This window comes from Cetorhinus maximus, chromosome 4 (genome assembly GCF_964194155.1).
Source record: "Cetorhinus maximus chromosome 4, sCetMax3.hap1.1, whole genome shotgun sequence".
Lineage (NCBI taxonomy): Eukaryota > Metazoa > Chordata > Chondrichthyes > Lamniformes > Cetorhinidae > Cetorhinus > Cetorhinus maximus.
This window is the reverse complement of record NC_135882.1, coordinates 8082556-8154644: the sequence shown is the minus strand read 5'-3', so window position 1 is coordinate 8154644 and position 72089 is coordinate 8082556. Positions and strand designations below refer to the sequence as shown.

Sequence of the window (72089 nt, the reverse complement as noted above, 5' to 3'; positions counted from 1 at the left end):
AACCAGAGGGCATAAATTTAAAGTAACTGAAATTTAAAGTAATTGAAAATTGGTCGAAAGTTTAGAGGGGAGTTGAGGTGTTTTCACCCAAAGGGTGGTGGGGGCCTGGAATTCATTGCCCCTCAGAATCTTTTCCGATAATTTTCCAACCTCTAAGCTTGAGTTGACTGGCCTGTGATTACTCATTTTTTAAACAATGGTACAAAGTTAACAGTCTTGTGGCACCACACCAGTAGCAAGAGAGGATTGGAAAATGATGGTCATAAACCCTTTGTCCTCCCTTGCCTCTCTTAACAGCCTGGGATACATTTCATCTGGGCCTGGCGATTTAGCTACGTTCAAAGATGATAAAACCCTTAAAATTTCATCTCTCACTTTGGGCATCCCATCCAATGTTTCTCCTCCTTAACCACAACGTCTGCACCATCACCCTCTTTATTTAAGGTAGACACAAAGGGCAGAATTTTCCATGCCTGCTAGCGTCAGGCATGCTTGGCGTCGTGAGCAGACAATATGGCGACAACCAGTTTCTCGACATTGTGAAGCCAGTTTGCAATCATCCACTCAGCCCATCAATGGCAGGTCCCATTTCCTGCCATCGGATGTCGGGAGCCTCACTGTAATACATCAGCATACCATTATAAGGCCAGCCCGTCAGACTCGTCCGCCGTCCTCCCATTGGATCATCCACCATCTCGCCAACTTGTTTCACAACTGCACACAAGCGACGTGCACCTGCCGGGCTGCACTTCACTCGGGAGTTCGAGGTTTGTTTGCCTACCTTGCTTCAGGCAGCACTCGCAGTCATCAGCGCCAGGCTTCCCAGGCAGCACCACATCACACACAGGCCTCAAGGGCAGGTCTCTACCTACCAGACCAGCCAGAAGGGGGGGATGGCTTTGTACGACTGTAGGGCTAGAGCTTGTGTGGGGAAGGGGAAGAAATGGTCTCAGGCAAGGGAAGAGGCTGCAGGGCGAGGGCTATACTGGGGAAGGGGGGTATCCCAGGGTGTGTGTGGGGGCACATGTTGATCTGTGAAAGTGGCCTCAAGAGGGTGAGGGCTGAGGAGGCAGCCTCCAGAGGAGATGAGGCCAGATGGAGATGTGAGGGTGTGTGTGAGAGAGTGAGTGGTGATGTCCCTTGAGCTGCCAGTGAGTGAGATGCCAGTGAATGTGTGATGGGCTTGTGAGTGTGTGAGTTTAAAGTGATGAGATGGTTGCCTTACCCTGGCTGCACAGATGAGATCAGTCATCCTCTATCTGCATTGGATGGCCAACCTCTTCTGTGCAGCATTGGCACTGATCACCACTGCCATCACCTACCAAGACCAAATGGTAATATAGCTGCCCCTCCTGTGGCCAGAGTGGGAGTAGAGGACATCACAGTGGGCCTCCACCGTGTCCAAAAGGCACTTGAGGGACGCAGCCCTCTTGCCTTTCAGAGTCATATATTCCATGCAGCAGTCCTGGGCTGGAAGCAGTGCCAGGTGTGTGCGCAGCTGTACTTTAAATGTGGCGCCCGGCGTGATGAAATGGCAAGGTGACGGCATGGCGAGTGATTCAAAGCCTGCCCGCCATCAAAACGGTATATTTCCCAGGAATGCATAATTAATGCGGCAGGTTTGGGATGATATGACGTGAGAAGCCACCATTGCGGCCAGTGGGTAAAACGTCATTTTACCTGCCCGCTACCGCACTTGGTGCAAATCTGGGGTGATTCTGCCCAAAGCATTCATTAAGAACCATGTCTTGCACTCCGCACGCCAGTTACCTCTTTTGTTTCTAATAGGCACTACTCTTTCTTTAGTTATCCTACTGCTCTTCATGTTTTTATTTATTCATCCATGGGATGTGGGCTTCGCTGGCTGGGCCAGCATTTATTGCCCATCCCTAGTTGCCCTTGAGAATGTGGTGGTGAGCTGCCTTCTTAAACCGCTGCAGCCCACATGGTGTAGGTACACCCACAGTGCTGATAGGAAGGGAGTTCAAGGATTTTGACCCAGCAACAGTGATGGAATGGCGATATATTTCCTAATCACGTTGGTGAGTGACTTCCAGGTGGTTGTGTTCCATCTACCTGCTGCCCTTGTCCTTCTAGGTGGTAGTGGTCGTGGGTTTGGAAGGTGCTGTCTAAAGAGTCTTGGTGAATTCCTACAGCACATCTTGTAGATGGTTCACACTGCTGCTACTTTGTGTCGGTGGTGGAGGGAGTGAATGTTTGTGGATGTGGTGCCAATCAAGCAGACTGTTTTGTCCTGGACGGTGCCCAGCTTCAGTGTTGTAGAACCTGAACTCATCCAGGCAAGTGGGGAGTATTTCATCACACTCCTGACTTGTGCCTTATAGGTGACGGACAGGCTTTGGGGAGTCAGGAGGTGTGTTACTCATCGCACGATTCCTAGTCTCTGACCTGCTCTTGTAGCCACAGTATTTATATGGCTAGTCCAGTTCAGTTTCTGGTCAATGGTAAACCCCAGGCTGTTGATAGTGGGGGATTCAGTGATGGTTATGCCATTGAACATCAAGGGGCGATAGTTTGATTCTCTCTTGTTGGAGATGGTCATTGCCTGACGCTTGTGTGGCGCGAATGTCACTTGCCACTTGTCAGCCCAAGCCTGGATATTGTCCAGGTCTTGCTGCATTTGGACATGGACTGCTTCAGTATCTGAGGATTCGCAAATGGTGCTGAACATTGTGCAATCATCAGTGAACATCCCCACTTCTGACCTCATGATGGAAGGAAGGTCATTGATGAAGCAGCTGAAGATGGTTGGGCCTAAGGCACTAACCTGAGGAACTCCTGCAGTGATGTCTTGGAGCTGAGATGACAGACCTCCAACAACCACAAACATCTTCCTTTGTGCTAGGTATGATTCCAACCAGCGGAGAGTTTTCCCCCTGATTCCCATTGACTTAAGTTTTGCTCGGGCTCCTTGATGCCACACTCGGTCAAATGCTGCCTTGATGTCAAGGGCAGTCACTCCCACCTCACCTCAGGAGTTCAGCTCTTTTGTCCATGTTTGAACCAAGGCTGTAACAAGGTCAGGAGCTGAATGGCCCTGGCAGAACCCAAACTGGGCGTTAATAAGCAGGTTGTTGTTAAGTAAGTGCCGCTTGATAGCACTGCTGATGACCCCTTCCATTATTTTACTGATGATGGAGAGTAGATTGATGGGGTGGTAATTGGCCAGGTTGGATTTGTCCTGCTTTTTGTGTACAGGACATACCTGGGCAATTTTCCATATAGCTTGGTAGATGCCAGTGTTGTAGCTGTACTGGAACAGCTTGGCTTCGGGCATGGCAAGTTCTGGAGAACAAGTCTTCAGTACTATTGCCGGAATATTGTCAGGGCCCATAGCCTTTGCACTATCCAGTGCCTTCAGCCGTTTCTTGATATGTGGAGTGAATCGAATTGGCTGAAGACTGGCATCATGTCTCAGTTTGACATGTTTTACGATGAAGAATAATAACTGAATTACGGAATACTGATCATTGTGTCCATTCCTTTCTGTGATTTTTTTTCCCCTTTTAGTCAGCCATGTTGCAGGTGGCACTTGGCGCAATTTTAACGTAATTGCCCCATTGTGGAATTGATGGGAACAGATGCAATTAACACCCCACCTGATTGTACTCTGAACTGAAGTTAAGAAAGAACAATATTGAGCCTGGTGTTAAACGAGTGTTTCATCCAATCCCACGCATTTCCTGGTCGACCAGTTAGGTTAAAATTAAGCGCACTGATTATAAGATACAATAAGCTACTTCCAGATGTGGGAGTAGCCATCATCCTTGCAGTATTAACAGCACTTCCACAATCGTTCTTCAATTTAATAGGCAAGTTCTTCCTTGGTGGATTTTATCAACTCACATTTTTGAAATGTAACCAATATTCAATATGTTATGACATTAAATTTCTGCTTGCTTTTACTTGGGTTTTTCAGTTCCAGTGAATCAAAGGAATGACATCTTCTAATCAAGCCCATTAATCAAACGATGTTGACCCATTGTCACAGAAATAAAACACTCAGAAAGTGTTTGCACTGTCATAAAAGTTGACCTAGCACATTACTTACTTAGTTAGACCATATGGTTCCGGTTACTGAATTTCTCTAATGTGCTAATTGTCAGGTAACTGATAAAGTGCGTTGATTTTTATTTGAAAGCATAGGGGGTGGGTGGGGCAGATTTAACCTGAAAATTGGAAGGGTTTGCCTGAGGTGGGGATTTAAAGCCTGAGAAATTTGTTACCCAACCCCAACTCGCCTGCAGCTCACCCTTTTTCTACCTTAACTGTACTGAATGCTATATCTTAATCTGTTGCATTATAACAGTTTCTTTAATCTGCGGCCCATATCCTGACTCGCACCAATACCCATTCACCCATCATCCCCTACATTGACTCCCGGTCTGGGAAAGTCTCAACTTTAAAACTCTCACCCTTGTTTTCTAATCCCTCCGTGGCCTCGATCCTCCCTATCTCTGCATCCTCCTCCAGCACTAAAACCCTCAGGAATCCCTGCACACCTTCAACTCTGGCCCCTTGCTTGCACTTTCCCGCTTTTCATCGCTCCGCCATTGGCACTACACCTTCAGCTCCCTGGACTCTGGAATTCCCTCCTTAAACCTTTTCATCTTTCAACCTTTCTCTCCTCCCTTAAGACTCTCCCTAAAACCTACCTCTTTGACCCAAGCTTTTGACTCACCTGTTGTAACATCTCCTTACGGAGCTCGGTGTTAAGTTTTGTTTGACGCTGCCCTTGTGAAGTACCTTGGGATGTTTTACTACATTAAAGGCACCATATAACTCTAAGTTATGGATAAATGAATTGACCGTTGGTTTATAGTCTAAACCTTACCCTGATAGATTGTAATCTTATCTACCCTCTATAGATGATAGTGCTATGTAGCGTATCCCAGTAAACAGGAGCTCTGGCAAAAGTTCCCACTTAGATCCCTTGGGACTCAGTTCTGTTTACCTGGATAGTAGGGAGATAAAGACAAATGAAACCGTAGGAGGTACAGAACCTTGTGGAGGTTGGTGACGCTAAATTCAAGTAGACCATTTGGAATAAAACCTTTAAAGGGAACAGCTGGGTTATGTTAATGAAGCTAATAATTTGTTTATTTGGTGTTTTTCACCTAGGTGCAGTAAACATGGAGGTCTTGAGGTGCAGTGGGCAGCATCCCTGCCTCTGAGCCAGAAGCTCTAGGTTTGAGCCCCACTCCAGGACTTGATGGCCAAGAAGGGTGTGTCCATAACATGGTCAAACAGATTGAGTATCAGCCTGTAAATCCCCCAAATTCACCCCAATGGCAGGCAGTAAGAGCAGGAGAAATGCCTGCTCAGCCTTGTAATGGAAAGAAAGTTGGAGCCTCCTTGATCACTATCCGTGGTTCCAGATTGCAACATGCACGTAAAAGTGCATGCTACCCCAGCAACTCAGACTCCCTGAGAGAGCCACCACAGTAACACATACCCGCTGTGTTAAATCCTGGCAATGAAAGCATCCTCAGGAACCAAATTATCATTTGCTGCACTAATTAGGCTGTAGGAACAATGTTCCACTTCAAAAAAAAGATTCCCACCAAAGAGCAAATTTACAAGAAATTATATGAACGACCCGATATTTAATTCATTAATTCCACTGCATTAACAAAGCCTCTGAATTCACACTATGGAACTCACACATATAATAATAACTTACATTTTTATAGCACCTTTCACAACCTCATTATGTGGGCTTGAAAGCTGAGTGAGCTGAATTGAACACGGATACTAGGCTAAGGATAGATCAATGGAGAAACAGCATATTAAGGGAATATTTCAGAATACTCAGAATAAGTATATTCCCACTACAAAGAAAAATTCTAAAGGAAGGACCCACCATCCATGGTTAAATAAAGAAGCTAAGGAAAGCATCAGGCTTAAGGGAAAAGTATATAACTGCGCATAGATGAGTGTCATGTCAGATGAATGGTCAGAATCTAAAGAACGACAGAGAATGACTAAAAGGTTAATCAGGAGAAAGAAATTAGAGTATGAGAGGAATCTAGCTAGAAATGTAAAAATGGATAGCAAGAGTTTCTACCCATCATCCCCTACATTGACTCCCGGTCTGGGAAAGCCTCAACTTTATAACTCTCACCCTTGTTTTCTAATCCCTCCGTGGCCTCGATCCTCCCTATCTCTGCATCCTCCTCCAGCACTAAAACCCTCAGGAATCCCTGCACACCTTCAACTCTGGCCCCTTGCTTGCACTTTCCCACTTTTCATTGCTCCGCCATTGGCACTACACCTTCAGCTCCCTGGACTCTGGAATTCCAGGTATTTAAACAGGAAAAGAGTAGGCAAAGTGAGTGTTCATCCTCTGGAGGGTGAGGATAGGGAGTTAATAATAGGTAATAAGGAAATGGCAGATAAAATAAACAACTATTTTGCTTCTATCTTCACTATTGAGGCTACAAAAAATATTCCAGTAATAGCTGGAAATCAGGAGGTGGAAGGGAGAGGGGATCTTGGTGAAATTACAATCACTAGGGAAGCAGTACTGTACAAACTGATGGAGCTGCAGGCTGACAAGTCTCTGGGTCCAAATAGACTTCATCCTAGGGTCTTAAAAGAGGTGGCTAATCAGGTAGTAAATGCGTTGGTGTTAATTTTCCAAAATTCCCTAGATTCTGGAAAGATTCCATCAGACTGGAAAGTGGCAAATATAACCCCTCCAACTCAAGAAGGGAGGGAGGCAGAAAACAGGAAACTATAGGCCAGTTAGCTTGATGTCTGTCATGGGGAAGGTGTTAGAATGGATCATTAAACAGGCTTTAGCTGGGCACTTAGAAGAGCTCAAGGCCATTGGGAAGAGTCAGCATGGTTTTGTGAATGGGAAATTATGCTTAACCAATTTATTGGAGTTCCTTGAAGGAGTAACATGCATTGTGGATAGAGAGGAGCCTGTAGACGTACTATATTTAGATTTCCAGGAAGCATTTGATAAATTGCCACATCAAAGGTTGTTTCGGAAAATAAAAGCTCGTGGTGTAACATATTAGCATGGATAGAAGATTGGCTGGCTGGCAGAAAACAGAGAGTATGCATAAATGGGTCTTGTTCTGATTGGCAGGATGTGACGAGTGGCATCCCACAGGAGTCTGTGCTGGGGCCTCAACTATTTACAATTTACACCAATGACTTAGATGAGGGAAGCAAAGGCACGGTAGCTAAATTTGCAGACAACGCAACGATAGGTAGGAAAGTATATTGTGAAGAAGACATAAGGAGTCTGTAGATGGATATAGATAGGTTGAGTAAGTGGGAAAAAAAATCTGTCAGATGGAGTATAATATGGGAAAATGTGAAGTTGCTCACTTTGGCAGGGAGAATAAAAAAGCAGAGTATTACTTAAACGGGGAACTGCTGCAGAATTCCGAGGTGCAGAGGGATCTAGGTGTTCTCGTGCATGAGTCACAAAAAGTTAGCATGCAGGCACAGCAAGTAATCAAGAAGGCTAATGGAATGCTATTCTTTATTAGGAAAGGAATTGAACATAAACGTAAGGATGTTATGCTTCAGTTATACAGGACATTGGTGAGACGGCATCTCAAATACAGTGTGCAGTTTTGGTCTCCTTATTTAAGAAGGAATGTAAATGTGTTGGAGGCAGTTCAGAGAAGGTTTACTAGATTGATACCTGGTATGAGCGGGTTGTCTGATGAGGAAAGGTTGCACAGGCTGGGCTTGTTTCCACTAACGTTTAAAAGAGTGAGGGGTAATTTGACTGAAATATATAAAATCCTGGATGGTCTTGAGAAGATTGACGTGAAAAGGATGTTTCCTCTTGTGGGTGATTCCAGGACTAAGGGGGGCACTGTTTTAAAATTAGGGGTCACTCCTTTAGGACAGAGATGAGGAGAATTTTTTTTCTCTCAGAGGGTTGTGCAACTTCAGAATTCTCTGCCTCAGAAGGCGGTGGAGGAGGGGTCGCTGAATATTTTTAAGGTGGAGGTAGATAGATTCTGGTTAGGCAAGAGAAGCAAGGGTAATCGGAACTCAAAACACAAACAGATCAGCTGTGATCTTGCTGAATGGTGGAGCAGGTTCGAGGGATCAGATTGCCTACTTTTGCTCCTCTTTTGCATGTTCATATGTTTGTATGTCTCTAAGCGCTTTACAGCCAATAAAGTACTTTTGATATTGAATGTAGGAAAATGTGGCATCCGATTTGCTGGCTCCACAATTTGATAATGACCAGATAATCTGTTTTTTAATGATGCTGATTGAGGGTTTAATCTCAGCCTGGACTTTGGGAAGAACTGCTCTTTGAAGAAGTGTGATGAGATGTTTTACATCAGCCTGAAAGGGCAGAAAAGGCCTTGGTTTAACACAGTTTGTGATGTTCAATTGTTCAGTGTTCCATTATGTGAGTCTGGTAACTGATTTACGCTCACTGTGCTTGATTGATAAAGCCTGGGTGCGGACTCAGAGCAAGGTAATGGACACCACAGAAGCTGAGCTTAAACGTGGTGCAGACATGTTTTGACTGCAGGGATATTTTAAAACTCTTGTAATTAAACCTGTTGCACACTTAGAAACTAGTGTCATCTCCGCATTGCTCTGAGATATATAAAATATACAACAAAGAAGCTTAAGAACGTTTAATGTCCAAAATGCTCCTATTTGCTATTTAAGTGGAAGTATGAGTGCATTTATTTAAATTGGTGGTGTTGCCATATTTAATTGCCCAAGCAATAGAGTACATAGCAATAAATCAGATTGTAAGCACCAATGCATTATTTTCTGAGGTCACATGGTACTGTTTGGTTAACTGAGGTTAACATTTGAATACCTTTTTAATAAGTTGGAAGAAAATGAAACAGGTAGAGAATATTTATTCTAGTGGGGGGGGGAACCACTACAGATCTATTTGGCGCAGATACTACACCCAAGAATTGACGATAAGGCCTGTCATTATGTCCTATCCTGGGGGTGCTTTTTCTTATTGTGGTCATTGTCTTCACATGAAATCCACCACAAAGGCTGGTTGAGTTGGAGATTTGAAGAGGACAGCTGGGGGTGTGAGGTACAAAACCTCATGGAGGTGGCTGCACAACAAGAGTGAGCATCAGGAAACTTTTAGAGAGCACAAGTATAAAAGTTAAAGCAGCGAGACTGTACAGCCCAGCAATCTCGCACAAACCATCACCGACAACAAGATAAACAAATACATCTGCATTAGTTCTGGTTACTCTGTGCTACTGTCAATTATTTCCTTTCACACCCCTGAATAGTCTGCCTCCAAGCATCTGTCACTGTCACCCCCTTGACACATTGAAAACAATGAGAGCTATGTGGCATCTTGGGACGAGCATTAAAGATCCTGTAAAAAATGCAAGTTGTCATGAAATCACTGTGAAGGATGCAGCAGCATCAAAGGACTTTTTATCAGCATAAAGTGGTGTAATTAAATGTGGTCCGTTTCTGGACTCCAATAACATTAGACAAATGGCCCTGTCAACACCCGTCTGTCTATTTTATACATCACTCAGTACAACCTATCAGTATGTAACGAGGTCTGTCACTTTTATGTGAAGTTGTGGAAAGCTAGACCAGAATTGAGAGAAGGCAAACAGCTCAGAGTGTGTGTTAGGAATGGACGTAAAAGATCCCATAACACTATTTCGAAGCAGAGTAGGGGAGTCCTCCACGTCAGTGTTCTGACCAATACTTATCCCTCAACCAACAACACAAAAAAAACAGACTATCTGGTCATTATGACATTGCTGTTTGTGGGAGTTTGCTGTGTGCAAATTAGCTGTCACATTTCCTGCATTACAACAGTGATTACACTTCAAAAAGTATTTCATTGGCTGTGAAACGTTTTGGAATGTCCTGAAGTAGTGAAAGGCGCTATACAAATACAAATCTTTCTTTAGAAGACCACAAGCCATGCTGGATAGACAGTACATGGATTAGAGAGAAAGAAGTGGAGAAAGAAGAAAAGTCAGCATTTTTTGCCATCGTCTGTCACATCCAGGGCTTAATGTTTCATCACTCCTTCAGGAAACTTGAGTGTGTACTGGAGGGAAACTTGAACCCACAGCCTTTTGACTGGGACACAAGAGTGCTATCAACTAAAATTGGTGGTTGCATTCATCTGTTATCTTATTAGGTCACTGAAACATTTTAAAGCACTTCACACGATGAATAATTACTGTTTGCATTGCAGAAGGCTTTTGTCATGTAGACAAACACGCCAGCCAACTGGTATCACCAACGCCTCACAAACAGCGAGGCGTGAGGATGGTTTCAGGACATAGAACCTGGATGTGGTCATTAAACCCCTTGAGGCTGTCCCGCCACTTAATTAGATCATGGTTGATCTGTACCTTAACTCCATCCACCCGTCATGGTTCCAGATACCTTAATACCCTTGCCTAACAAAAATCTACCAATCTACAGTTTTGACATTTTAAATGATAAGCTATAAAGACAGGAACGTTATGCCATATAATGCACAATGTTTGATTAACTGACCCTTTAAATCCACAACTTCTATTTGATGTTAATTAAACACAGGGGTTTAATTACTATTCAAGTTGTGGAGCAGAACTGTAGTTAATCATGTTTTGTGAGGCCAATTAAGAGGCTGTATATCTGACTCCAGTATTTTCTGTTCCTGGGGCTTCCTTGTTTGATGCTGACGGAATTACTTAGAACAGGATTTCCCAAACTGGGGGATAGGGCAATCCCAGCAGTTTTAACCCCGCCTTGCACCCCCCAACTCCCATCAACCACTCACCTCCCCCCAACCTGCTCAACAGCTCACCAACACCCACCCACCCCCCCAAGCCACTCGACACCTCTCTAATGCTTGCCCCTGCAATTTTCACTGTGGGGTCACACAGAGGGGAGATGGTGACGTAGTAATAATATCACTGGACTAGTAATCCAGAGGCTCAGGCTAATGCCCTGAGGGATATGGGTTCAAATCCCACCACGGCAGTTGGTGGAATTTAAATTCAGTCAATAATAAATCTGGAATTGAAAGCTAGTCTCAGTAACGGTGACCATGAAACTATCATCGATTGTTGTAAAAATCCAGCTGGTTGACTAATGCCCTTTAGGGAAGGAAATCTGTCATCCTTACCCAGACTGGTTTATGTGTGACTCCAGACCCACAGCAATGCGGTTGACTTGTAACTGCCCTCTGAAATGGCCTAACAAGCCACTCAGTTCAAGGGCAATTAGGGATGGGCAACAAATACTGGCCTTGCCAGCGACACACCGCATCCCATGAAGGAATACAGAAAAAGAAGCCTGAAGCATTAGAATGGGTTCATATTCGGGAAACACTGGCTTAGAGTGTACAGCACAGAAAAAGACCATTCAACCCATCTGGTCCATGCTAGTACTTACACTCCACACGAGCCTCTTCCCACTGCCTGACTTTTATCTCAATTCCTTTCTCCCTCATGTGTTACTGAGATTCCCCTTAAAAACATCTTTGCCTTGAGCCACAACTGCTCCTAATAGTTCCACATTCTCACCAGTCTTTACGTGAAGAAGTTGCTCCTGAATTTCCTATTGAATTTATTCCTGGCTACCTTACATTTTTGTTTTTTCCAATAATTTATATAGATTTTTCTTTTCCCACCTACTTCCATTATTTTTAAATGTATTTCTATCCATTGTTTTATCTTTATCTTTTAGCCTATTTCGATCCCTTTCCCCCGCCCCATCCCCACTAGGGCTATCTGTACCTTGCTCGTCCTGCTTTCTACCCTTAATTAGCACATTCCTTTAGATAATATCACCACCTTCAACACCTCTTTGTCGATTTGTCTGTGACATCTTTTGGTTATCTCCACCTATCACTGGCCCTCTATCCAGCTCTACTTGTCCCCCCACAACCCGCTTAAACCAGCTTATATTTCACCTCTCTTCTATTTTTACTTAGTTCTGTTGAAGGGTCATTCGGACTCGAAACGTTAACTGTGCTCCTCTCCGCAGATGCTGCCAGACCTGCTGAGTTTTTCCAGGTATTTTTGTTTTTGTTTTACATTTATGACCCCTGGTTTTGATCTCCCCGAGAAGTGGAAACATCTTCTCCACATTTAGCCTATCGAACCCCACCATAATTTTAAAGATCTCCATGATGTTGCCACTCAGTAGAGAAAGGAGGCCCAGCCTGTTCAGCACAATAATGTGATCTCAGCCCATTGACAGGGAATGAAGCTCCTTGAGCCAGGCAAAAATAGACACCTTGACCAAAAAAGTAGATGTTAGGAGATGCGGCCAAAAGCTTAGTGAAAAAGGAAGGGTTTTAAAGTGAGTTTTGAAGGTAAAGAGGGAGGTGGAGGAGTTTTGTGAGGGGATTCCTGAGCTGGGGGCATAATGTGAATGTTATGTTAATTGTGTTGTTCTGGTTAAGTATAAACAGGTGGAGAATGTTGATCGAGTATCTTGAGCAGATGTAAAATGGGACTCCTCTTTCGCTGCTACATTTGCAGCTGGGTGGCCCTGGAGAAGGAGCACACCGTGTCCGCCGGTACGTTCGATACCTCGCGTGGCCAGAAGGGACCAGGGGGGCCGAGGTGCATCATCACCCCCAGAAATTTTATTTTGATTTGATTTTGTAAGTTTTCTTTTGAAATTTTGATTCTTTTGTTACAGAACTCCATTCTCATTGCCCCTTCTCATTAGGTTATTTTTGATTATTGGCTTTACTTTAACAGAGAATATAAAAAGGGACTCCTCTTTCGCGGCTATGTCCGCACTCGGGTGCCGCTGGCGAGGAGGCAGGCGAAGTATGCTTGACATCTTCCACGACCGGTGGGAACCGTAGGGGCTGGAAGTGCATCATCAGCCCCCAAAATGACATTTAATTTAATTAGATAAGTTTCCTTTAAGGTTTTGTCTTTTGCTCCAGTGCCCCTTTAAGTGGCTGTCAATTGTTAATTTGTTTTATTTTGGGGCTGTAAAAGAGTATTAAAAAGTGACTGCCGGGGCACTGGGGGCTGGTCAGAGATGTAATGCTACATTCTGTAAATAAACCTACTATCAAGGAAAGAATTTGAGTCCTGATTCAAACTTCACCACCTGACTTGGGATCCATTTAACATCTAAAGGTTTGAAAGTGTGGCTGCTGGTGATGGGGTAAAGGGAAAGAGGAATACGCAAGAGGCCAGGGTTAGAGGAATGGAAATACTGGGGAAAGTTTGTAAAGCTGAAGGAGGTTATCGAGATAGGGGTGAGGCCATGAAGGAATTTAAACAAGGGGATAATCATTTTAAATTGGAGACATTTGGTGACTGGCCGCCAATGTCAGTCAGCAAGGACAGGAATGATGGATGAGTGGGGTTTCATTTGGAAATGGTAGAGCAAAGAGATTAGGGGCATTGTAAATTTCAGGGACAGCAGAGCAAAGTTCAGGGGAACAGTGTAAATTCCATACAAAAATAGAGCAAAGTACAGAGCAGTGCAATCGCTTGTCCCATGATCAGTTGTACACCTCCATTCAGCCTTTTAAATGTTAAATCCCGTCCTGTTTCCAATTAAAGTCTTGAGTCCAGAAATATGCGGCTTTCCCTTGTGCCCAGCATTGCTATGGAGAGGCTGGGGGAAGTCGAGGCATTAGGTGTCACGTCACTGATACTCCACAATCTGGATATGGGACCGACCTCAACGCCTGCAACAGACACCATCACTTCTGCAGGGAAAACCTGAAAGTGAGTAGGATTAACAGGGAGCCAGAGTGAAATACTTCCCAGCTAAACCTCCTGCCGCAGATTTGTCAAATAGTCAGGCAGAATCTGAGCAGCATCGGTACTTAGACGAGTGAGTGGCTATCCGCCTGAGGTATAATAGTAATCATATTCAAAATACACATTAATCTTTATGTTCGCTATAAAAACAAATGGTAAAGTTTTGTTTTGGTTGAGGTTGAGTGGATTTTCTTTCCAATTAATTAGAACTAGAGAGCAGAGCAAGACCAGATTGCAGAGCTCTGAAGCGTGAACTGTACAAGACCAGAGGGAAAGGAAATCTCCACAGTGATGGTTTTATAATTGATGTAAAATATGATCTGTTGGGCGCCACAGATTCATATAATTTTTTTTATATTTTATTGTTGTCACCCTCCCCTTCAATGCATGGAGATGATTATTGTACAATAGGTGAATGTTACTGAAAAATTACAATACATTAACATGATAGAATATAAAGCAAAAACTACACAGCTGTCAGCGAGATTTTAACTCGTTCACGGGAGTTAAAATCAGACCCTTAAATATCTGTTGGCCAGTGTATGTGCACTTTTTGGTAGCAATGCTTCTCAAAGAATGATTGAGTTTGAAATCTGGGGTGCAGGCAAATGTCAGCCTGTTTGTTCCATCCTGATACCCCTAGTCTCACATTGGAGAGTGTGGGCTACAATTAATCATGTGCATAGCTCTCTACAATGGATCACTATTAAACTGCATTACCTCTATACATGGAGATCAGTTTCTGTGCCCCTACCCCTCCCCCCCCAACTATTTTCCTGCTGTTAGGCCATTTTGCAACAGTTATTTTCTTGTGTTGGTTATTCTGTTCATTCCACAGCCTAGGGACTTGAAAATCATCCCCCCCACACCGCACCACCCACCGCCCCCCACCCCCCCCCCTCCCTCCCCCACAAAGCGTCCAGCTCCCGTTTCTTTTCTCTCTCTCGGATCTCATCTTTCTTTCTCCAGCTCTTGACGTTCCAACTAGATACCCAACAACAACAACAACTTGGATTTATATTGTGTCCTTAATCTTTTTTTTATTCGTTCACAGGATGTGGGCATCGTTAGCTGGGCCAACATTTATTGCCCATCCCTAATTGCCCTTGAGAAGCTGGTGGTGAGCTGCCTTCTTGAACCCCTGCAGTCCATGTGGTGTAGGTACACCTACAGATATATTTCCAAGTCAGGGTGGTGAGTGACTTGGAGGGGAACTTCCAGGTGGTGGTGTTCCCATCTATCTGCTGCCCTTGTCCTTCTAGATGGTAGTGGTCATGGGTTTGGAAGGTGCTGTCTAAGGAGCCTTGGTGAATTCCTGCAGTGCAACTTGTAGACGGTACATACTGCTGCTACTGTGTGTCGGTGGTGGAGGGAGTGAATGTTTGTGGATGTGGTGCCAATCAAGCAGACTGTTTTGTCCTGGATGGTGCCCAGCTTCTTCAGTGTTGTGGGAGCTGCACTCATCCAGGCAAGTGGAGAGTATTCCATCATACTCCTGACCTATGCCTTGTAGATGGTGGACAGGCTTTGGGAAGTCAGGAGTTGAGTATTTATCCAACGATTCCTAGCCTCTGACCTGCTTTTGTAGCCACAGTATTTATATGGCTAGTCCAGTTATGTTTCTGGTCAATGGTAACCCCCAGGATGTTGATAGTGGGGGATTCAGTGATGGTAATGCCATTGAACATCAAGGGGAGATGGTTGGATTCTCACTTGTTGGAGATGGTCATTCCCTGACACTTGTGTGGCGTAAATGTTAATTGCCACTTTTCAGCCCAAGCCTGGATATTGTCCAGATCTTGCTGCATTTGGACATGGACTGCTTCAGTATCTGAGGAGTCGCGAATGGTGCTGAACATGTGCAATCATCAGCAAACATCCCCACTTCTGACCTCATGATGGAAGGAAGGTCATTGAAAAAGCAGCTGAAGATGGTTAGGCCTGGAACACTACCCTGAGGAATTCCTGCAATGATGTCTTAGAGCTGAGATGACTGACTTCCAACAACCACAACCATCTTCATTTGTGCTAGGTATGACTCCAACCAGCGGAGAGTTTTCCCCCTGATTCCCATTGACTCTAGTTTTGCTAGGACTCCTTGATGCCACACTCGATCGAATGCTGCCTTGAAGTCAAGGGCAGTCACTCTCACCTCATCTCTGGAGTTCAGCTCTTTTGTCCATGTTTGAACCAAGGCTGTAATGAGGTCAGGAGCTGAGTGGCCCCTGCGGAACCCAAACTGGGCGTCAGTGAGCAGGTTATTGCTAAGCAAGTGCCACTCGATAGCACTGTTGATGACCCCTTCCATTACTTTATTGATGATCAAGAGTAGACTGATGGGGCAGTCATTGGCCGGGTTGGATATGTCCTGCTTTTTGTGTACAGGACATACCTGGGCAATTTTCCACATTGCCGGGTAAATGCCAGTGTTGTAGCTGTACTGGAACAGCTTGGCTAGGGGCGCGGCAAGTTCTGGAGAACAAGTCTTCAGTACTATTGCCGGAATATTGTCAGGGCCCACAGCCTTTGCGGTATCCAGTGTCTTCAGTCTTTTCTTGATATCATGTGGAGTGAATCAAATTGGCTAAGACTGGCATCTGTGATGCTGGTGACCTCCGGGTGAAGCTGAGTTGGATCACCCACTCAGCACTCTGTATTAAATGCCCTGTGGCCACCATTGGGCCTTCCCTGTAAATAAGGACCCATGAGCAGAAATTCCACCCCTTGAGAGCTGCCAGCCAATCAGAGGCTGGAAGCTCCCCATAGCAGCAGCACCACTGGGAGTGCTGGCAGCTGCTGGTAGTGCGCCCATCAGAGGCCCAGGATCAGTGAGGGACCCCAGGCCACTGGTGAGGGAGGGCAAGATGGGGGTCACGAGAGAGGGGTGAAGGAGGTCGGAGGCAAGGGCATGGGGGTGGCTCTCAGTGGGCCCCCATTCCCAATACTGTGTCCCTTAATCACAAACTGAGTGCCTTTGAACAAGGGAGCCCCTCCCCAACTCCGGAAGGCAGCAAGCAAACTCACCAGGGTTTGGTTTTTGGGCTCTCAGTGTGGCGATTCCCCAGCCTGCCATCGGTTCAATAACAGCAGCAGCAGGATGAGGCCCTTAAGGGGGTATTAATTGTCTCCTTAAGGGCACAATTAGCATCCGGGCATGAAGGCCATCCATGAGCCTTCCCACCCTGGACTTAATCGGCTGGAGGCAGTGGAGTCCTCACACTCTACCCTCCAGCCCATTTAAATGCCCCTCACCTCCAAACTCACCTAGGGGAAGAGCATTAAATTCCACCCTGAGTCTCCTACCTCCCAATGACTAACCATCCCAAGTCACAAGGTTGCCTCCAATTCTGTGGCTTCAATTGTTGCTAATAATTTCTTGTGCACAACCTCATTAAATACCTTTTTAGAAGTTCACTTGACATCCAGTCTGATTATGTTAACACTTACAGGACCAACGTCCCATTCAGATGGATATAAGTTTTAGCTCAAAGCATAAAAAAGAAATTCAGACTACAAAATCATCAACTAGCACTTTTTTTATTAACATGCTTAGGTTATTACAATAGTAGCTTTTTTTAATGTCAAACAGTATGTAAAATGTTCCAATAGATATTACTAAACAAAGAAATTAATATCTGAGGTTACAAAGATAGTTTCGGTATGTCACAGTAATCCAGGGTTGTCAAACTCTGCTTCAACCTCCACCTCTACCAGGTTGACACTATTTTCTATTTCAAAAAGCTAACCAATTTGTTCCTCTCCCCTGCTCTTTCCCCAGAGCCCTACAAATCTTTCCCCTTTCAAGCATTTATCCAATTTCTTTCTGAAGGTTCCTATTGAATCTGTTTTCACTGCCTTTTCAGGCAGCGCGTTCCAGATCACAACAACTCGCTATGGTAAGTAAAAAAAAAGTCACCTTCTCTCTGGTTCTTCTGCCAATTCCTTTAAATCTGTGTCCACTGATTTAACCAAGCCTTTGGCTGCTGCAAAGTGTTATCCTTTTTTTTTTAACTATATCAAAACCCTTCATGATTTTGAACACCTCTATTAAATATAAATAATAAATCTGTAACTTCAATTAAAAAGCGACAGAGGCCCAGGATAAAGTGGACCAAATAGACAATTAAATACATAACACCGTCCTCAGTTTAAAGTGCATTTTTAAAAAAAATATGTGAACCTCATATCTGAGCTGACTGTCATTAGTCTTCGAGAATGTCGTCTCCTCTACAGGAAAGATACACTAGATAAAATTGGACAAGCTCACAACTCGGAATGATAAAAGGTCACTTTACCATCTGAAGCATTGAAAACACTGGCACGGTTAGCCTGACAAGTAGAATACTCACACTAATGCAGGCACACACCACATAAAACACTTGCACGTTATAAACAACAACATTTATTTAAACATTGATATTTTCATTTATCTCCGTCAAAACAACGTTCTAATATTCAAGGCAGTGAGATTGTTAACTAATTCCCATCATCTTCCTGGCTGAGTCACTGTAAAGTTAAACAAAATGATAAAAATTAACCTTTACAGCCTTCGAGACCATATGGCCTGATTAGCCACCTAAAGATAACAAGAGAATGTGCTCAGCCCATTTCCTGAATAATTTTCCAGGACTCTGATGCTTTCCCATGTAACACACTGTCTAATGAATGGTACTGATACAATTCAAAATATCACCATCTGCCACATTCGCAAAATAAAATATTTACAAAGAATTTTGGTGCTTTTTTCATTTACATGTGCTAAAATTGCTGTCAATTCCTGTTCAGGCTGAACATTTCCAGAGAGAATGGCCGGGAGGAGCTACCGAGTTTGATGGTGTCCACAGGTTCTATTCTTACTTATCTAATCAAAGCCAGAGAATTGTTCACAGTGGCTTCTCTTCCCGTTCCTCCACCGTTACCTCTGCTGTTGCCAAGGATCTATCCTCGGCTCCCTTTCATTTCTCATCTGCACGCTTCCCGTTGGTGACATCATTCCAAGGCACGGGCCAGGATTTTTGCCCTCGCCGGGCAGGTTCAGCAGGAGCGAGCGGGAAGTGGTCAGGAAGCTGACCTCTGCCCGCCATCGGAGCCTGACCGCGATTTCACGCTGGGCGGGCCAATTAAGGCCCGCCCGGCGTGAAATGAGCACTGCAGCGCTGCCTGTGTTTGGGTGGGAGGGGGAGGGGGAGGGGGAGGGGGCAGGAGAAAGGCCAGCGGGGAACTTTGCGCACACACAAGTGTGCGCTGAAAAAGCTCCCTGAGGCACAGAGCTGCCTAAAAAATCCAAAGGCCGCTTGGCCTTTTCGCCTGCCCGCCAACCACAAGGTTGGAAGGGCAGCGGAAAGTTGAACTTAATTATTATTACTTTAATAGCCTTAATAGGCCTTTTAATTGTCGGCGGGTGTGCTGCCGACTCTCCCACGCGCGTGCGCACCGACCAAGATATCACGAGGGTGCGCAATGATGTCATCACACGTCACTTCACGCTCGTTCGGGTTGGGTGTGCCTGTTCAACGAGCGAAAAATTCAGGCCATGGGGTTAGTTTTCACATGTATGCTGACAACGCCTAACTCTACCTCATCACCACCTCTCTCGACTCCTCCGCTGTTGTAAATGATCAGGCTGCTTATCCGATAAACAGTATGGGTCAAGCAGAAATTCCCTCCAATTAAATCTTGGGAAGACCAATCCATTGTTTTCAGTCCCTGCTCCAAACTCCATTCCCTAACTACTGACTCCATCCCTCTCCCTGGCAACAGTCTGAGATCAGGTCAGTCTGTTCACAACCTCGGTGTCACATTTCATTCTGCGATGAGCTTCCAGCCCCATACTTGTGCCGTCTCTAAGACCCGCCTATTTCCAACTCCATAACATTGCCCAACTTCACCCCCGTCTCAGCTCATCTGCTGCTGAAACCCTCACCCACACCGTCTGGTAAACTGCTACATTATTATAAAATGATTTAGTATCTATATGTTCAGGTGTCATGTATGCATGTGCATAAACTGTATGTCCGTGCGTATTTGTTAGATATGTATCCAGAGTGCCGCATCATTCACCACCCGCACCTCAATGCATCAGTCCACAGCACATGTTGAATCTGTAAAATACATTTAATGAAACTCCAGCACTTGAGCAGAATTTTGCCCTTGATGGGCGGACGGACAGCCGATCACCGCCGCCGAAACGGGCCCCACCACCATTTTAAGTGGGCGGGCCACCTGGCAGGAAGCGCTATGCACTCCCTGTGCGGGCGGGGGGGGTATTCCCCAAATGCGAGAGTGCGCTCTTTTGCGCATGCGCACGACAGAGCGCACACCTCCCTGAGGCTAAGTGCTGCCTCAGGGAGATCGCTGAAAGTGCTTGAAAGTTTAAAAATAGAAAAATAAAAAATTATTAACATGTCCCCCTCATGTGACAATGTCACACAAGATGGGACATGTTAATAAATATCACAAAAACGTTATTAAAGTTTTTTAAAACCGACATGAAACCTCATCCCGCCGGTGGATGAGGGTTTCATGTTTCTTCAGAAGCCCGCCAGGGCTCCTGGCCGACCCGCCAGCCTTAAGGTTGGACGGGCAGGGCCTTTAATTGATTTAACTACCCTGTCAATGGCCTCAATTGGCCATTGACAGGTCGGCGGGCGCATAGCTGATCGCGCTGTCCCCCCGCCTTCCTGAAGATTTAAATGGGGCGGGGTGACGTTGGGGGTTCCGCCCGACATCCCACGTCGGCGAGCAGGCCCCGCCCCCTACTCGCCGACAGAAAAATTCTGCCCCTTGTGTTTAAAAGTGTGATTATTTTAAACTTCTGTGAACCACAAGGTATAACAACTTAATTACCTCTAGACTCGATTATTCCAACTCGCTCCTGGCTGCTCTCCCACATTTCACACTCCGGAAGCTTAAAGTCATCCAAAACCCTGCTGCCCATGACTTAACTTGCTGCAAGTCCCCTTCCCCTATCACCCCTGTGCTCACTGAACCACATTGGCTCCTGGTCAAGCAACATCTTGATCTTAAAGTTCCCATCTTCGCTTTCCTCCCTCCGAGGCCTTGCCCCTCCCTATCTCTGTGATCTCCTCCAACACCACAACCCTCCAAGATACCTGTGCTCCTCTAATTCTGGCCTCTAGTGCCTCCCCAATCTGAGTTGCTCCATCACTGGTGGCCCAATGCCTTCTGTTGCCAAGGCCCCAGGTGCCATATTTTGTTTTTTAATGCTCCTGTGAAATGCCTTGGGACATTTCATTATGTGTCTTGTGAGGAAGACGTAAGGGGATACAATTTCAAAATATGGGGGGGATCCACTTAGGACTGAGGTGAGGAGAAATTTCTTTACTCAGAGGGTTGTGAATCTTTGGAATTCTCCATCCCAGAGGGCTGTGGAAGCTCAGTCATTGAGTATGTTTAAGGTAGAGATTGATAGATTTCTGATTAACAGTAATGTAAAGGGTTATGGGGATAGTGCGGGTAAAAGGCATTGAAGTGCTTGATCAGCCATGATCATATTGAATGGCAGAGCAGGTTCGACGGGCTGAATGGCCTCCTCCTGTTCCTCTGTTCCTATTAAAGGTGCTATATAAATATAAGGTGTTGTTATAATTTGAAAGAGCAAATACATAGTTGCACTTGAATAATTAAACAAAGGAAGCAAATCACAGAACGACGCAGCACAGAGGGAGGCCCAATTAGCCCATCCCAACATCCGGAAAATCCTTTCCCTTTATTAACGTATTCATAATATGGCTACACAGACAGATGAAAAGAGTGGGAGTAATTGGGAGACGTGCAGTGGGGTGTTATCTGATAGAATAGGACCACTGAAACTGAAAGGAAGTATCTATAAGACAGCTGTGAGAGCAGCCTTGTTACATAGCGCAGAAACCTGGGCAACATCAAGGAAGGAGGGACAAAGACTGGATACTATGAGGTGCTGAGTTGGATGTTTGGAGTGATGAGCAAGGACAAGGTCAGGAACCAGCGCATCAGGGCACCAGTGAAGATTGTGGGAGCATCGAAGAAAGTAGCTGAGAAGAGATTGAAAAGATATGGTCATCTGGTGAGGAGGGAGAGAGGACATGTGGTGAGGCAAGTGATGGAGATGGAACTGCCAGGAAGAAGGAGAAGAGAAAGGACTCAGACCAGAAGGGAAGATGCGGTGGTGTGAGACTTAAACACAGAGGGATTGGATGAGGAATGGGGACAGGTGGAGATGGAAAAGGGTGGTCACCCAGCATTGCAGTGACCCCAAGTAAAATGGGAGAAGCTGAGGGAAGGAGAAGGGTGGCCTTAAGAGCTCTTACCCCTGTGCGATCATTGTTGAACTAAAATTGGTTTAAAAAATCAGCACATTAGATAGGAATAAATGAAAAAAAGATAGCATTCATTATGATTTGGCTTTCAGAATATAACTGTATATAATACAATAGAGGGCCCATTAGAATCACCTGAGAAATGAATATTGTGGTTGTATATCTATTAGGTTACCATAGAAACTGGATGATCCAACAGATAATACAAAGCCACCACTGACAGGCTTCACCGTGGCTGTAAAAAAAGACTACAGAAAGTCAACGACAATGAATTATAGAAGGGTCGGTGCTCAGGCATTATGAAGAATTAAAAGCTTTAATTTGATCAGCATCTTTCAACTAAAGTCAACGTGACAACAGGTGAAGATAGCATAAGTAATGATTCAAATTTTAAAATTGCTGGGTACAGGAACCTCCGATTTGTCTCAGAAGAGCCTAGCTCCCCCGGTAGGACTACCGAGGCTTCAGAGCTGATTGTTGCCAGCAATGCTGAGAGCTCTCGTGGTGAGCTCAGAGGCGGTCAAACAGGAGGGAATATGACTGTACCGGTCTAGCTCTGGGCAAGTGTGGGTTCAGTACTCCCATTTGATCCCGATGTCAGGACCCCAAAGCCAACATGAAAAACCTGCCTCTTGTTTCTGATCAGTCAGAGGGTCTGACAATGTTACAGTCCTAGTTACAATGGATTGGGTAAAAACCCCACAGGAGGTTTCCAGCACTACACAACTGTCTCTCAACCTAAAGCAACTTCAGTCTCCCAGTTCATTATTAAGCATACAGAAGCAAAATGCAGCAGATGCTAGAAATCTGAAATAAAAACTGAAATTGCTGGAAATACTCAGCAGGTCAGACAGCATCTATGGAAAGAGAAACAGAGTTAATGTTTCAGGTCAATGACCTGGAGGAAATTAGAGAAACTGAAAGGAAGAATCTACAAGGCTGTCGTGAGACCGGCCTTGTTACATAGTGCAGAAACCTGGGCAACATCAAGAAAAGAGGGACAAAGACTGGATACTAATGAGATGCTGAGATGGATGTTTGGAGTGATGAGAAAGGACAAGGTCGGGAACCAGTGCATCAGGGCACCAGTGAAGATTGTGGGAGTATCGAAGAAAGTAGCTGAGAAGAGATTGAGATGATATGGTCATCTGGTGAGGAGGGAGAGAGGACATGTGGTGAGGCAAATGGTGGAGAGGGAACTGCCAGGAAGAAGGAGAAGAGGAAGGACTCAGGCCAGATGGGAAGATGTGACGGCGAGAGACTTAAACGCAGAGGGATCAGATGAGGGCGGGGCAGCTGACAGGAGGAGATGGAGGAGGGTGATCCACCAGCGGTGCAGTGACCCCAAGTCTTACGCAAGCACAAAGGCAGGGAAAGAGGGAGGAAGAACAAAAGGGAAAATCTCTGATAGGGTGGAGGATAAGGCTGATTAAATGACAATAGGGGTGATGGTGCAAGGCAAAATGGGATGGTGATGGAAGAAGTAAAGAAACAGAAGATGGCTCTGGAGGAGGTGCAAGTGGGAAAAGTAGGATCATTACCAACAACTGCCATTCAAAAAAAGGCAGAGTTTGCAACCTGAAATTGTTGAACTTGTTGTTGAATCCGGAAAACTGTAAAGTGACTCGTCGAAAGATAAGGCGCTGTTTCTTAAGCTCATGTTGAACTTCATCAAAACAGTGCAGCAGACCAATGACAGAGAGAAAAGTGTGGGAGTGAAGTGGAGAATTAAATGCACTATTAAAGATTCTGATCAAGATAGTCCTCTTGTCCAACACCCTGCTGTAAGTGTGACAGAACAAAACTTCTTGGTTGCACCACATACAACACCATTAACCCTGGCGAACTTCCTAGGTTTCCTAATTATGCTTTGCTCAAGCTGAGTTTCTTCCTGTCTGGGCAAAGTCAGCACAAAGGAGCTTGTGGCAGATGAAAGAGTCCTGCTGCCTCTGTAAAAATGTGCCATGTGAAAACGTTCCTTGCTGTGCGTGATGAGATGAGTCGCCACCGGGTGCAATCTGTGACTTCTGCAGGGAATGGGTCGGAATCACTTGCTCAATGCGTCATCAGGGTACTCATCAGTGCATCATTTCAATACCCGTACCTGCAAGTCTCTTGCAACTACACCGTATAACTCTCGGCAGTCCTGTGCTTTAATGTATACATTGGAAGAGTGCATTCCATTATTAAGAACACGGAAATGCACAGCGAGGCGAAGCTTGAAGAGCTGAAAGCTGGTATGCTGTGCTTTTATATCAACAGTCGATTGATTCCCCATTCATTGAACAGGGTGAAAGGAAACCCTTTGCGGAAGGTTTAATTATCCCACCTACTTGGTTTAGTGAAACACGGCCTTTTCTGGCACAATTATTCATTTTGCTCAGCTGCTACTGTGCCCTTTGGCTGTTTGTCACAACATTTGGGCTTTACGCCTGCCTCTGCCAAGCAGAATTGGGAGGTGTAGGGTGGCCTGGCAACTTTAAATGGAACAATTCATACTTCTGTCCAATTCAGGGTGATCAACTGTTGGGGAAAAATATTAAGGCACACTTTGGCACGGCCTCTAAGGGACTGAGGGGGTCGGGGGGAGGATGGGGGGGTGGCAGGGGTCGCTGACAAGCCTTCGGGTCCATCAGCCAGGAGTGTACTGCACTTGCACGAAACTTAACGGTCTGATATATGGGAAGAAGAGCGTCCAAGCAACATGCCTCCCAGGACACAGGACAATCATGTGAAATCTGGAACGGTTGGTCTAATTCTACCATACAGCTCTGCAGTGTGACAGCTGGGATGTTGTCGGGGGCCTGTAGCCTTTGCCACGGTAGAGAAGTTGGGTGCCACGGTAGATAGATTAGAGAAGTTGGGACTGTTTTCCTTGGAGGAGAGAAGACCAAAAGGAGATTTGAAAGAAGTATTCAAAATCATGAGGGGTCTGAACAGAATAGATCAGGAGAAACTGTTCCCAATGTTGGAAGGATCGAGAACTTGAGGGCACAGATTTAAGGTAATTGGTGAAGATGCAATGGAGACATGAGAAAAACCATGTTCACACAGACAGTGGTTAGGATCTGGGAATGAACTGCCCGGGAGTTTGGCGGAGGCAGGTTCAATCGAGGCTTTCAAGAGGAAATCGTGTCATTATCCAAAAAGGCAGAACGTGCAGGGCTACAGGGAGAAGGCAGGTGAGTGGTACTAGGTCAGTTGCTCTCTTAGAGAGCCAGAGCCAGCACAGACACAATGGGCCAAAAGGCCACCTTCTGTGCTGTAACCTTTCTCTGATGTCCAATGTATCCAGATGCTTCGAAGGGCAGAATCTTACTGGCCCCCAGATGGCGGGCTGGAAGGTGGGGGAGGTGGGGGCGCTGGGGAAATAACAGGGAGCTACCTCAGGGCAGCTTCTCAAAGCAGTCCCGTTGCCAGGGAAGTTTCCTAGCGGGGAGCTGAGAGGCAGCTAGGCTGTGCGCTGCAAGGAGGTGGGCAACCAATTTGGATACTTAAAGGCCCTATTAAGGACCACTTTGTAGGGCTGTTGGTAATTTTGCTGATGGTGGGCTGGTGCCCCGCTACATGAGGAGGCTGCCAGCTATATGGAAGCAGCCTCCCTATGACACACCGAGAGACACTGAAGTCTGAAAATCCATAGTCCATAGCGGGAGCTACAGGCAGGAAAGGCTGCCCCAGAGCACAACTAGGCCATTGAGGGGTTTCCTTTATCTCCTCTGAGGCCTACCACCCTAAATGTTCATTTGCAAATATCTGTCTGAGGGCGCTTCCATTTTGTGATGCCCCCAAGCTCTCCCACCTGCCTCAGCAGTGCCAACTTCGCACGCTTCAGAGTCGCCAACCTTCAGATTGGGTTGGCAGCATCAGGAGCCCACCTCGCACCTTTAATTGGACAGCAGGCCGGGAGATGGCCAATATGGAGGCTGCCTCTGATAAAGTCACAGAGCTAGTCTTGCTCAGGACCCTCATTTGGTCCCAACATCGGGGTCTTGAAACCCATGGGAAAATCGAGCACTTGATGTCATGTGGAGTGAACTGAACTAACTGGACATGGGCGGCTATTTTGGGTGAGGACCTCACAATTTCAAGGTAACAATCAATGAAGCATTGCACTGCTGATTCTGCACCTTTTGTGCCAAGGCAGTGAGAGGACTTTACTGACCTTCTTAAAGGAGCCACAGGAGACACTAGCAAAATGACCCAAGCCATTTCTATTGTGTTTTTTTGTACACTTGGGGTCGGGGGAGCGGGAACTCTGGGCCCCGAAAATTAGGATATGGATACCTCCCATGCTGGGATTGCAGTCCTCCCAGCCTCCGACTGGCTCAGTGCTCAGCTGAAACTCCCGGAACTGAGGAACTGGGAGCAGACAGGTGGCAGCAAAATGGCTGCAGCTCCCTCTCTCCTCTCTGAAAACTCTGTCCCTCTGAGGCTGCCATTCTGAGGATTCCTCTTCCCTTTGCTGTACTCTTGATGGCAGAGCATCCCACCAGATCAGAGGCAGTACCGGGAATTCTGTTCCCAAAGCTCTCCGCCTTGCCTTTGCTGTGCAAACATTCCTAAAAATCCATTTCTTCAATCAGTCATCCATTTCTTCAATCAGTCATCCCTCTTCGCCTCTCCCTTCCTGGATTTCATTTTCCATTGTATTAGATGCCCTAGGTGAACCTTCAGCCTTGCAAACTGCACCCCGCCGCCCCCCAACCCACAATTAACTTTGGAAAGTGAATGAAGTAAATGGCGCTAACATGTTTCTCCATCAGTCCCACTCTCGCATAACCGCTAAAAATTGTCAGACTTTGCCTTCATTCCATTCTCAGCCTCCCGCTGTTTTGCAGCACTATGTTCCCTTGGTGCCACTCACTGGATTCACGTTCTTGCACCTCTCACGAAACCTCAACTCCCGCATCACTGTAAGGTCACCCAGGGGCTCCCTGATTGGTTGAAAATGCTGGACTCTTGAGGTAACTGGCTTGAGTGGCAGCAGAGAGCGGGGAAAGGGAATCAGTGAGCACAACCGGGAGTGGGGGGGCAAGGCAAGAGAAAGCTATGACTGGATGGTCAGCGAGCATGCAGAGGGAAATGGGAGGCTGTGACTGGGGAATAGCAAGCACCTGGAGTGGGTGGGGAGTAGGGAAGGGGGGGGTAACAAAAACAGGAAATGCTAGGAAAACTCAGCAGGTCTGACAGCATCTGTGGAGAGAAAGACAGAGTTAACGTCTCGAGTCCGTATGACTCTTCTTCAGAGCAGGGGGCATTGGTGGATCAGCGATCAGAGAGGAGAAGGGGGAGGCTGTGATTGGTGGATCAGCAGGCATGGAGGGGATGGGGTTGCGATCATTGGAGGTTTAACCAGCGGGGCTGAGAAAGAGCGGCTTCAGAAATTTCTAGAGTTCCGGGTTGATGTATGGAAACTTCAGGCACTCTTGGGAAAGCTGCTCATATCATTTCAAAGCTCTGTGGAGTTTCAGTTCAAGTTTTAGCCACACCCCCACCCCAGCCCCCAAATTTTGCTGCCCTAGGCGACTGCCTAGTTGGTCTAGTGGTCGCACTGGCCCTACCTATCTGCTTTTTGATGTGAAAAGCTCTATAAAAAGATAAGTTGCCATCAGGGTAGAAAGTCTATTATCCATCTCCTTCAAATGGATAAAACAACAACAAAAAAATGCCAAAAAAAAAACTAGGCTAATCCTCAGTAAATGAAAACTCTTTGGAAAAGTGCACAGAGTGATTCATTTTCTTTTCCAACTGCAGGAATCTAAATGATCCTAAATTGTTCCTTGCAAACTTCTCTTTCAGAATTTCAACTTGAAGAGTTCTTTACACACAGAAGAAAAGTTACCAGAACTCCTTGGGATTTGCCTACAAACCATGCAAGTTTAGGAAGAACCTGACAGCCTTTTGCGAATGTAACCAATAGCACGAGCTCATTTAAGTTTGATCGGCACCTCTCTGGGCTGGACCTACTGAAATTTACAGTATGGTACCAAAGTAAGCTTTGGTGCTGGAATAGGGGCTGTGGTTAGTTTCTCCTTAAAGCTGACTGGATTTCAAGGAACAGGACCCAAAGCAAAATTTAAGGGGAGAGGCTGGCGGAGTGACAATGTCACTGGGCTAGTAAACCAAAGGGTGGTGCTCTGGGGACATGGGTTCAAATCCCACCATGACAGCTGGTGGTGGAATTTAAATTCAGTTAATAAAATCTGGAATTGAAAGCCAGTCTCGGTAACGATGAAACTATCATCGATTGTCGTAAAAACTCATCTGGTTCACTAATATCCTTTAGGGAAGGAAATCTGCCATCTCTAGCCAGTCTGACCTACGTGTGACTCCAGGCCCTCAGCAATGTGGTTGATTCTTAACTGCCCTCTGAAATGGTCTGGCAAGCCACTCAGTTCGGGGGCAATTAGTGATGAGCAACAAATGCTGGCCTTGCCAGTGATGCCCACAACCATGAAAGAATGAATAAAGTTAGTCAGAAATAGCTCATTTGTTGCAAGACTCCTTACTCCTTAACCTATTAAACTGCTTCAGGATGTCCAGTGTCATGAAATTTGCTATAGGAATGCGAAACTTATTCCTAAAAGGAAGTTTGGTGAAATGAGGGCAATGTCTATCCACCCGTCAGTTCCCATTTTGAATTTAACATTTTTATGTACACCTAAAGCCGGCATTAGTTTGGGAGAGACTGTCTAAATAATTTCCTTCAATTGTTTTGACATTCCCGACCAACTGTTTCTTTGGCGGCATTAAATTGGAACCCTGGGATGAAACTAGGATAGTCTCTCTTCATAGGATCGCCAACTCCGGCTTGACATATCCTGGGGGTTTCATCACATGACCACCTACCCACCCCCAAGCCCCTGCCATTGGTCAGTTGACATGTCCATCAATCACCTCGCCCTCCCACAGCAACTGGAAAGCAAACATGGCTCTCCATCGTCCAATTAGATGATTCAGTGTGGAATCGAAACTGAGGAGGAAGAAATGGGGATTTTGGAGCAAAATGGAAAGAAAGACCTGAAAAAAAGCTGGCGTTGATATCGCACTTTTCACAACCACAGGGCGTCCCAGTGTGATTTATAGCCAATGAAGTACTCTTTGAAGTGTAGTCACTGTTGCAATGTAGGAAACGTCACAGCTAATTTGTCACAGCGAACTGCCACAAATAGCAAAGTGACAATGACCAGATACCCTGGATTCTTGTGATGTTGATTTGCAAAGAGGGAAAAATTCTATTAAAATGAAAAATCACTTCATTAACTGAAGTAATAATGCTTTATATTCCAGCCTGAAGTACTGTTACACATGTGCTGGAAAAGGAAAAAACATCACAAATACACTTGAAAATGAAAAATTTGCAGCCTTATGGGGTTAGAGCAAAGGGAGTGGGGCTAATTGAATAGACCTTTTAAAGAGTCAGCACAGACACAATGGGCCGAATGGCCTCCTTCTGTGCTGTATGATCCTATAACTATAATCCTTCTTTTGTCTCGTTGTGCTGCATACGGATGATCCATGGCATTTTTCCAGGATTCGCATTCATGTTCAAAATTTGTACCCAATTCTGATCTCAGTTGTACTGTCACTGAGTAGAAATCAGGACATGGGGCCTGGGGGCCTGCCCTCTGGCCAGCCTCCTGCACGCCTCATCGTCGAGTTTAAGAATGATAGCCAAGGGGGGCCATGGGATCGGCTAAAGGGTGGCAGAGCTGAGATGGAACCTGGGATTGTTCTGATCCATATGTCTTGAATTTACCCACAAAGCCATGGGTCAGAAAGGAGGGAAGGAAAATGGGTTGGGGGGGGTGGGTGAAATTGGTAAAGATGACAAGTAAAGAGGGCAAAGAGAAACAACCAGAACATTTGCATCAGATTTGGCCACGGACAGCCTCCATTTGGAGATGTCAACGCCTTGCTCCATTGCTCATTGACATCATTCGCAAAGATGCAGGGACCTTGCAGGCAGGTAATACTGAAAGCCTTACATACGCAGCTGTGCAGGCAATCACAGGTTAGTGCTCCAATCTAAGGACGTACACAATAAATAAATACTGAGAAGGTTGCAGCTACTGGGCTGAATACTACAGCGTCCCCCTTTCCCTTGAAATTCTATGTAATGCAAAGTGTTGGCGAATGTACTCTCACGGCAGATTAATTAGTGAACCTCAGTTTACTGAGACGGCCCTAATAAGCATGTGTAGTCTTCTCTTCCTGTGGGTACACTTTTGACAGTCCAGGGCAAAATTTGTTCTGAGTCATACTCGCGTGCTGTGCCTAATGTCCTCCTGTACACTGTCACAACTTCAAGCCTGTTCCTCAATACCTAAAGCCACACCCCAGAAAAATACGCTGCCTTTGGCTCTGTTAAGTCAATAGCCTCTTTGTGCTAACATAAAACGCGTGTGCGGTGGATATTACAACATTAGCATCTCACTGGCTGCGCCGCACCCAGTTTTACCGCTCACACGTTGGTGCAGCTAGTGGATGGCACAACGTCGGACCGCATCTGATACTCCTTGGCGTCGTTCGGAGGCGAGGCGGTGCGGGCCTTGCAGTTGAACACTTGCTGGTAGGACTTGCGGAAATTTTCCGACAGGAAGGCATAAATGATGGGGTTGACGGAGGAGTTGCTGTAGGCCAGGCAGTGCGCGGCTATCCTGAAGGCAAAGGAGGCGTCGGTGAGCGGGAAGCTACCAAACTCGGTCCACAGGTTGATCACGTGATTCGGCAGCCAGGAAATGCAGAAGACAACAATCACTACCAGCACCGTCTGGGCAGTCTGGAGGAGGGGCAGGGTACAAAGAAAGGAAACAAGAAACATTTGTTTTTTACTGAACATCAATCAGTGATTCCATTTAACCCTTTTCTTTGGCTACCCCCCTGTTTCATTCGCCTTGCCTTGCCTTCAGCATCTATATTCTAGTAAGACGTCCCAAGGTGTTTCCCAGGAACATGATCAGATAAAATTTGACGCTAAGACCTGGAATTCCCTCCCCAATCCTCTCCACATCTCTCTCCTCCTCTGAGTCGCTCCTGAAAGCAAAAGAGGCATCCATGAGGTGGTCACTATGCTTTTGGTCCACCTGTCCCAGTGTCTGCCCCTTTGGCTCGGTGTCAGTTTTTGGCTGATGGTGCTCCCACGAAGCACTTTGGGACTAACATTCCCTCTAAAGTTTCCTTGTTGTTTACGGCCTGTTTGTTGCACTATGCGGTCCCTTTAAGTTTGCTGCACAGCCTCACAAATACACAGCCTAGAAGGAATGTTGGACTCGCACATCTGCTTGTTGCATTGCCATAATGCATTCAGGGTTGTCGGAGGGCCACGCGCCCACCTAGCTTAAAGAGAGACATCGCTTTGGCGGTTAAAGGCGGTATATGATTGCAAGCTGTTGTTTACCTCTCTCTTGCACCAGTTAAAGAGATGCTCCATAACTAAGCTCTATGCTGCCTGCTTCTCAAGTGTTCATCCAAAAGATTGCATCCCGTTTAAAGAAAGAAAAAACTTGCATTTATATAGCGCCTTTCACCCACCTCAGGATATCCCAAAAGTGGTTCACAGCCAACCCAAGTACTTCTGAAGTGTTGTCACTGTTGTAACAGCGGGAAAATGTTTATTTAGTCCCTATTTCGTTAAATAAACATTGAAAACGCATTTGTCGGGGGAAAAAAACACAGACGTTTTTGCCATTAGATGGCATTTAAATAGTAAAAGGGGGGAATGGGGCTGATTGGGGACCGAAAAATGGGATTTACACACGGGGCAGAAATTTTCCCTCATCGGGCGGGTGCGGTGGGCGGGCCTGGGAGAGGCTGTGAAACCGACGGCCGCCCGCGATCAGGCTCCGACCGCGATGTCACGCCGGCTGGCCAGTTAACGGCCAGTCCGCGTGAAACACGCGCTGGGAGCCTCAGTGCTGCCGGGGTAGGGGGGGGGGAGCGGGAGGAGGAAGGCCAGCGCAAAAGCCTGCGCAGGCCCGGGGGGAGCGCACCCTAACAGCTCCCTGAAAGCACAGAGCCGCCTTAGGGAACTGACGGATTTTAAGTACAAAAATTAAACTTCTAACATATGAGACAAGCATGTCCTCGCTATGTGACTCAGTCACATGAAGAGGGACATGTGAAAAAGGGTGTTAAAAACTTTTTATTGTTTTTTTTTTTAGCAAGCGTTAGAAACCTCATCGTGCCCGTGGATGAGGTTTTGTTAAAAATTGCCAAGGCCTCCTGGCCTATTCGCCCGCCCGCCAACTGAATGGTTGAGCGGGCAGCAAAAAAAGAAGCTTCAGTAATTACTTAAGGGCCTTAACAGGCCTCTTAATTGTCGGCGGGCACGCTGCAGCCTCTCACACATGCACGCCAACCAAAAGATCACCAGAGTGCAAGACGAACTAATGTTATCGCACGCTATTTGACTCCTGTTCGGGTCGGGCACGCACCTGCCCACAGGGCGAAAAATTCTGCCCGTGGAGTCGGGGGCATGGCCGAGGTATTAAGTGAAAACTTTGCATCTGTCTTTACCAAGGAAGGTGATGTTGCACAGGTCATGGTGAAATTCAGACACGTGAGTTTAAAATTGGTATGGAGGAGATATTTGGATAGGCTGCCTGCACTTCAAGTTGATAAGGCACCAGGGTCTGATGAGACATATTCAGGGATACTGAGGGAACCGAGAGTGTGAGAGTTGTGAAGGCACTGACCATAATTTTCCAGTCTTCCTTAGACTCAGAGGTGGTGCCAGAGGACTGAAGTATTGCAAATGTTACACCTTTGTTCAAAAAGGGCTGTATAGAGAAGACCAGAAACTACAGACCAGTCAGTTTAACCTCAGCGGTGGGGAAACTTCTAGAAATGATAATTCGGGACAGAATTAATAGCCACTTGGGCAAATGTGGGTTAATTAAGGAAAGCCAGCACAGATTTGTTAAGGGAAAATTGTGTTTAACTAACTTGTCGGAGTTTTTTGCTGAGATAACAGGGAGGGTCGATGAGGGTAATACTGTTGATGTGGTGTACATGACTTCCAAAAGGCATTTGATAAAGTGCCGCAAAACAGGCTTGTGAGCAAAGTTAGTGCTCATGGAATAAAAGGGAAAGTGAGGACATGGATACAAAATTGGCTGAGTGACGGAAACAAGAGAGTAGTGATGGGCAGTTGTTTTTCAGATGGAGGAAGGTTTATAATGGAGTTCCCCAGGAGTCAGGGTTAGGACTCTTGCTCTTCATGAAATACATTAATAAGTTAGGTCTTGGAATACAAGGCACAATTTCAAAATGTGCAGATGATGTGGAATTTGGAAGTATTTTGAACCGTGAGGAGGATGGTGTAGAACGTCAAAAGGACATAGACAGGTTAGTGGAATGGGCAGACAAGTGGCAATGAAATTCAATGTGGAGAAATGTGAAGTGATTCATTTTGGTGGAAAGGACACTAGAAAGACAGTATAAAATGAAAGATACATTTAAGGGAGTGCAGGAGCAGGGGGACCTGGGTATGTACATAGGACTAATTAAAAGAGTGGTTAATAAAGCATACAGCATTCTAGACTTTATTAACAGGGGCATTGAGTACAAAAAACAAGGTAGCTATTTTAAACCTGTATAAAAGGCTGGTTCAGCCTCAGCTGGAGTATTGCATCTAGTTCTGGGCACTAGGCTTTAGGAGGGATGTGAAGGCAATAGAGAGAGTGCAGGAAAGACTCACGAGAATGGTTCCAGGGATGAGGAACTTGAGTTGCATAGAAAGATTGGCAAAGTTGGGATTGTTTCCTTAGAGAAGAGAAGGTTGAGAGGAGATTTGTTGAGGCATTCGAAATGATGAGGGGTCTGGACAGATGAATAGTGAGAAACGGTTCTCATTGGTGGAAGGATCGAGAACCAGAGGACACAGATTTAAGGTCATTGGTAAAAGGAACCATGGAGACATGAGGAAAAATGTTTCTCATGCAGCAAGTGCTAAGTATCTGGAATGCACTGCCTGAAAATATGGAGGCAGGGTCAATTGAAGCTTTCAAAAGAGAATTGGTTTGTTATCGGAAAAGGAAAAAAATGCAGATCTACGGGCAAAAGGAGGGGAGTGGCACGTGATGAATTGCTCCTTCAAAGGGCCAGCACAAACATGATGAGCTGAATGGCCTCCAATGGCCTCCTTCTGTGCTGTAACCATTCTATAATTCTGTGATTCCAAGATTTGCCATGTGATCTACTGATAGTCTTTAGCAGAAGAACAGAGGACAGGGTACTAGAAGCTGAGGATAAATGGTAAAATGCAACACTGATTTGACACCAGCAATACCATTTTATCCCCTGTTATCCTCTCTAAATCCCAGAAAGCAAAACACAGATTCAGTAGCAGAAAAATAGACACGCAGAGAGGTGTAAGGAGGGTATTCCTACACTTGGGGCCTGGGCAACTGAATGTGTGGTCACCAATGGTGGAGCGATTAAAACCAGAGACGTTGAAGAGGTCTGGAATTAGAAGAGTGCAGATACCTCAGAGGGTTGTGGGGCTGGAGGCGATTACAGAGATGGGGAGGAGGGCAAGGCCAGGGAGGGATTTGAAAACAAGGATCAGAGTTTTAAAACCAAGACATTGCTTGATCGGGAGCCAATGCGGGTCAGCGAGCACAGGGGTGATAGGGGAACAGGAATTGGTGTGAATTAAGACACGGAGGGTAGAATGTGGGAGACCATCCAGGAGTGCATTAGAATAGCCAAGCCTGGAGGTAACAAACCATGAATGAGGGTTTCAGCAGCAGATGAGCCGCTCACAAGATAATGACAGAAAGAAGGAAGAAAAACTGTGAGCTTATATATCTGTCTTCCTGAGAATATCATTGAAGAGAAAAGCACAGATTTATTGGAATCTCCAGTCACAGCACGGACCAGGGACCAAGCAAAACTCCTGCCAGGAATGGGAAGCACTCCCCAAACTCTTTAATATTTTTTGCTAATTAAAATACATTGCTCATAAAGCTGCAAGTGAAATTGATATTTCAGTAAAAACTACATCATATTTACCGCGAAGGTTTCTTTTCTGTTTTAAAATAGCAAACCCTTTACATTCAATGTTGTAAGCTGTTCCATTAGTGCCTCACAAATATATGTAACCAAGGAAACCTGACTATTCAGTACTTCTTCTGATCTGCAACATGTTGACAGCTGTGGAGAAGTCGGTGTGTCCATCATTAGCATTTCATATCAAAGTATCACTCCCAGGCTGTATTTAAGTTTAAGCGTAAATTAAGGCCCAAATTGCACTGAACTATGAATGCAAAGCCTTGTTTTTTTCCATTTACACTTCAAAAAGATGTATTTCCTGGAGCTCCATGAATTGGATGCTTTTCTCACCCATCAGCTCCAATTAATTCTGCATCAAGGACTGTAGTGAAGGTCAGCTGATAATGCGGGTCAGTGGAGCGTCTTGGTGCTTGATGAATGACTGGACCAACAGTCTATCTCCTATTAAATTTCAAGATTGAGAGCAGAGAAGGGAATCAGGTAGATCGGAGTCAAATTGGATACAGGGAAAGAAATAGAGTATTGGATTTAAGAGAGAGAGAGAGAGAGGGAGAAGCCAATAAGGAAAAGCAAGGAAAAAAAATTAAATTTAAAAATGTTAAATTGGAAAAACTGCTGGGAACAATTTACTGCCTCCAGGCATGGGACTTCATAGTTTTAATTGGGCCTTTTCTGGAGTGGAGAGGCTATGTAGGAGCATAGATCTCATTGTCACAAAATGCGACAAAGTTTAATTCATATAAATCAGCACAAATCCAGCAACTTCCTGAAACTCACAGGGACCTTAATGATGAGATCCTACTGGAGTGACGTAAAATGGCCAGCAGATTGTAGCAAATTATGATCATGACCCACTTCCTCGTAACAAACTGCTGGATGGTTTAAACCTAACATTGCAGTCAGTCCCCAAGGGGGAGGTGCCAGGAGCCCGGACTTACAGGCAAGTAAGACGTCCAGTGGGCACAGGGTGTCCAGTCGGAAGGCACCCGCCATAGCCCAGCCATCAGATCTCACCTGCGTCCTGGACACTTAGGGCTGGCCTTCTCTACCACGGGTAAAACCCCAGTGGAAACAGGAGGAGGCCCTTCAGTGGCCATTAATTGACCGCTAAGGGTTTCAGGTGGCCCACAAGCGAGCAGGCCGCCAAACGCCTCCCCTGCCAAGGATATTATACCCATGGGGGTGGGTGAGAGTTGGTAGGGAACCGCTGCCACTGGGCTCAAATTAATCCCCCCTCCCATGTCCACCTGCCAATCTGCACACGGGCGGAGCATGAATTCCAACCCTAGTGCCAGTAATGGTGGCCACTTAACTATTGTTTTGTCATAGAAAGCCATCTGGTTCACTGATGTCCTTTAGGGAAGGAAACCTGCCGTCCTTAACCAGTCTGGCCTACATGTGACTCCAAGCCCATAGTAATGTGGTTAACTCTTAACTGCCCTCTCAAAGGGATGAGCAAGCTACTTAGTTACATTCAAGAAGGCAGCTCAAGGGCAATTAGATTGGAGTCAAATTGGATACAGAAAAAGAAATAAATAGAGTATTGGATTGAGAGAAAGAAAGAGAGAGAGAGAAGCCAATAAGGAACACAATGACAAACTTCCATCTCGTAAGATGATGGTTTGCGAATGGTGATCAGTTATGTGGTAAGCATCACCTAGTGTGACTAAGGAGCCACACTCTGGCATGACAGCTTTTGCCACATTTGTTGCAAAGGAAGACAGTGGTCTGAGAAGGTGAATGATTTACTGGCCTCTGTTTTCTCTGGGTCCTTTTCTCAGACAGTGAGCTTTTTGTTCCTGCTCGCATCTTCCAATGTCCTTCTAAAAAGTCAGCCTCCAGAGATCACAGCCGCCAGTGACTATCTCCCAGTTATCAGTGTCAATGTCCACCATCTTCATATCTCACTTGCAGGTGACCTTATAGCGGGTGTATGTACGCCAGAAGGTCGTGACCCAGCGGTCAGTTCACTGTACCTTTGTGTCTTTGGGTTTATCCATCCGATGAAAGTGGCCAAGCCAGCACAGATGTCATTGGCTAAACAATGAGTATTCGCTGATGAAATTAGCACCCTCCAGGATCTCAGATTTGGTGACCTTGTCCTGCCAAGTGACGCCGACTGTACATCTGACACACCGAAGATGGAGACTGTTCAGCCTTTCCTCCTGCCTAGAATATGTTGTCCAGTTGTCACCACCACAGAGGAGTTCGCTGAGGATGCAGACTTGGTGAACTCACAGTTTGGCGTTCTCAGTGAGCTTGTTGTTCTTTCACACTCTCTTGCTCAGCTTGGACATAACAGCTGCAGCTTTCATGATGTGTGCGCTGATTTCAGCATCAAATGACAGATTGCTGGTGATTGTGGAGGCTAGATATGTGAAGCTATCAACAACCTCCAGTGTAACATTGTCAATGTTGATAGATGGCGGTACGGCAACTTCCTGGACCATGACATTTGTCTTCCTGATGCTGATGGTCAAACCAAACTCTTTACAGGGGGGTGACAGAGTCTGTCTATTTGCTGCTGATGGTGTCCCTCAGTATGAAACGCTAGTGCGGCATTGTCAGCGTAGAGCAATTCTCGGATGAAGACTTGCCGCACCTTTGTCTTGGATTTCAGGTGAGCAAGGCTGAACAATTTTCCATCAATTCTTCTATGTAAGTAGACATCCTCTGTAGATGACCTGAAGGCACACAACAGCAGCAAAGCAAAGAATGTACCAAAGAGCGTTGGTGCCAGAACACAACCCCGTTTGACCCCATTGAGGATCTCAAATAGTTTTGATGTTGCCTCATCATAGCTGTCCTTACCCATCATGTTGTCATGGAAAGAGATCACATTGACCTGCTTCAGTGGGCAGTCAATTTTCTCCAGCAGCTTAAATAGACTGTCTTTGCTCACATGGTCGAATGTCTTGGTGAGATCGATGAAAGCAATATTTTGTGGCCACGGCATTTCTCTTGCAGCTGCCTGATTTAATTGTAGATTTTCCACTGGATTCGAGGTAGGCGTGTTCAGCTAGGATCTGCAATCTGACAAGAGGAAGGTGGGCAAATACTTTTCCCATGATGCTCAGCAGGAAGATGCCTTGATAGTTGTTGTCATGACTGTGATCGCCCTCGTTCTTACACAGGGTCATAATCTTTGCCTCACAGATATCCAGATGCACTGCCCCCTCCCTCCAGCAGAGACAGAGAAGTTGGTGCAGGTGCTGCAGGAGTTCTGGTTTCCCCTTGCTTGATGAGTTTGGGTGGTATAGCATCAGCACCTGGGCCTTTGCCCATGGCGAGTGAGTCAATAGCTTTGCTAAGCTCCTGTACTGTGGGTTCAATATCCAGCTCTGCCTTGGCAGGCAGGCTTTCTGCGGTGTCTAAAGCTTCCTCAGTGACAGTATTCTCCCTAGAATACAACTCAAGACAGTGTCCCACCCATCTCTCCAACTGTTTATTGCAGTCGGTGATGACATCCCCTGCCTTTGTTTTCAATGGAGTCATTTTCTTTTGCCTTTTTGATCCCTTCACACATGCCCCTGGCATTTCCTGTGGCGAAGGACATCTGGATATTCTGGTAAGTTGTAACCAATAGTCTTTGGTGCACTGCCTAGCCGTCTGTTAGATTTTACTTTGAGTGGCTTTTAGTGCATTCAGAGTCTTCTCACTCAAATCTCTCCTGTGATTAATGAGAGTGGACCTCTTGGCTTCAAGGGCAGGTTCCATCGCAATGAGGTTAGCCTCGAGCCTGTCAGTTTTTTTTCCACTTTTGCTTCCCCTGTATTGACAGTGCAGGATTGCAAATGGTGTATCAAAGTTTGCTCCATTTTGCTTCTGCACTCCGTGTGGGAATGCAGGAGGGCACATGTTCAATCAAGCTGAGGAACTGTTGGTTTTTATCTGGGTTTGCAATATGGTTGACATTGATACGAGGATAGCATTTTTGTTTTGAATGAAAAAACTTTGAGGGTTGCATCCTAACTCTAGTGCATAAATACAGGCCTTACCAGTGATACCCACATCCTGTGAATGAATAACAATAAAAACATTGCTGAAAAAACAGACATGTTGTCAAAGTTGTTCATCTTGCACTCATCAGGACAAACACAAGACTGCCAAATTTCAAAGGAACACAACCGTTTACACTGCAGGAGAAAAGGATGTTGATTGATTGGCAAAGCAACTCTGATTGACCGAGGCATTCCCATGGAGAAAGCAATGGAGAACTATAGGCTCCCCAGGCTCCCGGGCAATTCAAAAAAGGTGCAAGGTTTGAACATATTCCTTTTGTTTGCAGAGAACGGATCCCTGTGGATGAATGTATGTTGTTTCTAGCAAGTTTAAATGAGTCATGTAACAAACTTGAGTGATTATCTTAAATTGGATGTTATTGGAATTATTGGCACACTCAGGGTTATTCAACAAGTGCTGTCCAATTGCAGAATCACATATAACAGTAGACATTTTGTTTTGGATTGGTTGAGTACAGTCTGTATTCTGCTTATTATGGATAACTAGAGGAACATGCAGTTTGATTTGATCAGCCGATCGCTGGTGCGTACAACCTATATACCTGGCATTGCACTGGCACTGAATTTCATACACAACATTGCACAATTGTGCATTTACACTTTGACACTTACATATGCTACTGTTACGCTTACAAGTGACATACATTCAAATGCAGGGACCCGTTCTCTGCAAACTAAAGGAATATGTTCAAGCCTTGAGCCTTCTTTGAATTGCCCAGGAGCTTGGGAAGCCTATAGTTCCCCATTGTTTTCTCAATGGCAAAGCCCCGTCCAATCAGAGATGACTTTCCAACCAATCAGCATTCTTTTCTCCTGTAGTATAACTTGTTGTGACGTTTTGAAATTTTGCATTCTTGTATTTGTCCTGAGGTGTACAAAATGAAAAGCTTCGGTAACACGTCTCTCTTTTCAACAATATTCAAGTTCTCTATTAGCAAGGAATAATAAAAATATTATGCCTTTGGAGGCACTGACACTCAGATAGATACTAAATCTGCTCAGATTCCATGACACTGTTTGAAAACTAACATTGTGTTCTCCTGATTTCTTAGTTAGCATTCCTCACCCAGCCGATACCACCAAAATGTAAATGAGTTGCTCATTTATTCACTTGCCATTTGTGGGGGGCCTTGTATGCAAATTGGACATTGCAATTGCCTACACAATTGTGACAAATTTTAAAAGTAATCCATTGACTATGGAGTGGATATCTGAGGGCAGGATAGAGCACTATGTAAATATAAGTTATTTATTTCAAGTGTTTATGTAATTCCCTCCTAAACATTATGATTGCCTCATCTCAACATCCACTTATAAAATGGCTAATTATCATTTGCATGACAAAGATCCACCTAACTTCCTCATTTATGTATGACTAATCCTGAGCTCATGGTATCCTGGTTACTCATTCATCGGCCATTGAAAATAATCATTAACTATTAACCCTCTCAAATTCATTCAATATTTTGAAGACTTCCATTTAGGAGTTAACTTTCTACTCCAGTGAATACACTTCTGGATTTAATGTCCCATAAATGTTACCCAATTCTATCCTAGTAAAGCCATGCTCTATTGTGCTCACGATTCCAATATCCTTTCTCTAAGATTGCCCAAAATGAAAACATACATCAACCGTGGTCTAATCAACGTCTCCTACAGATTTCCCATTATACCTTTGTTCCTGTATACAATGTCCCATTTATAAGATCCAGCAGCTCCTGGTTGGCATCCTTCTGCTTGTGTATAAGATGGTGGACATGCAGTAAATCGAACCCATTGGCAAACCCATTGGAGGTTGTACTAATGGCTGAAGTAACCAATGCTTGAGAGGCAGGTTCTGTGACAAGTGCCGCATATGAAATGGTTATCAGATGTCATTGTGGGTCATTGTTTTTGCTGCTGCTCCCTGTTGCCAAGCCGCTGCAGCCGCAGGTCATCATGGTGGCACACGCCAGCCCGCAGGTGATGTCGCCATTCTCCACTGTTGTCAGCTTGTGTTTCCCAGGCGCGAGAATTAATGTATCAGGCCTTCATGTCATGCTTGTGAGCATCCTTGAAACAGAACTTTGGGTGCTCTACTCGTCGTCTAGCTCTGGCCACCTCACCATACAGAAAATCTTTAGGTATGCAATCATCTTCCATCTTGCGAATGCAATCTTGAGTTTTGTGCCCTGAATGAACTCTGCGTCATCAATACTTTCTTTCAGGGAAAACATCGCCTCAAGGTATCATCGCATCATCCACGATCTGGCCATTGGCACCAATTTGAAGATACGATCTGCCCAGCATTCTCCACACCCGCACCTACCACGGTGCAGGTTGGGACACTGACCCCCCCCTCACTTGTCAACGGAGTGAAGGTGCAACACCAAAAGTTTCACAGCTCTGAACACCTCAGCCCACCATGCATCGACATCGCCAGTAGGAGAAACAATGCCGATTACCAACTCATCACACTGGCTCTCAAGCAAGTGCTACCCACCAAAGGCTTAGCAAGAAATGCTAATGTTGATACCGCTGAAGTTTGGAAGTCACTAAGTTCAATCATCTATGAAACATAGAAACATGGAAAATAGGAGCAGGAGTAGGTCAATCTTCCCTTTGAGCCTGCTCGTCCATTCAATATGATCATGGCTGATCCTCTATCTCAACCCCATACTCCCCCTCTCTCCCCATACCCCTTGACACCTTTAGAGTCCAGAAATCTATCTATTTCCTTCTTAAATACACTCAGTGACTTGGCCTCCACAGCCTTCTGTGGTAGAGAATTGCATAGGTTCACCACCCTCTGAGTGAAGAAGTTTCTTCTCACCTTAGTCCTAAGTAGCCTACCCTGTATCCTGAGACTGTGATCCCTTGTTCTAGACCGCGCCGCCCCCACCCCACCCAGCTAGAGGAAATATCATCCCTGCATCCAGTCTGTCCAGCCCTGTCAGAATTTTATACATTTCAATGAGATCCCCTCTCATTCTTCTAAACTCCAGTGAATACAGGCCTAGTCAACCCAATCTCTCCTCATACGACAATCCTGCCATCCCAGGAATCAGTCTGGTGAGCCTTTGCTGCATTCCCTCTATGACAAATATATCCTTTCTTGAATTAGGAGACCAAACCTGCACACAATACTCCAGGTAAGGTCTCACCAAGGCCCTGTACAGCTGCAGTGCGACATCCTTGCTCCTGTACTCAAGTCCTCTCGCAATGAAGGTCAACATACCATTTGCCTTCTTAACTGCTTGCTGTACCTGCATGCCTGCTTTCAGTGATTGGTGTTCAAGGACACCCAGGTCCCTTTGTACATCAACATTTCCCAATATATAACAAAAACAGAATTACCTGGAAAAACTCAGAAGGTCTGGCAGCATTGGCGGAGAAGAAAAGAGTTGACGTTTCGAGTCCTCATGACCCTTTAACAGAACTGAGTAATATTAGGAGAGGGGTGAAATATAAGCTGGTTCCCAATCTATCACCATTTAAATAATACTCTGCCATTCTGTTATTCCTATCGAAGTGGATAACTTCATACTTATCCACGTTATATTGCTTCTGCCATGTATTTGCCCACTCACTCAATCTGTCTAAATTGCCTTGAAGCCTCTTAACACCCTCCTCATTGCTCAGATTCCCACCTAATTTTGTGCCATCAGCAAACTTGGAAATATTACATTTGGCTTCCTCATCCAAATCATTGATATATATTGTGAATAGCTGGGAACCAAGCACTGATCACTGCGATATCCCACTAGTCATTGCCTGCCAATCTGAAAAAGACCCGTTTATTCCTACTCTCTGTTTCCTGTCTGCTAACCAATTCTCAATCCATGTCAATATATTACCCCCAATCCCATGTTCTTTAATTTTGCGCACTAACCTCTTATGTGGGACTTTATCAAAAGCTTTCTGAAAATCTAAATACACCACATCCACTGGTTCTCCCTTACCTATTCTACTAGTGACATCCTCAAAAAACTCCAGTAGATTTGTCAAACATGATTTCCCTTTCATAAATCTAGGTTGACTTTGTCTAATCCTGTTGATATTTTCTAAGTGTCCTGTTATCACATCCTTTATAAATAGACTCTAACATTTTCCCTTCTACTAATGTTAGGCTAACCGATCTGTAATTCACTGTTTTCTCCCTCCCTCCTTTTTTAAATAGCGGGAATACATTTGCCACCCTCCAATATGCCAGGACTGTTCCAGAATCTACGGAATTTTGTAAGATAACAACCAACACATCCACTATTTCCATGGCCACCTCCTTTAGTACCCTGGCATGAAGATGATCAGGCCTAGGGATTTGTCGGCTTTCAGTCCCATTAATTTCTCCAGTACTATTTTTTTACTAATACTAATTTCTTTCAATTCCTCCTTCTCACTAGACCCTTGGTGCCTAGCATTTCTGGGAAGCTATTTGTGTCTTCCTCCGTGAAGACAGAACTAAAGTATTTGTTTAACTGCTCTGCCATTTCCTTGTTTGCTATTATAAATTCTCCTGCTTCAGACTGTAAGGGACCTATATTTGTCTTCACTAATCTTTTATGTTTTTACATACTTGTAGAAGCTTTTACAGTCCACTTTTATGTTCCTTGCAAATTTACTCTCACACTCTATTTTTCCCCTCTCAATCAATCTCTTGGTCCTCCTTTGCTGAATTCTAAACTGCCCCCAATCCTCAGACTTGCTACTTTTTCTAGCAACTTTCTATGACTGCTCTTTGGATCTAATGCTATCCTTAATTTATTTTATTAGCCATGGTTGGGCAGCTTTTCCTGTTGTGTTTTTGCACCAGAAAGGAATAACAGTTGCAATGCATACATTCGTTCCTTAAATGTTAGCCATTGTCTATACACCATCATGTCTTTTAATGAAGTTCCCCAATCTATCTTAGCCAACTCATGCCCCATACCTTCGTAGTTTCCTTTGTTTAGGTTTAAGGCCCTAGTTTAGATGCTGAGAGGCTGTTTCCCCGTGCCGGGGAAGCAAGAACATGGGGTCACAATCTCAGAATAAGGGGTCGACCATTATTTAGAACTGAGAGAAGAAGAAATTTCTTCACTCAAAGGGCTGTGAATCTTTTGGAATTGTCTGCTCCTGAGAGCTGTGGGTGCTCAGTGACTGAGTATATTCAAGACAGAAATCAATAGTTTTTTGGGTACTAAGGGAATTATGGGATGGGGAGAGTGCAGGAAGGTGGAGTTGAGGTAGAAGATCAACCATGATATTGTTGAATGGCGGAGCAGGCTCGAGGGGCCGAATGGCCTACTCCTGTTCTTACTTATTAAGCTTGCCCCCTATCTGTGCTCGACCTTGACCTGCTTCTAACTCTCATATCCTCATGCATTTTTCCTCATAGCTTGCCATGTGCCCTTGATTTAGTATCATCAGCTATCTAGGATATAGTTTTCATCATTTCTCTATGCAAATTATTTAATATGCAGCAATTGAAAGACACTGGCACAGCCACCCAGGCAACGTCACTAGCTATGTCCCACCAATTTGAGAAACATGATCCTCTTTGCTTTCAGCCCATTAGCTATGCCCTTAACCATTGCTTGAATTTTTCGGCTCTCCGAAAAGTCGACAGGGAACACATCCCCGCTAACTCCGGCTGCCCCGCAGCCATTTTATGCTCAAATGAGCGTTGATCGGCAATAGGCGCGACTTCCACCCCTCACTCAGGAGGAAGTCCCGCCTTGGAGGGTTAATTGGCCAGCAGCTCGCCAGTCCCTGCAGCAACAGCGCTGCAATGGCCGGAAGAGGAACTTCACGGAGCTGCATGAGACTAAGTCCTGGGAACCAGAGACCCAGGTAAATGTCAGAGGTCCCAGGACGGGGGTGGTGGGGAAGGCCTGGGGGCTCACGAGGAGGGTGATCGGGGTTTCGGGGGATAGGCCTGGGGTGGAGGGAGGTCCAGAGTTCACCAGGCCTTAGGGGGAGGGCTCCCCCGGTCAGAAGAGGGCTTCTGATGGAGGCACCCACCCCCTCCCCCTTCCTGCCCGAGATCAAACTTCCTTTATTCCTGGCCTTCCCCCATGGAGCTTCAATCCTCCCACCAACTTAAAAATTGAGGGAAACAGCCCTTAAGTTGTCATTAATTGGCCACTTAGCGACCTCAAATTGGGCAAGGGTGGGCTTCCTGCCCCAGAATAAAATTGCAATGCAGTCTGGGCGGGCAGGAAGCTGGAGGGAAGCCCGTCCCTGTAATTTCACGCTCCCCCCTCCCAAACCCGCCTATAAATCCCCGCAGGGGGGTGGGGGGTGGGAGGTGATGGGGAGCGTAAAATTCTGGCCCATGTTTCCACTTCAGCTTAAATAGCGTGACTATTAATCTTCTCAATAATTTGAAAGTGTGCATGCATTAGTTCCCCTCTCAAACTGAACCTACAGCCTCCTTTCGTCGATGGCCCTTGTTGAACTCCAGTCATCAAAGCAGTCAAGCAAGATCTGGTCTTTTTTAAATCCATGTTGACAAGGCTTGTGTTCCCTCGAGTATCAAAGACAAAGGGGCGATTCTAACTGAGGTGTTTCAGCTGGTTAAAGGAGTTAATAGGGTAGATGAAGAGAAACCATTTCCTCTGGAGGAACAGTCCAGAATAACGAGGCGTCACCTTATAATTAGACCTCACCCATTCAGGGGGGATGTCAGGAGTCACTTCTTCACACAAAGGGTAGTGGAAACCTGGAACTCTCTCCCCCCAGAAGCTGCCAAGGCTGGGGATCAATTGAAAATATCAAAACTGAGATTGATCAATTTTGTTAGGCAAGTATATTAGAGAATTAGAAAACCAAGGCAGATAGATACAGATCAGACATGATCTAATTGAATGGTGAGAGGTTGAATAGCCTCTTCCTGTTCCTATGTTACTTCCTATGTTCCTATACTGCTCCACATTACCATAAAAGTTTCTCATCCTTCACTTCTGTTATTCCTTATTATGGTCTCTAGCTGTTTGCCAATTAGTAATATAGGACCATAAGACATAGGAGCAGAAATTAGGCCATTCGGCCCATCGAGTCTGCTCTGCCATTCAATCATGGCTGATAAGTTTCTTAACCCCATTCTCCCGCCTTCTCCCCGTAACCTTTGATCCCCTTACCAATCAAGAACCTATCTATTTCGGTCTTAAATACATTCAATGACCTGGCCTCCACAGCCTTCTGTAGCAATGAATTCCATAGATTCACCACTCTCTGGCTAAAGAAGTTTCTCCTCATCTCTGTTCTAAAAGGTCTTCCCTTTACTCTGAGGCTATGCCCTCGGGTCCTAGTCTCTCCTACTAATGGAAACATCTTCCCCACGTCCACTCTATCCAGGCCTTTCAGTATTCTGCAAGTTTCAATCAGATCCCCCCTCATCCTTCTACACTCCATCGAGTATAGACCCAGAGTCCTCAAACGTTCCTCATATGTTAAGCCTTTCATTCCTGGGATCGTTCTCGTGAACCTCCTCCGGACCCTCTCCAGGGCCAGAACATCCTCCCTGAGATACGGGGCCCAAAATTGCTCACAATATTCTAAATGTGGTCTGACCAGAGCCTTATAAAGCCTCAGCAGCACTTCCATTTTATGAGATAGAATTTTGGAAAACTATGATTTGCACCTATACTATTTTATCATTACTCCCTCTCATGTTTCTAGAACCATCTTAAGCCCCATTCATTGTAATATTTTTCTCAGAATTGGCAGGTACAGCAATCCTACCCAGTCCTCTTTCCCTAATTAAATCAATCCAAAAGACATCACTATCTGAAGGTATTGTTGCACTATTGCGAAGATTGTAACCAACCATTAGTCACATGTATAAATCTTTGCCCAAATATTTGGTTCATTATCTTGCACTAGGTCATTGGTCTATGTATACTGGTAAAATAGCTTAAACTCCAGCAAGTGTGCATCACATACTGAATGCCATCCTGTTTCAATAACAACTTGCATTTATATGTCGCCTTTAATGTAATGAAACATTCCAAGGTGCTTCACAGGAGCATTAGCAACCAAAATTTGACCCTGAGTCACATAAGGAGAATTTAGCCTGGTAAGTTTTAAGGAGTGTCTGAAAGAAGGAGAGAGGGTGAAGAGATGAAAGGATCAAAGAGGGAATCCCAGAGCTTTGAGCCTAGACAGTTGAAGGACGGCCGCCATAGGTGGAGTGATTGAAATTGGGAAAGTGCAAGAGGTCAGGTTTGGAGGGGAGACGAGATCGCGGAGGATCAAGATACCAGCTTACCTTCTTTTTAGATGTTTCTGATTTCTTCGACATATTGCGTAATTTTTTGTGTAAGTGATTCAGCACCTGCAAATAACACAAGTGTTATCATAAAATCACTGATAGTGAATGGTAGTCTACAATTGCTTATTTTTCCTAAGAAAAGCCCACAAAAAGACAACTGAATTTGCAATAAAAACTGAAAATGCTGAAGCACTCAGCAGGTCAGGCATCATGGAGATAGCGAGAGAGAGAGACACAGTGCTGGTGTTTCGGGTTGGTGACCTTTTATCAGAACTGGGCAATGTTGGAAACATGACAGTTTCTAAGGATGGATTGGAACATAGGAGCATGAGTAGGCCATTCAGCCCGCCAAGCCTGCTCCACCATTCAAACAGATCACAGCTGACCACCTATCTCTATGCCATTTTTCCCCACCATCCTCATATCCCTCGATGTCATAAATATCCAGAATCCTATCGATTTCTAACTTGGACCTGCTCAATAACTGAGCTTTCACAGCCCTCTGGGATAGACAGCAACAGAGTTAAAGCAAGTTCTTGCCCCATTCTCACCAGCCTTTTGCCATTCAATCATTCCTGCCCTTCACCCCATTACTGACCTTGCTTATCGTTCTAACTTCCCCATCCCTTTCCCTGACTCTGTACTTGCTTAGAAACTGCTTTTACTTCAGATTTTCGGCAACTGCCATATTTTGGCATTTGTTTCACTGAATTTGCATTAAAAATCCTGAAGATCATTTTTAACGTCTAAACTGCAGGACAAGTGGAGCAGGAATTAGATCAACAATTGGGGTAAAATGGGCTTTAGAAAAAATTACGGTTGGTAGATTTCCAAAAGCAAACAGAGCCACTATTCTAGATGCTGCACGACTGATAAGAAACTAAAATATCAGATCCCCATGTTTGTATCTATCTTAGGCAAGCATTTAACCAAACTGCTAGTCCAGATATCGACAATAAAACTGTGATGATCATGTTTTGTGCTAAAGGAGTCACAGGAATTGGTAGACTTTCAAGCATGATGCTTTTTGTAAAATGTAGAACAAGAATATTGCTAATAAATATTCTGCTTCTTTTTTAAAAGAACTTTGTCTTCGTGTGTATTTCATTACATCATGACATCCATCGAAAATAAATAAAGAGAAATGAATATCTTTCATGTAATTCATACTGTGTACCAACATCAATATAATGGATGCAGTTCTCTGTCGTATGTAAGCTGTTCGTGTTTAGCTTACACAGAGGCTTATGGCTCTGGGTAGAAGATGGTTGAGTCCGAGTCAAGAAAATGTAGACATGCAGATGTGTGTTCTTCATTGCAAATCAATTAGCTAGAAACCTGAAAGCATTTTAGCACATAGCCCGCAGATAGTCCTGGGGAGTCGAATTAACGCAGGTACAGATGATAGATGCAAGCATGAGGCTGTACATTTCTGAGGTAGGGTGTGCGTGCTGAAGCAGCAATTTACATTTAAACGAAAATCTCCTGTCCCTTTATTTGGATGTGTGGCAAACCAGCGGAGCCCAAACGATTTAAAATGTGAAACTAAATCAAGGTCTTAACAATCACAGTGCTGGTGACCTGGGATAAGCAATAGAATATGGTGCAGGAACAAAATGTGTCTACAATTCCTCTGAAGGTTTTTTGACAGCATAGAAAGGGAAGATTTGTTTCCATTGGCAGGAGGGTTGGTATCCACAAGACAGTTTTAAAATAATTGGCCAAAAAAAGACCCAGGCAGAGATAAGGAGAAATATTTTTACTGAGTGAACTTTTATGATGCACTGCCTGAAAGGGATGATGAAAGGAAATGCAGTAGTAACTTTCAAAAGGAATTGGCACCTCTACTTAAAAAGGAAAAATTGCAGTGCAGTGGGGAATGAGCAATGGAGAGGGACTGTTTAGATATGTCTTTCAGTGAGCTGGCAAACACCCAATGAGACAAAAGGTCTTCCTCCACATTGTATGATTCTACGGCAACAATTTAAGTTCTAAACTTGCCCCACTCAGCCATGAAAGTTGCTTCAGATGTAACCAAACTTCAAACTGGGAGGATTCATCTGTCACTGGGCAGGTCCAATCCCTATTTCATGTACATAGACCCAAATCCACTAGGATATTCCTGTAGATTTAACCTGAGGTTGATGAAAGACTGATTACAATAATAGCAGCTACCTCCACAAACCAGATAAATAAATTGTTTCACATTCCTTTCATTGTCCAAGCTCTCTTGAAATGCCATCCAATGACAAAAGAATCTTCAAACTGTACTGATAGTTCACTGTACTGCTAGTTGTAGGCAAAGTAACAAAGCACTCTAGCTAAACATATGTACTATTGCTTTTGTACTCTCTTCTCATCAGTTTTCTATTGCCTCCTCCTCTCCTGAAAACACTGACTCCTTCCTGGGGTACTAAATATCTTGGCTGAGTGACATTGCTTCACATGTGAACCCAGATAGTGAACTATGGCCAAACTACGTGATTGCGAGAGATGAGGGTGAGGGAGTAACATTGTAAAGCCTGATCCAGCCTTCATTTGACATCCACATGTATAGTCCCTGATAGGGTTGGAGCTCAGTGATAACCAGCCAAACTTCAAGCTGATTTTGTTGCTCCTAACCTAGGATGCTAAGACCAATTAAAGGGGTAGATCAAGGCTTTGGGTGACCATTTAAAATGGGTATTAATTAAATCAGCAGGCAATAAATCGCTCTACATTTTATTTCCATTGAAGTCATTGGGAACAATGTAAATATCGCTATCAATCATTTTGTATTGCCATACAAAGCCAAGGACTATCCCATAATGTTACTCCAACTGAGATCAGCTAAGGAAGTTGTTCATGAACCTTTATAAAACACTGGTTCAACCTCAACTGGAGTACTGTGTTCAATTCAGGCAAGATGTGAATACATCGTGAAGAGGGCAAAAATGATCCTGAAAAGATTCAGAGGAAAACAGGCCTGTTAGCCTGACATCAGTAGTGGGGAAAATGCTAGAATCTACAGTAAAGGATGCAATAACTAGACACTTAGAAAATAATGGTAGGTTTGGGCAGAGTCAACATGGATTTATGAAAGGGAAATCATGATTAACAAACTTGTTGCAGTTTTTTGGCGATGTAACTAGCAGAATAGAGAAGGGGGAACGAGTGGATGTGGTATATTTAGATTTTCAGAAGGCTTTTGATAAGGTCCCACCCAAGAGGTTAGTAAACAAAATTAGAGCATATGGGACTGAGGGCAATATGCAGGCATGGATTGAGAATTGGGTAAGTGACAGAAAACAGAGAGTAGGAATCAATGAGTCATTTTCAAATTGGCAGGCTGTGACTACAGGGGTACCGCAAGGATCAGTGCTTGGGCTCCAGCTATTCACAATCTATAACAATGATTTGGATGTAGGGATTATGTCATATTTCCAAGTTTGCGGGTGATGCAAAGCTAGGTGGAAATGTGAGTTGTAAGGAGGGTGCAAAGACACTTCAAGGAGATTTGAAGAGGGTAAGCGAGTGGGCCAAAATTTGACGGATGGAACATAATGTGGAGAAATGTGAGGTTATCCACTTTGGCAGGAAAAACAGAAATACAAGATATTTATTAAATGGTGAGAGGCTGGGAAGTGTTGATCTTCAAAGGGACCTGGGAGTCCTTGTTCATGAGTCACTGAGAGCTAACATGCTGGTACAGCAAGCAATTATTGGGATAAATTAAGCCAAAAAGGAACCCAAGGCTTTCACATTTTATTGCTCTGTAAATTGCATCAGTAAACAAAATTGACTGTGCTAAATAGGAAGATCAAAAACCACCGAAATGGGGCTTAGGTGGCACAATTTAGTTTGCTTTGGAGTCAGCTTTGGGTCTTAAGAATTAAGAAGGCAAATGGTACATTGGCCTTTTTTACAAGAGGATTTAAGTGTAGGAGTAAAGATGTCTTATTGCAATTATGTATAGTCTTGGTGAGACCGCACCATGAGTATTGTGTGCAGTTTTGGTCTCCTTACCTAAGGAAAGATATACTTGCCGTAGAGGGAGTGCAACAAAGGGTTACCAAACTAATTCCTGGAATGGAGGGATTGTCCTGTGAGGAGAGGTGAAATAAGCTGGGCTCTAATTCTCTGGAGTTTAGAAGAATGAGAGGTGACCTCATTCAAACATACAAAATTTTAACAGGGCTCGACAGGGTAGATGTGGCTTTCCCTTGGCTGGGGGTGTCTGGAACCAAGGGACACAATCTCAGAATAAGGGGAAGGTCATTTAAGACTGAGATGAGGAGGAATTTCTTCACTCAAAAGTTGGTGAATCTTTGGAATTCTCTGCCTCAGAGGGCCATGGAGGCTCAGTCATTGAATATATTCAAGACCGTGATTTTTACATATTAAAAACACCAAGGGATACGAGGAAAGTGCAGGAAAATGGCATTGAGGTAGAAGATCAGCCATGATCTCATTGAGTGGCAGAGCAGGCTCGAAGGGCTGAATGGCCTTCTCCTGCTCCTATTTCATATGTTCTGGGCATGAGGGACTTCACTTACATGGATAGATTGGAGAAGCTGGGGTTGTTCTCGCAAGAAAATGTTGAAAGGAGGTTTGTAGAAGTGTTCAAAATCATGAGGGGTCCAGACAGAGTGTATAGAGAAGACTTGTTTCCACTGGCAGAAGGGTTGAGAACCAAAAGAAGCAGAGGCGACATGAGAAAATCTTTTTCGAGCAGCGAGTGTTTAGGATCTGGAATGCACTACCTGAGAGTGTGGTGGAAGCAGATTCAATTGTGGCTTTCATAGGAACACTGGGACATCAGAACAGGAGTAGGCCATTCGGCCCATCGAGCCTGCTCCACCATTCAAATAGATCATGGCTGATATCCACCTCTACGCCATTTTGTCCGCACTATCCTAATATCCCTTGATGCCATTAGTGTCCTGAAATCTATCGATTTCTGTCATGACCGTGCTCAATGACTAAGCTTCCACAGCCCTTTGGGGTAGAGAATTCCAAAGATTCACCACCCTTTGAGTGAAGAAATTCCTCCTCATAGTCCTAAATGGCCTGCCCCTTATTCTGAGACTGTCCCCTGGTTCTAGACTCACCTGCCAGGGGAGACATCCAATCCACATCTACTCTGTCATGCCCTGTAAGAATTTTGTAAGTTTCAATGAGATCACCTATCATTCTTCGAAATTCTAGAGAATAAAGGCCCAGTTTCCTCAATCACTCCTGAGAAGACAATCCCGCCATCCCAGGGATTATCCTGGTGAACCTCTGTTGCACTCCCTCCAAGACAAGTATATCCTTCCTTAGATAAGGAGGCCAAAACTGTACATAATACTCCAGGTGTGGTCTCACCAAGACTCTATACAATTGCAGCAAGACATCTTTACTCCTGTACTCAAATCCCTTTACAATGAAGATCAACATACCATTTGCCTTACTAATCACTTGCTGCACCGGCATGTTAGCTTTTAGTGGCTCATGAACAAGGACACCCAGGTGCCTCTGGACATCAACCCTCCCCAACCTCCCACCAGACAAGAAACATTTCATTCCCCAGCCCCGCCTCCCCCCAACCAAAGTGGGCAACCCCACACCTGTTCACACTACATTCCGTCTGCCACGCTCTTGTCCACCCAGCCAGCTCATCCAGACCCTCCCCACGCCCCACATCCCAAACCCATCCCCGAGCTAGTGCGCTAATTCAGTGCCCCAAACCATTCTTTACAGTTTACAAGAAGAAAAAGCTGTGACTTTTTTCAGGAACTGTCAATCCATGAGTTGTTTTATTCACACAAGGAAATTACCTTTTCGATAACATTTAGTTGGATCTGCTCTTAAATGAGGGGGTTGAGTTTAAGGTCGGACTGAGATAGAGCAGGATTGATTTTTCTTTTGTTCTTTTATGAAACGTGGGGTTAGCTGGTAAAGGCAGCATTTATTGCCCATCTCCCAATTGCCCTTGAAGTGGTGAGCCGCCTACTTGAACCGCTGCAGTCCATTTGGTGTAGGTACACCCACAGTGCTGTTAAGGGAGGGAGTCCCAGGATTAGTCACCGGTGTGAGGTTTACAAGTATCCTAGCAGTTGAAGCGAGTCATTTTCCGAACGCTGACCTGAATTACCAAACCGTGACCTTATAGTCGCTGTCCAACAAGCGACTGGCAGGATTTAGACAATAAACACACCTTAACCGGCGGTTGAACCTACGAGATTGATGTCCACCTAACTCAGCTTCTCCCCAATTGTTGTAATTGGCGTCGTGTGCGTTTAATTAAATTTACAAAGTGCCATCAGGAAAGATAATGGATTGTCCAACAGACACCATCACATCCCAGCGTTAGACCAGACACGATCCGAAAGGGGAAGGTGTCTGCAAAGCGACACAACTTTCCGGACCTGTCGCTGTCCAATGGAGTGACCATTAAACGGGGATTAAGTGTGACTTGGATCTCACCAGGGGACTGAAGACAACGTGAAAAGTTCACCATGTACTAGGCTGATTCCAGTAGAATAAATCAGTTTGGTTCTACAGTTTTAACCAGGATGGACCATGAAACTATCACGATATCTCCAACACTGTAACTATCAGTTTAAACCACGACATCAGGGGTTATATATAAATATATATATATTAAAAAAAACACTCTCTTTAGTTTGTTTTTTGTTTTTTTTTGGTTGCCAGCACATGCCTTACCTTGGCGTAGCAGTAGCAGATGAGAAGCAGGGGCAGCAGGTAACCCACCACGAAAGTAGCCACTTTGTAGATCTGCCTGTGGGTGGGGACGTCCCAGTTCTCCCAGCAGAAGGGACCCTGCGCCTCCCTGCGGACCAGCATGTGGTAATAAGCCGTCGGCGAGGCCAGGGCCAGGGACAGGAGCCAGATGCAGACCATGCTGATGAGGGCGTTGCGGGAGACCCGAATGCAGGAGGACTTTCTGGAGTGGACGATGGCGATGTAGCGGTCCACGGCCATGGCCGACAGGGTGAAGATGCTGACCAGCACCGACACCGTGAAGAAGTAGTGGACGAACCTGCAGAGGAAGCCGCCGAAGATCCAGCGCGGCAGGATGTAGTAGGTGGCCTGGAAGGGGATGCAGAAGAGCAGGTAGGAGAGGTCAGCGATGCTCAGGTTGAGGATGAAGATGTTGGTGGTGCTGAGGGCTTTGCCCGGTTGGCTGCGGGCCAGCACTGTGATGACCAGCGAGTTGCCCAGGACCCCGAGGCAGAAGATCAAGCTGAAGATGAAGAGGACAATGAAGCTGTCAGTGCTGATCTGGTGCTGCCCATCTCCCGCCGAGCCCCCTGCAGCCGTCTCATTGCTCTGGGTCATGTTCTGATTCTCATCCATGCCGACCCAGCGCGGTTAAACTGGAACAAGTGAAGACATTCTCATTAATTAGCACAAGGCTTTGCAAAAGTTTTCTCTCTTTCCAGATTGCTCTAAAGTTGGTGCAAATTTCAATGGATTAGTTCGCCACTGAATGTCTCTCCAAACCCTGTTCTCTAAGCCCACTTTATCAACACCCCATTTCCAAACTTAGCCTTAACCCTGTATCTCCTGACTCCTCACTTGCTGACTGTAGAATGGGATTTGCATTGATTCGCCTTTTTCTTCCAGTGAGGTTTTGTGTTTACACACACTCTGATCTCCCACCCACCCTTGGTGCCAATTTTCTCTGTCTTGTCTTTATTTAAACCGCAGATCAGATGAAGCTCATTTACCTTGTTGGCTTCCCCCTCTGTTGAGCACGCTGCTATGTGACTGAAGGCTTCACATGCTGCTACCGAGTCGCTGCCAGGCATCTCTCTCTCTCTCCAGCTCTCAGCCTCCTAACGCCAGTCACACACACACACACACACACCGCTCCCGCTGCCAATTGAGAACCCAGTCTGTTCTTCTGGTGAAGGATAATTGACAGGGCTGTAAATGGGGAAGGGATTAATCCCTCAGTTGGAACATCACTGGAAGTTTGACATTACTGAGCTGTCCCTGACTTAATAAAGGTCCAGTGTAATTTTTTTTTTGACATTTTTCGAATCAAAGATATCACCAGATATTGGTATAGCTCCTTTGTAAATATTATTTAGGGAGCTGACAAAGATGTTTGTCCACTAGCCATTTCAGTGAGGAGCTCTGAGGGAGAAATGGGATGCACTGTCAGGGCAACACAGCTGATCCAGGTATTTTCAAACAACCTGTGTTTATATCAGCGCCTTCGTGACCTCAGGACATCCTAAAGTGTTTTGCAGCCAATGAACTGCCGCCTTTTGAATTGTAATCGCGGCTAAAAAGGAAAGACTTGCATTTATATAGCGCCTTTCACCAATCACGACCGCTGGACATCGCCAAAGCGCTTTGCAGCCAATGAAGTGCTTTTGGAATGTGGCCACTGTTGTAACGCAGGAAACCCAGTAGCTAATTTGTGCACAGTAAGATCCCACAAACAGCAATTTGCTCGTGACCAGAGAACCTGTCTTGTGATGTTGATTGAGTGATGGATATTGACCGGGACACCAGGGATTACTCCCCTGCTCTCCCTCTAAACAGTGCCACGGGATCCTTCATGCCCACCTGAGAGAGTAGATAGGGCCTTGGCTTTAACACAAAATGGCACTTCTGACAATGCAGCACTCACTTGGCACTCCACTGGAGTGTTAGCCTAGATTGTTGTGCTCTAGTCCTGGGGTGGCACTCGAATCCAAAACCCTCATCACTCGGATGCTGGAAGTGCTACCAGTCGAGACACAGCTGACAAATAGTAATACCTGAAACCCCCGTGTTGTGCAACCATAAACCATGAAGCTGGAGCACCCTCTCCAGGGTGCAGGCCTGGGCAAATTGCATGGAGACCATGAGTTACCCAAGCATCAGGACCCCCTCTCAGCATTGCTAGTATTGCCCAAAGGAAAGGATGAAACCAGTACTGTTTGGTACCTGCCCTGCTGCAGGAGTTGCCGGAAAGCTGCCTGATAGATGACAGATTGCTGCCTATGGGAGCCCACTTTGGATTTTCTGTCAAGGCTTACTCCCTTAGCAGCCTTCTCTCCCGATACACTCACAAGGCAATGGGGCTATTTACCTATAGCTGGGGCTTTGGTTTGTGGGTGCTAGGGTGAAAGCACACACCAGTGGGTCTGTATGCCACATGTCTGGGGCCTCTGTAGTTTAGTCTGGGTCTGCGAGGTACCCAGTTTATATAAGTCACCACGGGAAGGCACTACATAGGGCTTGCTGATGAAGAGGCTATGTATTGGTGAGAGGGGCTTATACACTCGGCTCTCTTTTCACATTAGTTATACTGCTAGCCAACAGTGAGAGCTGAAAGCAAGAGGTGACAAGCAGACTGGCCATTACGCACTACCCACGATGCTAACGCACTTGACGCATCACATCAAGCGGACATACAATATCTGAATCTCTTGCTCCCTGTCTCTTCAGGTACCATGCCCTAAGAGGGCGTTGGTGACCATGAGCCTCCATGTTAATCTTGCTCCAAAGGTGTGGATAATCTTTGTTGGTGGTACATTCATCCAGTTTGTGAGGCTCTTTAGAAAGGTGGTTCTCTGTCTACCTTGATCTCTTTTATCATTGATCATTCCTGTTAGCATTAGACTTTCTAAAGCTCTTGCTACATGCCCAAGAATAGCTGAATCACATCAGCCAATTTGTGCACTGCATGGTCACACAAACAACACTGAAATGAATGACCAGTTCATTTTAGTGACGTTGGTTGAGGACTAACTACTACATTGGACATGAGAATTGTTCCGATTATCTTTAAACAGTGCCATGGGATCTTTTACTTCCACTTGAGAGGGTGGATGTGTCACACCTGAAAGACAGCAGCATCTTAGCCAGTGCAGCACTCCCTCAGTATTGCACTGGAGCGACAGCCTAGATTTTATTCTCAGGCATCTGTAGTGAGTCTTGAACCCCTGATTGTTTGACTCTGAGGTGAGAGGGCTATCAATGGAGCCTTGGCTGGCACTTTAATTCAGCAGTGAAGAGATATCTAAGTTCCACGAAGAAGGTTTTCCGTGAAAATAGTGTTGGTAAAACTTGACAATGATCAGAAAATGCACAACTAAGTTATATCAATGACACAGAAAATAGGCAAGTTTACAAGGTGAACAATAGAATGCTCTTCTGGAGTTGAGCTGAAATAACTTTTAAAAATCTTCAGCGTTGATCCATACCATGCCTGCCCCTCCCTTTGCTTATCCCAACCCCTTGGCCTCTTTCTGGGCAAAAACAAAGAACCAGGAAAACTAGTAATGAGTTGCTTTGTGCACTTTTCTTTGTTCTTGATCTGCCTGGTAAGTCTCAAATGACTATGGGATCCACAAGTAGGGATTCTGTTTGTCTGACATTGAGAGCACGAGCTGTCCTAGTAGAGCTGCCAGAACATGTCAAAGCAATTTGACAAGAGCCAAGGTTTGTAGACTCCTCATGGGTGCTTGGAATTTAACTGGCTAAAGCAAAGTACAGGTCAACTTTTCCACAATGTTATCTAGTTAGAACTACCCTATCCATTACAGCATTAGCTCATCAGGCACCTGGTTCCACTGGGATGAGCTCAATCCCACCATTGGATGTTTACTTCTCTAGTTCCTGTCGATGAGGCATGTTGGCTGGTCAATTCTTAACACAGCCGTGGAATGCCGACTGTGAACCTAACTGACTCAAATATCAGATATTATTGTGTGGTGTGCTCTAAAGGCCCATTGCCAGGCAGGTCTACTTGACCCCTGTGACCTTGTTTATATCCCTCATTCCCCAGGAGGATAGTAACTATAGACTGTACACCTAACGGATGTGCATCAGTAAAATCATATTGTTCATTGACCTTCAAGGGCAACAAGAGATGGGGAAATGAAATAACATTTCGAAGACAGGTATACCCTCCAGAATATGAATTGACAGAATGCAAAACTGTACCAACTGTACAACAACACTTTGCAATGAGCAACAAACTAAAATAGCACTGAGGTACAGCTAAATGGTCCTCAGTACAATTGTCATTGGAGCCTGGTCTTAGCATAACTGAAAGTGTCTTGGATGGCACTTAAACTGGATTTCAATAGCAGTTGAGGTCTGATTATGTAAAGAGTAACTTTAAAAGGGAAAACAAAAGGGACTAGTCAATCTGTTGCTACAGATTTCATTTATCATGTCTCTCTGCTACTGCATATTAAAAAATATTCTTTAATATATAAAAAGATCTTTACACTTCTGTCTCTCAAGCTGCCTTGGGAATGATTTGTAACTGTGATTAGAGCAGACTGAAGTACTGGTTGAGCACAAAAAATCACCCTATTCCTCAGCACAAGATTAACCTTTAAGCCATCCATAAAAAAATTAATATTTTTGCATTGAACTTTAATCCACAGTCATTTAAAACTCAGTTTAAGTTGTTACTCCTCTGCGTTGATAAATTGTCATTTTCTTTACATAAATACGAGCTCCACCATTATAAATTAACCTATCCATTTGCCAAAAGAAATGCCTGGGTGCTTAGGTGATTAGTTTTTAATGTTAAAACAGGAAGGAAATTAAAAATCGTGTGTAGCCTACTTGTGGACTTTGTTCAGATTCTGTTTGCGAGCACTATGTACTTTGAAATGGCTCTTTGGGATAATAGTGTCACATCCACAGACTCTACAGAATACCAATGTCGCATCAGCCTCAGACCATTTCTTACGGTAACAGCTATAGCTTTGCCTCCACCATTATAAGGTAAAATGAGTTCCTGAGACCCACACAGATTTCTTTTATGCTCATGTCTCTGAAAACGTTGGCACATTAGCAGCAACATAAACATTCATGCTGAAGTGATAGTCACCTATCTTTTCTGGTCTTCAGTAGGCAAAAGAGAATGATCTATCCATACAGAACAGCAACATGAATGTCTTGCATATCATACAAGCTGGAAGGCTAGAAAAAAAGTTGTGCATTGTGTCTTTAAACATGTGTAACCTTGCACTGGTACACAGCCTCACCACTTCCTATCTCTGTAACCTCCTTCAGCCCTAAAACCCTCCAAGATCTCTATAATCCTCCAATCCTGACCACTTGCACATCCCTGATTTCCTTCACTCCAGCATTGGCGGCCATGCCTTCAGCTGCGTAGCCCTTAAGCACTGGAATTCCCGCCCTAAGCTCTCTGCTTCTCTCCTTTCTAACATGCCGAGGTGTAGTTGAGGCATCAAAGGAAACGCACCAACCTCCAAACCATTCATCTACCCAACCCTTCATAGAATTACATGGACACAATAGGGATGGATTCACCTGCCCTTCAAAACTGTGATCATTGGAGGTCTGAAATGGCAGGGTGATGGCCTGGCCTTTCATTCCTGCCACCTGGGCTTAAATCTAGGCCAGGCTAATGGAATGAAAGTTCGTTCTATCTGCTGTCTGCTAAATGAAGTTGAGTGGGTTTCAATCAATTACCAGTGTGTGAATGTAAGAGCTGCACAAACTGGGTGGTTGGTGTAAGAAATGGAAGAAGTGCCCATAGTGGTGTAGTGAGGGAAATCACTACAGCCTTGGTCCAAATGTGCAATAAAGAGCTGAATTCAAGAGGTGAGGTGAGAGTGACCGCCTTTGGCATCAAGGCAGCATTTGACCAAGTCTGGCATCAAGGAGCCCTAGAAAAACTGGAATTAATGGGAATCAGGGGGAACACTCTCCACTAGTTGCAGTCATACCTATCACTAAGGATGGTGGTTGTGGTTGTTGAAGGACAAACATCTCAGCCCCAATCTTAGGCCGAATCTTCAGCTACTTCATTAATGACCTTCCCTCCATCATAATGTCAGAAGTGGGAAATGTTTTTTGATGCTTGTACAGTATCCATACAGTATTCAGTATCATTGGCAGCTCCTCAGATACTGAAGCAGTCCCTATCCACATGCAGCAAGACCTGGACAACTTTCAAGCTTGGGCTGATAAGTCACAAGTAACATTCATGGCCATACAAGTGCCAGGCAATGGCCACCTACAACAAAATAGAATCTAACCATCTTTCCCTTGACATTCAACAACATTACCGCTGCAGAATCCCCCGTCATCAACATCCTCGGGGTTGCCATTGACCTGGACTAGCCATAAAACTGAACTGGACTAGCCATAAAAATACTGTGGCTACAAGGGCAGGTCAGAGGCTGGGAATTCTGCAACATGTAACTCACCTCCTGACTCCCCAAAGTCTGTCCAACATCTACAAGACACATGTCAGGGTTGTGATGGAATATTTACCTGGATGAGTGCAGTTCCAACTGAGATTCTGCAACCTCAGCATGCTTCAAAGTGCTTTAGGAACATAGGAACAGGAGTCGGCCATTCAGCCCATTGAGCCTGCTCTGCCATTCAATTAGACAGTGGCTGATCATCTACCTCAATTCCAATTTTCCGCACTATCCCCAAATCCCTTGATGTCATTAGCATCCAGAAATCTGTCGATTTCTGTCTTGAACATGCTCAATGACTGAGCTTCCACAGCCCTCTGGGGTAGAGAATTCCAAAGATTCACCAGCCTCTGAGTGAAGAAATTCCTCCTCATCTCAGTCTTAAATTGCCTGCCCCTTATCTTGAGAATATGTCCCCTGGTTTTAGACTCAGCAGCCAGGGGAGATATCTTATCTACATCCACTCTGTCACACCCTGTAAGAATTCTGTAAGTTTCAATGAGGTCACCCCTCATTCTTCGAAACTCTAAGGAATACAGACCCAGTTTCCCTAATCTCTCTTCATAAAATAATCTCACCATCCCAGGGATTAATCTGGTGAACCTCCATTGCACTCCCTCTATGGCAAGTATATCCTTCCTTAGATATGGAGACCAAAATTGTGTGCAATACTCCACGTGAGGTCTTACCAAGGCTCTATACAATTGCAGCAAGACATCTTTACTCTTGTACTCAAATCCGCTTGCGATGAAGGCCAACATACCATCTGCTTTCCTAACTGCTTGCTGTGCCTGCATCTGCTTTTAGTGACTCATGAACAAAGACACCCAGGTCCCTTTGGACACCTGCACTTCCCAACCTCTCACCATTTAAGAAATACTCTGCCTTCTTGTTTTTTTTCTACCAAAGTGAATAACTTCACACTTATTCACATTATACCCCATCTGCCATGTTCTAGCCCATTCACTTAGCCTGTGCTAGTTTTCTTGATGCCTCCTTGCATCCTCATCACAACTTACATTCCCACCCAGTTTAGTGTCATCAGCAAATTTGGAAATATTACAATTGGTCCCCACATCCAAATAATTTATATAGATTGTAAACAGCTGTAGACCTAGCACGGATCCTTGCAGTGCCTCACTAGTAACAGCCTGACATCCTGAGAATGATCCATTTAATCCTACTCCCTGCTTTCTCTCTGCTAACCAATACTCGATCCATACTAGTATGTTTCCCCCAATCCCATGCCCTCTAATTTTGTTTACTAACCTCCTGTGTGGGACCTTATCAAAAGCCTTCTAAAAATCCAAATACACCACATCCACTGGTTCTCCTTTATCTATGCTACAAGTAACAACCTCAAAAAAGCTCCAACAAGTTTGTCAAACACTCCGACAAATTTGTCAAACAAACTTTTGTACGAATGAAGATTTTGTTTTTGCAGTGTTGCTGTTGTGATGTAGGGAATGTGGCAGCCAATGTGCACATAGCAAGCTCCCACAAACAGCAGTGGAGATGATGACCAAATCAACTGTTTTAGTGATGCCGGTTGAGTGATGATTTTTGGCCAGAGCACCGGGGATAACTCCTCTGCGCTCCTTCAAAATACTGCCATTTTGCATCCACCCTTGGTTTAGCGCCTCTGAAAGATGGCAACTCTGACAGTACAGCACTCCCTCAGTACTGCACTGGGGAGTGTCAGCCTAGGTTTTGAAGCATGGTATCAGTTTTTTAAAAAAAACATTGAGTTGGAATGAGTGGATGGAAAATTGTGTGGGCACATTTGCAATGATGAAGTAGCATCGGATGGAGTGAGTGGGGCAGAACAAGGTCTGGGTTAGATGGGAGGTTATAGCTATTTTGCTAAGGCTGTTTCACACCTTTCCTTTCTTTGAAATCAAAGAAATTTTTGAGGAGTAAAGTGTTGGCCAGCAGACTGGGAACTTCACCGAATCATGCCATGGGATCTTTTGTGTGCACCTGAGCTAGCAGGTACTTACACACACGTCATCAGAAAGACAGCAACTGCGACAATGAAGCATCAGCTGAGTTGACGGGGGGAGTTTTAATCTCAGGATCAGCCAGGAGTGGGGCAGGGTGTCGTGGTTGTAGTGTGCGAGAAACCCAGAAATCTGAGGCCTCCAGCCTAATTAACATATTTAAAATGCTGGTATGGAGCCAATTTCCAAACACGCTTCAATTTTTTTGGGAAGCTAACACCCCTCCACCTGCTCCCATTCCTACTCACTCCACCATGTTAAAACTTTCCCCAATATGCTTCAGTCCAGAATGGGACTTGAACTCACAACAACAACAACAGCAACAACAACAACTTATATCTATAAAGCACCTTTCAAATAATGAAACATCCCAAGGCACTTCACAGGGGCATTATAAAATAAAGTCTGACACCGAGCCTCATAAGATCATAAGATGTAGGAGCAGAAATAGGCCATTCAGTCCATCGGGTCTGCTCCGCCATTCAATGAGATCATGGCTGATCTGATAATCCTCAACTGCACTTTCCTGCCTTTTCCCCCATAACCCTTGATTCCCTTACTGATTAAAAATCTGTCCATCTCAGTCTTGAATATACTTAACCACCCAGCCTCTACAGCCTTCTGTGGTAAAGAATTCCACAGATTGACCACCCTCTGAGAGAAGAAATGCCCCCTCATCTCTTAAATGGGTGACTCCTTACTCTGAGATTATGCCCTCTGGTCCTAGACTCTCCCACAAGGGGAAACATCCTCTCAGCATCTACCCTGTCAAGCCCCAAATATGTTTCAATAAGATCGCCTCTCATTCTTCTAAACTCCAATGAGTACAGGCCCAACCTACTCAACCTCTCCTCATAAGAAAATCCCTCCATACCTGGGATCAACATAGCGGACCTTCTCTGGACTGCCTCCAATGCCAGTGTACCTCTCCTTAGATGAGGGGACCAAAACTAAGGAGATATTAGGTCAGATGACCAAAAGCTTGGTCAAAGAGGCAGGTTTTTAAGGAGTGTCTTAAGGGAGAAAAGTGAAGTAAGGGGGAGGCAAAGAGGTTTGGGGAGAGAATTGCAGAGCTTGGGGTCTAGACAAGTGAAGGCTCAGCCACCAATGCTGGAACAATTATAATTGGAAATGCACAAGAGGCCAGAATTAGAGGAGAAGAGATATCTCAGAGGGTTGTGGGGCTGGAGGATATTACAGAGATAGGGAGCTGCAAAGCCATGGAGGGATTTGAAACTAAGGATGAGAATTTTAAAATCAAGATGTTGCTTGTTAGCAAGCCATGTAGTTCAGCGAGCACAGGGGTGCTAGGGAATGGGACTGCTGTGAGTTAAGACACTGGCAGTAGAGTTTTGAATGACCTCAAGTTTACAGAGGGTGGAATGTGAGAGGCCAACCAGGAATGCGTTGGAATAGTCGAATGTAGAAGTAGCAAAGGCACGGATGAGGGTTTCAGCAGCAGAAGAGCCGATGGGGTGAAGTCGGGGCGATGTTAGAGGTGAAAATAGGCAGTCTTAGTGATGGTGTGAATACGAGGTCAGAACAACATCTCGGGATCAAATGTGACAAAATAGGTTGCAAACAGACTGGCTCAATCTCCGATGTTGCCAGGGCGAGTGATGGGGTCGGTAGCTAGGGAACGGAGTTTGGAGCGGGGACTGAAAACAATGACTGCAGCCTTCCCGATATTTAATCAGAGAAAGTTTCTGCTCGTCCAGTGCTGGATGTTGGACAAACCGTCTGATAATCTAGCAACAACGGAGGGGTCGAGGGAGGTGGCGGTGAGGTAGAGCTGGGGGTGGTCAGCGTACACGTGCAAACTAACGTTGTATCTTCTCACCCTCTAACTCAGGCCAAAGTGCTACCGATTGAGTCAAAGGTGGCATGTTCGACCGGGCTGGCATCACTTCACGTCTGGTTTCCCATGCACGACATGGACGCTCATCCCAAAAAACTAAATACAGCGTATTTTGCGTTTGTTTTACTCCTGTGGGACTTTGGGCCTTCGTAAAATGTTGGACGTGGCCAGCTATTCTCCTCGCCAGCACACGATGCTTCTTTGCAATCCATTAAAATGGACATTTGAAAGTTAAACAAAAACGGAAAAAGCTGGAAAAACTCGGCACGTCCGGCAGCATCCCTGGAGAGAAAAGCACAGCCAGCGCTTCAAGCCCTCTGAAAAAAGAGTCGTACGGGCTCAAAACATTGGCTGTGTTTCTCTCGCCACCGATGCTGCCGGACCTGCTGAGAATTTCCAGTGCTGTCTGCTTTCGTTTTGGATTTCCAGCATCCGCAGTATTTTGTTTTTTATCTTATTCGAAAATTAAAGCTCCCGTGCTGCATCTTCCATCAATCTTGCTCTCCGTCTTTATTTCTTTCAAGGCTGCTATTGATTTAGCAGGGCACGAAGGATCGCAAATATTTTAAATGTCAAGAGCCATCTGGACCCTTAAATTAAATATAAATAAAATGTGGCTCGATTGATTGCAGTATCAGTGAATGAGTGATGTTCAGCATTTCTTTTTCAGGACAGGCAAGCATACGTTAAAAAAAAAACCCATCAGGACTGAACGCTTGACAGGCCTGTGGGTTTGCTGATAGCTCCATATAGGAGTCTAGCAGGTACAGAATGTGCCACACAACAATCCTACCAAGAGGCTCTGGTGACATTAGAAATTACGCAAACCCAACTCAAAGGTTTCTGGTGGAACATCGATGGTTCCGCCAAATCTGTCCGAAATCAGGTGACAGCTGGATGTAAGATCAGGAGGAGGCCGTTCAGCCCCTCGAGCCTGTTCCGTCATGCAATGAGATCACGGTTGACCTGCGATCTGATCTATAGACCTGCCTTGCCCAAAAATCTCTCAATAATTTTGGATTACAAAGATTTATCAATCTCAGATTTAAAGTTAACTTTTGATTTAGCATCAGTTGTCATTTTTGGGAGAGAGTTCCAGACTTCTACCGCCCTTTCTGTGAAGAAGTGTTCCATAATTTCACTCCTGAGAGGTCTGACTCTAATTTTTAGACTGTGGCCCCCTAAGACTCCCCAGCAAGCAGAAATAGTTACTCCTAACCTGCCCTATGTCTTCCTGTTAATATCTTGGAAACTTTGATCGAATCATCCCTAACCTTCTAAATTCCAGGGAATACAACTTTAGTTTGTGTAATCTCTCCTCATAATTCAACTCTTGAGGTCCATGTATCATTCTATTAAATCTACACTGCACTCCCGCCAAGGCCAATATAGCCTTGCTATGCCCAGAAGTGCTCACTGTACTCCCGGTGTGATCTAACCAGGGTTTTGTATAGCTGAAACATGACTTCTATCTCCTTGCATTAGCATTTTTGATTATCTTCTGTACCTATTCATGACAGTTCAATTGTCTCTGTACGCGGACCTCCAAGTCTCTTTGGGCCTCCAGTGTTTCTGGCTCGTCATCATTGTCATCAGCAAATATCCTATTCTATCCTTTTTAAATCCAAACTGGATGACCTCACATATATCACTTGTTCCATCATGACTAAATGCTTCTTCCCACCCACCTCTTCCCATTCTTCAAGAAAGATCCAAGGCCAATAAGAGAAGAATATGCTCTGGAAAATTCCCCTCCGTACCCTTTAGGTAATCAAAACAGTTCAGAGGTCACCCAGACCAAGTGTTATCTATAAAGACACTTACCTTTTTGGAGGATGCGCTTTCTCCCTGAGTAAGGGATCCAGCCAGCTCCTTCTTGCCGGTGATACAGAGCCAGCACCCTCTGCACTAGCCAGCAATGTATTCCAGAGGCTCACCACTCTCTGGCCTAGCATCCAGCCTATTCCGAATCCTAGGTGCATTTACTACCAGTAATTCATTATCAGTCAGTATTTTCAACATTACATAACGCAAATATCTATCTCTTCAAGTTCCTGCTGCTTTCTTTTGCTGATGTCACTTGGCGCTGTAATGTAAGTCTTCCCAGGATAATGTGTGACCTTCAATGTTGAAATGCAGAAGAATGGACTATTGCTCATAAAAATATAATCTGCTCCATCTAGCAGCAAACAGGGGAACAAGCAGCCACACAAAAAAAGCCAGAAAATTTTAGATCAAAAAGGATTGCAAGGGTGGTAATCCCTAGATTGCTTCCTGTGTCACATGTTGGGTAGGTCAAGGAGAGGAAGGTCAGGAAGGTTAATGTGTGCAAGATTGATCAATTCATGTGATATTGGAGCAATTTCTGGAACAAAAGGAGGCTTTACCTGAGGGCAACCTTACCCTAAACTGAAACAAATTCAATATCCTCACAGAAAGGACACATAGAATAAGACCATAAGAGTAGGAGCAGAAGTAGGCCATTCGGCCCATCGAGTCTGCTCTGCCATTCAATGAGATCATGGCTGATCTGATAATCCTCAACTCCACTTTCCTGCCTTGTCCCTATAACCCTCGATTCCCTTACTGATTAAAAATCTGTCTATCTCAGCCTTGACTATACTTAACCAGTCAGCCTCTACAGCCCTCTGTGGTAAAGAATTCCATAGATTCACTACCCTCTGAGGGAAGAAATTCCTCCTTATCTCTGTTTTAAATGGACGACCCCTTACTCTGAGATTATGCCCCCTGGTCCTAGACTCTCCCACAAGGGGAAACAACCTCTCAGCATCTACCCTGTCAAGCCCCCTAAGAATCTTATATGTTTCAATAAGATCACCTCTCATTTTTCTAAACTCCAATGAGTGCAGGCCTAATCTACTCAACCTCTCCTCATAAGAAAATCCCTCCATACCCAGGATCAACCTAGTGAACCTTCTCTGGACTGCATCCAATCCCAGTATATCTTTCCTTAGATAAGGGGACCAAAATTGTTCACAGTATTCTGGGTGTGGTCTACCTAGTGCCTTGTATAGTTTTAGCAAGACTTCTCTATTTTTATACTCCATTCCCTTTGAAATAAAGGCCAACATTCCATTTGCCTTCCCTATTACCTGTTGAACTTGTATGTTAGCTTTTTGGGAGTCATGCACAAGGACTCCCAAATCCCTCTGTGCTGCAGCTTTCTGCAGTCTTTCTCCATTTAAGTGATATTCAGCTCCTCTATTCTTCCTGCCAAAGTGCATAGCTTCACATTTTCCCACAGTATATTCCATCTGCCAAGTTTTTGCCCAGTCACTTAACCTGTCTATATTCCCCTGTAGACTCTTTAGTGGCAACCTCACCGCTTGCTTTCCCACCTATTTTTGTGTCATCCGCAAACTTGGCGATAGTACATTCACTTCCCTCATCCAAGTCATTAATATAGATTGTAAATAATCGAGGCCAAAGCATTGAACCCTGCGGCTGCCACTAGTTACAGGCTGCCATCCTGAAAATGCCCCTTATCCCAACTCTCAGTCTTCTATTAGTTAGCCAATCCTCTATCCATGCTGATATACTACCCCCAACACCTTGGGCTCTTATCTTATTAAGTAGCCTTATGTGTGGTACCTTGTTATCTAGAACAATGGGGCAAGATTTAAACTAATATGGTGACAGGAGTCTAGGTTTAGGACATGAGAGGGAGGGCAGCACTGTTGGAGCAGAAGAAGGTTTAACTAAAATAAATAAGAAGAAAGTACTATCAGAAGAGAAAGGGCAGGAAGCAGGCTATGAGGCAGTGGAAGGTAAAAGCATTGTTGTAGAAGAGGCAAATTTGAAGAGTTAGAAACATTGATAACTATGGAGGTCTGTGATAGAGCGGATGTAACAGAGGCATGACGTGCATCAATACAGATCTGGGAAATTAATGGGGCAGAAAGTCAAGATTGTTCCACCCAACTTGCGAGTGGATCTGGGCTACTGCTAAATCTGTCAGAGTCTTTTTTTGTTCACTGTATCGCCTGCCAATGCAAGATGGCCATGCAAGATGGCCGCCGATACCTGTCTGCCTATGCACACTTGTCAGTGCATGTGCAGAATCCAATGACATCATTTGCAAGGGACACAACTCTACCCTCATAAACGCTGACACCTTTTTAGCAGCCTTCAAACTTTTAATAATGAATTTTGTTTCATTGCCGGAGTATCCCCAAAATGATTTATACCACAAAAACAAACCCCGCCCGGTGGTTTAATTAGTCTGAACTAATTAATTGGTTGGCCTGAAATTTCAAACAATTCCACACTTCCTGAGACCCACAACACTCGGGCCACAGCCATTTCCCTATCTGTGGGTCTCCTGCTGCCCCCTCTCTCTCTCCAGCCATTTCTTTCAATATTTCATCTCTGAATTAATTTCTAGAAAGACACCAACCTGATGTTTCATTTTAATTGGGGGCTGGGGGCTACGATGGGCTGACAGAGTGGGTCCCATTTTCCGCTTGTCCCTCCCAGCCCTGCCGGTGAGCTTTGGGGTGAGCTGTGAACGGCAGGGGGCTTGTTAAAATGTTAACTCGATGCTGTCGGCACTGTAATATTTGCAATTCCAGGGCCAGTGATGGCCACGCATGTACCCTGCTGCACATTGCTCCACTATAAAGATGGCAGCCGCGCATACAACTACACATGTGCAGCGTTGGCAACAAATGCAGCCATTTCTGTTCGGAAACGAGGAGGAGGGCGGAGTCTAATCTTGAAGGACGAAGGTACAACATGGACGTTAAATAAGTATCTGCAAATTATGGTGGATGTGAGAACAAAGATACACAGTAGGAATACATGAAGCAATTGATAGACTGAAGGAAAGGGCTTGATTTTGAAAAGGGTTAGCAGAAATTAAGGCGGATAAATGACCTCGCCCTGATGGCATAAACCCTGGACTATTGTAAGAAGGAGGCAGCAAAGTCTCTAGTGGCAAGTTTCTAACCCTCCTTAAATAAGCAAATGGCGCATGACTCTTGGCCTGCTCGCACCACACTCGCTGCTTGCCTCAAGTTAGGATCCATAATTTGAGATAAAATTAGTAAACATTTAGAATTCTATCAGTTAGTTAAGGAGTGCCAGCAATGGGTTGTTGAAAGCAAGTCCTGTTCGACAGATTTGGTACATTTTGACTGATTAAATAGATAAAAAACAATGCAGGAAATGTAGCCAGATTTTCAGAAGTTGTTCGCTAAGGTGACTCACAAGATGTGGCATCAAAGGAAATGTAGCAGCAAAGCTACAACCTCTCTTCATGGACAGAGAAAAGTTAGAGTTGCTCAGGCTGGAAAAGGGTTGGGGTCGGTACATCCAAGAGGTCAGTTGCTGGGTCCACTTTTATTCTCCAGACATATATTGATCATTTGGGCTTCGTTGGAGGGAGCACAACATCAAAATGTGCTATTAGCGCAACAAAAGCACTGACAACTTACATTTACTTAACGCCTTTAGTATAGTGAACGCAAGGAGCTTCACAGGAGCGTTGCCAAAAAATTGACCCTGAGTCACATTAGGAGATGTTAGGGCATATTTGGACACACGGTTAGGTTTTAAGGAAAATCTTAAAGACGAGAGGAAGCTAGAGAGGTGGAAAGGTGGAGGAAGGGAACTCCAGAACTTAGGGCCCAGGCAACTGAAGGCACGGGTGCCAATAGAGTCACAGAGTCATACAGCACAGAAACAGGCCCTTCGGCCCATCGTGTCCATGCCGGCCATCAAGCACCTATCTATTCTGATCCCATTTTCTAGCACTTGGCCCGTAGCCCTGTATGCTATGGCATTTCAAGTGCTCATTTAAATACTTCTTAAATGTTGTGAGGGTTTCTGCCTCTACCACCCCCTCAGGCAGTGTGTTCCAGATTCCAACCACCCTCTGGGTGAAAAATGTTTTCCTCAAATCCCCTCTAAACCTCCTGCTCCTTACCTTAAATCTGTGCCCCCTGGTTATCGACACCTCCGCTAAGGGGAAAAGTTTCTTCCTATCTACGCCCCTCATAATTTTGTATACTTCCATCAGGTCCCCCCTCAGCCTTCTCTGCTCTAAGGAAAACAACCCTAGCCTATCCAGTCTCTCTGGTAGAACAATTAAAATTGGGAATGCAAAAATGGAAGATCTGACTAACAGTGAAGAGACCTTTAAAATATTTCAGCAGTTTCGTGGAATGAGCTGATGATGCAATTTAGCATGATTAAGCGTGGGCCAATGCACACTCTGAGAAGCTCAAATAGGCAATTCCTTGAAAGGAGAGCGACAAAGATATAAAAAGGCCCCAAAAAATTTGAATTTTATATATAAAGACACGAGCATAGAATTTCCGTGTGGATTTTCCTGATCTCCTGCTGTAACTTTGGCAGACAAACAAAGCACAGAGAAATGAAATTATTGGCTGTTTCCCTAAGGATTCGGCAGATCTAAAGGGGAACCCGCTGTGGACATTTTACACCATCAGAGTACAAATGAAGCATTGGTGAACCTATGCAAAACATTGATGCCACAAGTAAGTGTGCTTGTGGAGTTCAATCACAGACGACTGTAAAGTCATAGCAAGCGTAGAACATCAATCCAGCAGGATGTGGCAGGGGTGAGAACTGTAGCTGTGAAAAGACACTCAAAAGAAGGTCAAAAGGAGGTTTAATAAAAGCATTAAAAGCATTATCGAGGGTTTTCTGCAGTGAATAGAAAAGATTGTCTCAGTTTGATTAAGTGTCAGTGACAAGGGTTCATTAATTAACAGTTGTCAGTAAAAGAGTGAGGAGGGAGGCTAGGGAAAACATCATAACACAGATGGAACATAGAAAGTTTTTCCGAAGGGAATGGACGAGACAGTGACCATTGCATTCTTAACATAAAATAGTAGATTAATATTTAAAGTGAAGAAAGATGCAAGGTTATTCAGAGAAAGCAAGTTAATGGAATTTATTTTGGGTTGCTCTAACATAGACAAGATGGGCTGAATGGCCTCCTCTGCTATTAAACATTTATGACTCGCTGGTTAATGGGTCAAGATGTAGGTTTATGGAGAGTGTATTCATTAAAGGTCCAGGGGTTTTGTGATGACACACCTTCTACTCAAAGCAGACAAGTTCCTTAAACCTACCCTTTCCAGATTAAAGATATGTCTCATGGGAATAAAACTCATCACTCTTGAAGCAAATACATTACAATAAAATCAAACATCATTGAGTCAATTTACAGGAACCACGGAAGCCACAACGAACGTTACAACCCAGCAAATTCTTGGAAAATGAGTCCCATTGATGAAACAGTGGAGGCAATTGCCTCACTTTAACTGCATTCTATGTTAAATTATCCACATTGTAGTCAGATGAAGTGGGAAAGAAGGGAAAATCTTCCTGGCTGGTGAGTCTAGAACCAGGTGGCACAGTCTCAGAATAAGAGGTAGGCCATTTAGGACTGAAATGAGAAATTTCTTCACCCAGAGAATGGTAAATCTATGGAATTCTCCTCCCAAGAGGGCTGTGGAGGCTCAGTCATTGAGTATGTTCAAGACAGGGATCAATAAATTTCTAGTTAGTAATGACATCAAAGGATTTGGGGATAGTGCAGGAAAAGATAGAAGATCAGCCATGATCTAGTTGAATAACAGGCCTGAGGGGCTGAATGCTATCCAGCTCCTTTTCTTTATTCATTCATGGGATGTGAGCGTCGCTGG

At 44.8% G+C, this 72089-nt stretch overlaps 1 protein-coding gene across 1 annotated transcript; it reads right to left on the bottom strand.

The window, feature by feature from the left end:
* Positions 1-30545: 30545 nt before the first annotated feature.
* galr1a (galanin receptor 1a) lies at positions 30546-55111 on the bottom strand. Its single transcript, XM_078539676.1, has 4 exons — positions 55069-55111; positions 54041-54714; positions 47351-47416; positions 30546-30863 (listed from the first exon to the last, which is right to left on the bottom strand). The coding sequence occupies exons 2-4, from the start codon at positions 54692-54694 to the stop codon at positions 30546-30548; spliced, it is 1038 nt and encodes a 345-aa protein (XP_078395802.1). The 5' UTR covers positions 54695-54714; positions 55069-55111.
* Between the last annotated feature and the right edge of the window lie 16978 nt (positions 55112-72089).

Bases quoted from the DNA above. Each gene is read 5' to 3' on its own strand.
- galr1a (XM_078539676.1), bottom strand. From the start codon at position 54,694: ATGGATGAGAATCAGAACATGACCCAGAGCAATGAGACGGCTGCAGGG. The intron at 47,417-54,040 runs GTAAGGCATGTG...TGTTATTTGCAG, and splicing joins TCTGCTACTGCTACGCCAAG to GTGCTGAATCACTTACACAA. The intron at 30,864-47,350 runs GTAAGCTGGTAT...CCCCTCCTCCAG, and splicing joins CAGAAACATCTAAAAAGAAG to ACTGCCCAGACGGTGCTGGT.